Source organism: Rhinichthys klamathensis, unplaced genomic scaffold, assembly GCF_029890125.1.
Source record: "Rhinichthys klamathensis goyatoka isolate OS25496 unplaced genomic scaffold, OSU_Roscu_1.1 h1tg000042l_1, whole genome shotgun sequence".
In the NCBI taxonomy this organism is placed as follows: Eukaryota; Metazoa; Chordata; class Actinopteri; order Cypriniformes; family Leuciscidae; genus Rhinichthys; species Rhinichthys klamathensis.
The window spans coordinates 2816055-2881273 of record NW_026606589.1 but is presented as its reverse complement, the minus strand read 5'-3'; the positions used below and the strand labels follow the sequence as shown (position 1 = coordinate 2881273).

The 65219-nt window shown below is 38.9% G+C and overlaps 1 protein-coding gene across 1 annotated transcript; it reads left to right on the top strand.

The window, feature by feature from the left end:
* The first annotated feature begins 5641 nt into the window (after positions 1 to 5641).
* Positions 5642 to 19253, top strand: znf219 (zinc finger protein 219). Its single transcript, XM_056247075.1, has 5 exons — positions 5642 to 5949; positions 12022 to 12112; positions 12241 to 14269; positions 14402 to 14545; positions 15197 to 19253. The coding sequence occupies exons 3-5, from the start codon at positions 12244 to 12246 to the stop codon at positions 16282 to 16284; spliced, it is 3258 nt and encodes a 1085-aa protein (XP_056103050.1). The 5' UTR covers positions 5642 to 5949; positions 12022 to 12112; positions 12241 to 12243; the 3' UTR covers positions 16285 to 19253.
* The last annotated feature ends 45966 nt before the right edge of the window (positions 19254 to 65219 follow it).

The window sequence follows — 65219 nt, the reverse complement described above, 5'->3', positions numbered from 1 at the left end:
ATTGTCAAATTTGATGGAACTTTTGCTGCGTTCACGCCATGTCATAATTACCGTAGTTGTGAGATGACAACATGTAAAGTACTATTTTGAAAGATTTTTTTCACACTAAAATCATGTTAACATGCATATTGTTTTGCATTTGACTATAATATTGAAACCGCGATCATTTTAGCATTTACATTTACAAATTCGCCCCATTTACTTCCATTGTACTGTAAGTCCCTTGTGAGAAAGAAGGGAAATAAATATATATAAAAAAACTACTGTACTTTAAAGTACATTTTAAACCATTGGCCTGGTTTCACAGACAGAGCTTAGATTAAGCCAGGATTAGGCCTTAGTTAAATTAGGACATCTTGAGACAAAACAATGGCACTGACATATTTTAAGACATAACAGTTCAAGTTGTTTTCAGTTAAGACTGCTCAAACATGCATTTTAGTCTTTCATTATATTAACACTTAAGTATATTCTTTTAAAAAATAGGCTAGAGTACTTTTTCACAAGGTAGTCCAAGAGAGTCGAGTTGAAATATCAACATTATGCCACAAATGCTGTCAATTAAGCTTAACTTGAATATACATTTAATAGTAGCTAAAAGATTAAATGGAGAATAAATTGAGACTGAAGTCTCCTTATTATCCTCCTGAGAAAAAAAAAAAGTTTCAGAAGACACCTCTAAACGTGTCAGACTGTGCCTAGACACAAGTCTGCAGTCAAAGAACTGAAGGAATTTTAGGAGAATCATCTTAGACAATGTTGATTCTGAAATAAAAACAAAACTGAGAATTTTGGAAGAGCAACCTCTGAGCAATAAAAGGTGCTATGCTAGTAAAAAATAAATTATTTGATAATTTAGGCAGTTCAGAGGACGAATCCAATTTCTGAGAAAGGACTGAAATGCGACCGATCCCAAACCTGTGCAACTGTGGGAGGAATGTACTGTATCCACAGCACTAAACCCACATTCAGGCCAAAAATACTCTCCGCAGCGGGGCGTGTGTGCGATCCAACTCTCCCAAAACCATAAATACCTTGGCGTGATTCATAGTTTTGATTGTAAACAGGAACGTGTGCCAGAGAAACAAGCTGTCTTTATAAGCCTCTCATGAACTCATCATGTATTAATGTTTACATTTTTGAATGCTTTAAATTGCATGATCCTTTTTGACTTTGTAACTGTTCAATTGTCTTTGTGGGATTATTAAATGAACACAACCAAATTGTTCCCTTTTTTTCTCCCCCCGCAGCCATTTTAGAGCCTGATGACATTTGGTGCATATGAGAGCATTATGCGGGATACGCACTTGACAACATTACTGACACGCTGAAAATGGCAGCCACTCAGTGACCAGCAGAAGGGATCACATTTTTGAAAGGGGAAAAAAAGAGATGAAAAGAGCGCGCAGAGAGAAAGAGGGAGAGAGGCCAAAGACAGTAGATGGTATGATGGGAAATGAAGGAGGGACAGACGGAGAGGCACAGAGAGGGTAGAGATGGAGAACAAGAGCGAAAGAATGAGGCAGACGAGTGAGTGAGCGGGGGGCGCAGCAGACGCAGCGAGTGTGAGAAAGGTATGGCTGAGGGCAGAGAAGTTTTTGTCTTGATAGAAATGTGAAGAGAGCAAGAGAATGGGTTTAAATGGGGAGGGGGGGTGGAAAAGAAGAAAGTGAGAGAGAGAGAGAGGGGGGGGGGGGGGGGGGACGAGGCAGAGAGACTCGGGCGAACAAAGAGAACGTGGAGAGAATGAGTTGGGTGAAACATCAAAGGGATTTTTCGGCCGTGTTACCGGGACAACAGACATTTGCATGCGATTAGCTTTTTACATCATATTAAGGAGGGATGGGGCGAGTGAGGGGAAGCACACATCATAAAGAGAGAGAGAGAGAGCAATGCCGGTCACTCACACTGACTTATGTGCTGACAAGCAGCCATTTGTCTTGAAGATCACGCATGTGGCGAGGATGATTTTACAACACGTTATACGAAGTAGATGTGCTATCTGAAAACATGCCTTCATTGCAATTAACAGCAATAATAGGCTCATTTGTCAAGGAGCAGTGGGAAATAATCATGACCCTAAAAGAACTGTTGTGATCACAGACGCAGGTTCGAATCTGGCTCGCGTCATGCCCCTTTCCTCACTGCCAGATAATTTGCATTTTTATACCTTTAAAGCAAATAACAATTTTACATTTAGGAGCAGCCTACATATAAGAATTTGGGGCTGGTAAGAGTTTTTTATGTGTTCAAAGGAAAGCTTGTTTCTGCCATATAATACAAAATAAAATAAATAAATAAAAAGGGTAATAGCAACTTTTTATCTCACAATTCTGAAAGAAAAAAAAGAAATCTGAAAAACAAGATATATACTCAGAATTGCAAGATATTAATTTCCAATTCTAAGATGGAAGTCTGGTTAATTTGTGAGAATTGTGAGATATGAACTTGCAGTTGTGAGAAGGAAAAAAAGTCAGAATTGAGAGATAAAAAGTCAGTTACCTTCTTTTTTATTTAATGGAAGAAAAAAAACTGATTGTGAGATGTAAACTCAGAATTCCAAGACAAAAAGTCAGAATTGCTCAATGTAAAAGTTTATAACTAAAAAGTCAGAATTGTGAAAAGTAAAAGTGTTTGGCTAAAAAAGTCAGAATTGTTAGATAAAAGGCAATTTTTTTTTAATTATTATTATGTGGTGGCAAAAAGCTTATGCTCAGCAAGGCTGCATTTATTTAATAATAAAATACAATAATATTGTGAAATATTAGTACAACTTAAAATAACTGTTTTCCATTATATATATATGAGATACACTATGAGAGTTTAAAATTAAGTGTTACATTTTGAAATACTAATTCATAATTGAGAAAAGGTTAAAATCATGGCACAGTTGAAATTATGAAATAAAGTTATAATTATGACACTCAAAATTATGAGATAAAAGTTATAATTGACATATGACATAATATAATGTAATACAGTCAAAATTATGAGATAAAAGTTATAATTGACATATGACATAATATGTAATAAAATATATTCTGACAAGAATTATGAAATAAAAAGTCAAAGTTATGACACTGTCATAATAATGAGATAAAAATCTAAATTAGGAAAACTTCTAAATGAGATAATATCCATAATTATGACATAAAAGGTTGGAATTATGAAATAAAACGTCAAAGTTATGAGACTGTCATAATACTGAGATAATGAGAATAATGACGAAGTGACAATTATGACAGTCAAAATTATAAGATCAAAATCTGAATTGTTTTGTCATCTCATTATTTTGACATTTTATCTTCAAATAAAATTTGTATCATAATTATGAACTTTTTATGTCATATTTATGATTTTATATGAGCATTTATTTCCTTATGTGGTGGAAATGGGCTTCCATTTTTTGCCATATGATGCCAGGGTAACATTAAATGCAGTGTTATAAATGTACATTACATTTATGGCATTATGTGGAAACGCATAATCACAATCTGTGAAAAGGGTCGTTGTCATTTCTTTTGAATGTTTTACTTTATATGCTACACTAGTCTTAATCTTTACTTTTTTCAGATACTGATATGCGAGCGATCAACTTCAAGTAATTCCAATGTTATGAAATTGATTACATTTTTATCGAATAACACATATATTTTTTGAATACACATATTATCAGCAGAACAATTTAAGTTAAAATTTTAAACTGAATTGAAAAAATGCATTTTTCTAATTTGTTCCCTTTGTGCATTAATGCCAGCTGACATGAACTCCTAAAGTTTGTGCAAACCCTGATGATCATGTTCTTCAGCGTGAGTCGACGTTCCCAAGAGCATCTTGAGCTTCACATGCCAGCAGAACCTTAAATACTTTTATTCACTTTCACAATGTTGCCCTTTTTTATTTCCCCCCCACGTTCAGACTTTTGGATATATAGGCCTACAGTGATGAAATAAATCAGTTTTTTTTTTTTTACTCCACAGTCCAGCAGATCGACCCAAAGACACTTGCAGATTTTGGGCTTCTATAATGGTTACATATACATTCATGAGAGCAGCAGACATGCACCTGCCAACCTCCCCCCGTCTGTCTCTCTGTTCCTCTCTGGCCTGTAATGCCTCACTGCCCTCAGTACTGCTGCTGCATTGTGCTGCCAGGCGTCGTCATGGCCGTCGCCACGGTGCTATTGTCATGGCGATATTACAGTATCAATACCCTGACACTGCGACAAAGAGACAGCAGCCAATGCCACATCACTCCACCCCTTTAACCCCTCTACTCACATTCTCTCTCTCTCCCTCTCTCTCTATCCTCACCCAATCGATCCCTCTATCTCTGACTAAATATGTACGTATTGATTCTCCATCGGTCCCCTGCTCTCTTCTTCCATCCCTCTTTCTTCCTTTCTTCTCTCTAAAATCTATCAGATTTCATCTCCCCCTCAGACCACCTCATGTGTCTCTCTTTTCCTCTTCATCTGTCATTTCATTGCCCTTCTTTCACTCCTTCCTGTTCTCCATGCCATCCCCCCCCCCCCCCCCCCCCAGCATGTTTTTTTCTTCCTTTCTATTTTTTTTTTTTTTTTTTGTCTCCGTCTCACTCACTCTCTGCATATTAATTGGTGCATTTGAGCTGCGGCGTACAAGACAATCAAAGCGTTGGGGGCGGGTGATGATATGACTGTATCAGACACAATACACAATACACAAAAACACACGTTCACTCGCTTACTGACGAGACACCGATACACTCGCATGAGCTGACAGTCGGAGGTGTTCGTGAGTTAATAACAAGTCCCCTCTCCAAAACCATCCTCACTGTACAAACTTCACAAAACACAGCCTCCGATCCAGACGAAAACACCTGCAGGCATCCAATAGCAGAAATGATACTGAATCTCACATACAAAGGTTTTCTTTCTTCTGAGGCCTAAAATAGGCCTAAAACAAAAATAACAGTAGGCTAGACAGTTATTTGTTTGTTTATCGCAGGTCAAAATAATAAACAGACATTGACATTATATATATATAGAGAGAGAGAGATGTATTATTAAAATTATTGTTGTTGTTATTTCTTGTTTAACAGAAAATGCTCCAAATGCATTTGTAACCTATTTATTTATGTAGGCTGTGTATTTATTTATTACAAAGGAAAAATGGGGGTGAATCTGATATAGGCTACAAAGGTTTTAAATGCCTTGAAAATAACAGTAGGTGGTTATTTGTTTGTTTATATCAGGTCAATAGAGGCTACATTGATGTAAATCAGCACTGACACACACATACACACACATATATATATGTATAGGCTATATATATGTGTATGTGTGTGTCTGGGTATTGTATTGTTTTACGTTAACAGTCAGTAGAAGTGGAATAGTAGATGGTGACCCGCGCGCGCGCGCACCTGCGCTGCTCCCACGTGGAGCCCGAGTTTCTCTTCCAGCGCGCGACACAATCACAACTGTCTGCCAAATCAACTACAGAAGCACTTTCTGATGGACAACAATTTTGGGATGAAACGTTCATATTCTTAATACTTTCTAAAATACGTTTGCGCGTAAATCTGAGCACTACAAGCAGACGCGAGAAACTTGAACGTGATTTGTAAGCGCGCGGTGTGTCAGTCTATCCCACAAATCTATAGATCGTTTTAAAATGGTGCCTGCGAGATTATAATTACATTTGCAACCTACAGCCTCCGCCTCTCTCTCATTCACTCACTCACGACTGCACAATAAATGGATCTTTGAGAAGAGAGAGAGGGAGAGAGACGTGTGAGGAAAGAGGGAGGAGGAGAAGATAGAAAGGGCAGAAGGGAGGGGGGTATCGGCGTATGCTTGTATACAACTACCCCCGATTTCCATTTTTTTTCCCTAACTCGTAATGTATTTAATTCAAGTGAAACGTAATCATGACGTGTGTTGTCATTAATCTCCTCGCCGCCTCTCCCGTAAGTACATTCAGCCTTACTTTCATCACAAAATATCTGATTCATTTCAAATAATTGACCTAATCTGCTTTTTTTTGAACGGTTTTACTGATACACATTGGTCGAGGGTATGAATGTGTTTGTTTGTATACAGTTTTAGACGTATAGAGAGCGAATGTTGTCGCCTTCACAAACAACAAATATCCGACGACGACTTTTTTGGGGGGCTGATCCGGGTAATGAAAATCCATTGATACGGAATAGTCGTCGCGTTTACATCTCGGGTTTCTTCCACATATACAATAGGACATAATTGATTGGCGTCTCGTGTGCCTCTGTTAGGACACATCATGTGTGTTCTGGCACATACACACTTCCTCACTTTTGTCTCGTGCCGTGTATGTTGCCGGTGTGTGTGTATGTGAGCGCGCGCGCGCGCGTGTCCTGAAAGAGATGCGAGACCCGAGCATGAAAATGCAACTTTCGTTTTTAAGGCCCTTCAATATTTTCAAAGCCTTTCTCAAGTGAGGGAAAAGTGCCCTAAACTAAGATGCAGGCTATATGTTTAACTTTTCTCATTGAGAAAAGCAGCTCTCCGCTACTGCAAAATGTAGCAACTCCTTAAGTTTTGTAGGCTACTTTATGAGAAGCTTTAGTTTGTTCCTTCTGCTCTAGTTTCCACGTAAAACAGTCGCGTAGGATTCATGACTCTATATATCGGTCGGACTCTCCGAGGGAGAAACTGTTTTTGTAGCCTACATCAATAGTTAGTGCTTTCTAACTTTGAGACATTTTACGTGCATGTTAATACAATAACTCGTTGGAGAATTGCACGCTCTGCATGTCCTAACGTTACCTCACAGATGCGCGCTCGTAATCGCTATTTAAACTGTAGCGCAAAACCTGCAGCTGCAGTCGAAGGTGCTAGTTTTACTAACGGCCCTAAAAACGTAAAGTTTCACATGTCCCTCGATCGTGTTTTGTCACGATAGCGGCGAGATTGTCAGCGGATTTCAAGATGAAACCCCATGATGGCACTTTTCAGCTGCACCCTGATCGCTTGTCCTTTCCCCTCCCTTTATCTTTTGTTGAAAGAAAATCAGGAAGAAAATGGAGTGCACAACATCACGTCCTAAAAAGCTACATTTCTGCCTCAGTTTGGGAAAACGATGCTGTTGCTTCTGTAAATCGCGATTTTATGCTCAGGATTAATCATGCGCGAATGTCAGTGTTCGCGAGAGGACGTGTCGTGTGCGCATTTGTTTGTGAGCATTTATTTATTTCATTAATGTGGCTTTTTAATTGAGATGGCCGCGAGAGAGGAGGAAGGCGACTGAAAATGGATGCGCGTTACTGACGCACATCACGCGAGTACATTCCTCTCCACGGACGGGTCATCTGATGTCCTGCAAATACATCCCTCAAAGAAACTTTCTATATAGCTTAATGAAAAGACGAACATTTCAAAGGCACCATTCTTTCAAATTATTTAATTCTGTCACAGATGTGGGGCACTGGCATAAAGGCTATTATAATCTCTGCCCTGTACGTGCTCGCATGAGGGGTGACGGAATGAGACCAGCCCCCCTGAACTGACGTGACAGTTTGACGGATAAGAGGGCAGAGCAGCACAGAAATGTGGCTGAACTGGGGCGGGTAGAAGTGAAGGGCCCTGTAAACAACTTTTACAACCAGATCTGCTCCAGCTCATCTTGATGACCTGCACAAACCGCAGATCTGGACGAGCTGTTGCAGTGACTTTGATAATTGATAATTAATCAACAGATTTTTGGCTTGGCAAATGGCATCGCAATGCACAAACTTGATATAATTGGTTAAAACATCCATACTTTGAACTTGGGACATGGATTTACTCAAGCTGTCATGTTAAAGAAGAAAAACATCCAGTTGCGGTAAAGAGCTAATTTGACCTGATCTGTCCATTAAAAAGTGCTTTCACTTAACAAAATGTAATTAGGTTGATTTAGTCATATTACAATGTCAGAAAGAAAAAAATATGCACAATTGTACCTTTAGACTGAGGTACATCAGCTTGACACTGGGCCAGTAAGGACAACTTTGTACCTTATCAACCGCTAAAAGGTGCATTTTATATAGAGTAGTAATATACTACAAATTCAGAAGGGCTCATTCCGTCAAATAGACCAGCGTTGTCTGCTCTATTTGAGTTCCTCTCTGTGCTTAAATGCCTGAAGGTAGACTTTATACCTCAGCACACTGCCTTTGTGCACTTGTTGCACACAGCGGACACCTTACAGCTCATTTCATTGGTGGAGGTTAGAGGTTGGCTGTTCATTCTAAAACAGAAGCAAGCTGATTCTGATTGAAAATTATTCATTCTTTAGATCACCCAAGGGATGATTACACCTGAATCAAAGCTTATACTGCTGATGTGTGTACTGACCGATTTACACCTGTTATTATCATCCGTCTCAGGTGATCTGATAGATTGCCATTGATTACGTGACATCATCACATATACATCAGGCTCTTATTTATTGTATACAAAATGCAAACAATCTAAAAGAAGTTGGCACACTGTTACTCCCAAATATAGGCCTAGGCTACATTTTAGATGTAATCTAAAAAAAGTACCAATATGTTGTAGATTTATTTAGCAGACGCATTTCTCCAAACTGAATTATCTGTGTCCTTGCCTATAGATGATGCCAGACATGTTCTTGTCATTCTGGCAATCTAATGCAAATATTTTTGGGTTTTCTAATGTTTTAATCACTGTTGTCCAGGTGCATTAGTGTTTACACTACAAATATAATGTCATACATATATTTTTAACTAGTTCATTAACAACCCAGCAAGCAATAGCCGTCATTTCACCATCTAGGTTAACTATAGACCCAATATAGTCTGGCTATGAGTAACCCACTTCTAGCCAAAATAACCTTGAATTTGGTTACATGTTGTTTTTGCCAAAATAATTTGCAAGATATATGATCATGTAAGCAAAGTAAACTGTAATTACAAGGGGTTTGGTTTCATTTCTTCACTCATTTAATTTATTTGTTATCTAATTGATGACTAGTCTATTCTTGGGCTATGGTTTAGACGTCTATTAAATTTTCACCAAACTTGAACTTGAAATTGAACTTGACCAGTTGAACTGCAGAGTTTGGTGTAGCCTTCAGATTTGAGCGTAGGGAAGAATTAATTGATGATTTGTTTTCTGAAGCACCTTACTGTAAAGTAATTTCAAGTCTTATATCCATGTCTCGTGCTCAGCGAAGGGTATAATGGTCAAAATTGTGATGTTTTTAACTTACTTATCCTCTCTTTAGCATCTTTGAACGGAACCTTCAAGCTCTCTGCAAGTCTTTTAAAGAGAAACACAATATAATGAGACAAGGAGAACAGGTGAAGGTTGTGGATGACTTAGCAGAATGTTGGAAGTTGAAGGGAAAGATCATTTTGTATGCTGAAGTCACTTAAAGAAAAATGACGCTGTGTGGAGTGGCCGCGTCACTGAGAGAGATAAAGTTCAGCCCAAGGTTAGAAACAGGAAATGAATTTCGTCTGTAGGGATTTGTTGAATGACTGCAACAATCCAAAATCATATACACACTGACCTTAGAAACCCCACTCTGAGGCATGAACTGCACTTTACCTTTCTTGTATCTCTAAGTTTGCGCGCGCGCGCACACACACACACACACACACACACACACACACACACACACACACACACACACACACACACACACACACACACACACACACACACACACACACGTTCATCACATGCTGAGCAATCAGTTCTCACTCTTAGTCTCACAATTTCTCTCTCTCTCTCTCTCTGGTCACATATCAAAGAACAGGCTGCGATAAAGCCATTCATGTTATATTTTCAAGGCCACAAGTCTAAAGTCTTTCAGAAGTATGAATGATCTCTTCTTAGCCTTTAGATGCATTACATGGCTACACTGTTGGAGGCCCAGTGTGTCCTCACACTAAAAGCAGGAGACGTTATTTCAGGTGTTCAAGGCTACGGAATACGAACCACAGTGAGAAAAATAGGTTTTTTATCAAAGTGCTTGTTCAGGCATAGAGGTTTTATAAAATGTTTTTCAGAATGTGTTATGTAAACGTGTCATCATTCTTGGAAATGCGACCATATTTGTATTGGTACTTATGTAGCAAACGTTCAGTAAAACCAAGTAGCGATACTTAGATAATGGAAGAATCAGTTGACCTCAATCAAAATCCTGCAGATAAACAAATTGTTGTATTTTTTCGACATCAGTCATTTTTTTTACAGGATGCATTTGCTACTAACTATTTTAATTGCAGCTACATTACATGCAGTTATTTTACATGACTATGGTCTATTTCTCTTCTAATTTGTGTTTATAAGATATTCATTCCATTGCATACAAAGCAGGTAGTTATAAAGCATATATTTGACTACATGTGCCCCAAGAAGGAACAAAATGTGTGTGCATTTGTGTGTGCTTGTACAGGGAGTGTAGCATGTGGCCATTCAGACAAAGGTGTTTAGCATGCATGAATCATCTAGTGACTAGGTGCCATATTGAGTGTGTGTGTGTGTGTGTGTGTGTGTGCATGCATTATTTGCACATGCTGCTTTATCGCTCTCCTGCCTTCTCTCCCCTCCCCCCTCTGTCTAGCACCTTATCACTCTCTCCATCTATCCAAATTTAGAGAAGCTTTATTGGCGTGGCAGGGTTGGTCAGACACGAACGTGTCTGTCAAGGCGGAACAGTGAATTGCCATGACGATATTCATATGATAATAATGCCAGCAGACCAAACAGACCGCAAGATCCTCCATTGCAGAGCAGAACACTCTGTCCCCTTTCTCGACAGATTTACTCATCAAATATGCTCATTCAAAACGTATTTGTGTTCTTCATTTATGTTTTTTCTTCACTAACACCCCCCCCCCCCCCCAATTCTTCTATTTCTTGCCTGTCTGTCTCTCTCCTCTCTTTTCTCTTCGCCATGTTGGCAGGCCCAAATCTACCAGCTGATATCAGCATTCCCTGGCACAGTGCCAACTGGCACCGCTGCAGAGAGACACAGAGAGAGAGAGAATGATAGAAAGAAAGAAAATCAGTGAAGAATAGAGGGAGGAGGGAATGAGGGTAAAGAGAGAAAAAAAGTGCAAGGGGTGGAATCAAAATCTATGGAAGTGAAAAGATAGAAGAAAGGAAAAAGAAGCACAATAATGGTGGGAGAAAGAAAGAAAGAAAGAAAGAAAGAAAGAAAGAAAGAAAGAAAGAAAGAAAGAAAGAAAGAAAGAAAGAAAGAAAGAAAGAAAGAAAGAAAGAAAGAAAGAGGGGGCAGTATGATTGATATAGTGTGATATCCTTGTGAGTCACGGCTGAGCTAAAATGTCAACTGGTTCTGTAAGCCACAGTTTCGTCCAAGTTTTGTGTCACAGATACACACACTTTCACACTCACACACAGACACACATTAATGCACAAACAATCACTTGATTGTGTACATAAATCCAAACTCAGACACAGACATACAGTTCAGTCTGTTAACAGAGGTAAATACTGAAAAAAAAACACCCACACGAACGCAAGCATAGTGATACATATCCAGGCATACAGACGTCCTCGCAGATGTTTAGCAGATTGTCATGCTGTAATCATCAATGAAATTCATTTTCTCTAATTTATGAAAGAAGCAGGTGTTGTTTTAAAAAAAAATTTTTTTATTGTGTCTGGGCCTGTCCACTCCAGACTTTTGCAATGCATGCATGTGTGCCTTTATACGATTGTTCACTTTGGTCAGTGCAGTGTGTGTGTGTGTGTGTGTGTGTGTGTGTGTGTGTGTTTGTTTGTATGAGTAGCATAGGGACTGGAGAGGTTGAATCTATGTGTCTGTATTTTAAGGTGTGTGTATGTATTTTTTGTTTTGATTTAAGCAGCTACTATAAGTGTATGTGCAGGAAGGGTGTGTGGGGAAGTCCAAACATCTCGCGCCCATCCTGTTTGGGACAGGCCATGTCCCGCTCTGCCCTTAGACCCGTACACAGGAACAAATGTGTATCAGCTCATTTTTTATTCTGTGTTGTACTTGACAGGGGACTGTTGGAGGTGGTCAGGCAAATTGCCACCATCGGAAAACGCCCTCTTTAATTCAAGGAAGTGAAGCATGGCATAGACACATTTACAGTAAGTTATCTATCTATCTATCTATCTATCTATCTATCTATCTATCTATCTATCTATCTATCTATCTATCTATCTATCTATCGTCTGTCTGTCTGTCTAATTGCTATTGTCCATCCTTTCTCACTCAGAGTATGGATTCCCCACCAGAGTGTATGCTGGCACTTTCCTGTGAGCCTCCACTGTCTCCACCCTCCATGCCATCCCTGGACCACAGTCCCCAATTCCTACCCCAGAGTCCTCTATCTACACCTTCTAGCCCTCAAACTGAACTCTATGTCCCGGTCTCACCCTGCCCCCTTCCTGAAGCCTGCTTCCAAGATGAGGAGGAGGATGAGGAGTTATCAACGCCCCCATCACCCACCCCAGCTGTGGCACTGTTTCCTGGTGAATTGGAACTCGGCAGTCCCTCATTAGAGAGCAGCCTACCAGCCACACCATTAGCACCTTTCCCTGGTTTTGGAGCTCTGGAGCAGGCAATCTCCTCTGGTCAAAGTACCACCTACAATGATGAGTTGGATCTTCAGCTTTTCAACAATGAGGGCATGGCTGTTCCTGGAGGGACCAGCTCTGGGCCTGGCCTGAGGTTCCCCTGCCATGTGTGTGGAAAGAGGTTCCGCTTCCAGAGTATTTTGTCTCTGCATGCTCGAGCACACAGTTTGGACAGGGAGCGTCGGGCTTCAGCTCCCTACCAAACCACACATGTCAAACTGCAGCAGAATCACGTAAGCGACAGTGTAATCCAGAATTCATTATCTGGGTCATCACAAAAAAGTATGAATGAAGACATGGTTCCAGAGGAACCTCTTCAAACTGCTAGCAGCCCTCAGTTCCTCTTTGAAGGAACCTCAGCCCTGACTCCACCTTTAACAGAGGAAGCACCCATCTCAACCTCCTTCTCTCCACTTGGCCAGGCCCACTTGGATGACAATGCCCCCTCCACAGCTGCTCCTGCCTTCCGGTGTCACGCTTGTAAGGGTAAGTTCCGAACAGCTTCAGAGCTGGCACGTCATGTGCGGATCCTCCACAACCCCTACAAATGTACAATGTGTCCCTTCTCAGCCAGCCAGGAGGAAAGACTGGCTGCCCATCTGCAGGAGACCCACCCACCTGAAGATCCTCCCACTGAAACGGTTTTCCCTTCTCACCCTATAACAGCACCAATAGAAACTCCTCCCCCACAAATGTCTGTTGTTCCAGCTTTCCGATGTGAGACATGCGGACAGCGTTTTACTCAGTCCTGGTTTTTGAAGGGGCACATGCGGAAGCACAAGGACTCATTGGATCATAAGTGCCAGGTCTGTGGCCGTGGCTTTAAGGAACCCTGGTTTCTCAAGAACCATATGAAGGTGCATCTTAACAAGCTAGGCCTCAAGGCTGGATTGAGCAATCTGGGTCAAGCTGGAACTGATCAATCCAAAGGTCCTGCAAGCACACAAGTGCTGGGGGCTCTGTATTCTAACTTGCTCCTTGCTCGAAGTATGGCCAGTGGTGGTGCTTCAGGAAATCGCACAGAGAGGTCAGATGCCAGTGCAGGCTCAAGCAAATCCTCTATATTGGGCTATCTGGGATTACCCAAAGACAACAGCAATGGAAGTTGCATGGAGCGCCTTCAGGCAGTGGCACAGGTTGCAGAAATGGGTAACGGAGGAGGAGGGCGGGGAAGTGAGTCAGCAGACGGAACAGACCAGGCAGCCATGTGGCAGCTGGTTGCTCGCAGTCTGGTGGCAGCGCAGCACAACCAACAGCAACAGCAGCAGAGATCCCATTCACACCATCAGTTTCCTTCCTCACGAGGCACGGTCGCTGGGGAAGCCAAGCAGATGAGGGCCTACCTGGGTGGGTTGGGTTCTAGAGAGGAACTGGAGGGATCTAGTTCACCGTGGGAGTGTCCAGATTGCGGCAAGATGTTCAGAAGCCTTCAGCAGGTGGTTGCTCACGCCCGTGTCCATGTCCAGAAACCACAGAAAGGCCAAAGTGCCCGAGGGGGCATGTCCAGGGAAGAGGACATTATAAACAGAGTCAGTGGAGCTCAAGCAACAGGCGGAGTAGAAGGAGGGCAAAGAACAAGTGACAATGAAGTTAGGCAGGAGAGAAAGCAACTCCCATCAGGAGTCGTGTCAGCTGGGAGCTTCCATTCTGTCATATCACATCTCTCTGGTAAGGATCAGCCAGCATAATCAAAAACAGCTGTCTTTATCATGACAATATTTCATTTTCAGAAACAGTTTAGACTCAGTTTATATTTCGAAACAGTTTTAATTTATTCATTATACATTATCTTATCTCAAGGTCAGAACGGTGTGAGGGAATCATCCTCTTCCACTTCATCTCCAAGGGAGCGTGTTCGGGGAACAGGGATGAAGGATTGTCCCTACTGTGGTAAAGCCTTCCGGTCTTCCCATCACCTTAAAGTGCACCTTCGTGTACACACAGGTAAGGCCATCATGTTTACTAGATATGTGACTCCTAGGGGAATACCCCAGGGGGTTACTTAAACGTGTTCCAGGGGGCTTTGACTTTTGTTAAACCTATAAAACAAAAATTATGACTTAAAATATTAGATTAAATATGAATCTACAGTAATATTATTTATATAGTGGTCCTACTATATATCAATGATAATCAAAAGCTACATAATCTTGGTTTTTAGATTGGTACATTGTAAGGATGACACTTGGAGCTTGTAACACTTGACATTTGTAACTTCCCTGATTTAGTTTAATTGAAACTATTTGCTGTCTATCGGGTTCCTCACTAAATGTAATTACCAAAAAAAAAAAAAAAAAGAAAGAATGAAATATTAAAAAGAAGAAAAATGCAGTGTTCACATGGTTGATGAGAGATGAAATGTCCTAATTTAACTAATGCACTGGGGAATTCACCTGATGTTACATATGATGAGAAGCACTGCCATCTATCTGTTACTGTGTGTAACTGCATATAGTTGTTTCACACAGGCAATTTATTACCTAACTGCTATGGCCTCCCTAATCAAGCATTGTTTTTCTTAGCAAAATTTCTGTTCTTAAAACAACATTTTAGTTTTCAGTCTACTTAACAAGAGTAATTTATTCCTTGTTTTAGGTGAGAGACCATACAAATGCCCCCACTGTGATTATGCTGGCACCCAGTCTGGCTCTCTCAAATACCACCTTCAACGTCATCACCGTGAGCAAAGGAACGCTATGGCAACCTCCCCAACCTCCCCATCACCTAGCCTTCCCTCTCTGACTGGATCTCCCCGTGAAGGGGCAAAAAAGCGCAGACTACCCTCCACATCCCAGTCGTCTTTTGGGAGGGAGCCTTCTTTAAGGCACAGTCAGTCATGGGGTGAAGGCCCATCAGAGCAGAAGGAGGGCTCTTCTGCATCCATTTATCAAAGAGAGGGAGACCTGGAGAGTCACTATCGCAGTCTGTCAGGGATGATGGGTACACTCTTCCCCGGTGGTCTAGAAACAAATTGGATTGGGGAGGTACCACCTCCGAAAATGCCAAAAGTGTCTCGACGGAAACCCCTTACTACAAGCCGCATGATGTCAGTAAATGGCTATCAGGGCGGCACAACGTCCCAGGAAGGAGGCTTCGAACCACTGGACCTCTCCCGTCGCCCTTTACAAGATGAAGTGGGAGTGAGTAGTTCTGGAGGTGAACCATCAGGTGGCTCTAAAGGAGGGAATGATATCCTTAATCAATGTGTGTTCTGTCCCTTCCGAACCTCTTCTGTTGAGCTGATGGCCATGCACCTTCAGGTTAATCACACCAGCAAGTCTCGTCGCAAGAGAGGCGTCCCTTTCAGTTCCACCAATCATTCTCCAGGACTAACTTTGGCCGGGCCAGACCGTGATCCCCTGGCTCTGTGGAAGTTCCTTGGTGTAGAGGATGGACTAGCATCTCCTGAGGACTGGGTCTCATCCAAGTCAAGAGCTGAGAATGGAGTCAGCCCAGATAACAAGGAAACAGAGGACAGCTTTGAACTTGCCCCTGGACCTGCGGGAAGATTTGGTGCCACAGAGAAGAAACGTAAAATGAGAGAGGACCTAGAAGAGGCAGATGAGGAGATTGACGAGGAGGAGAATGAGCTGGAAGCAAATGGCAGAAGGGCTCAGTCTGTTTCATCAGACCTCACGGCTGAGTATCTACCCAAGGAGGAGGAAAGTGTCTTGGGGAAATAACATCTAAAGAGAGCCCTGGAGAAAAGATAGGGGCAGGGGAGAAATATTTGGGAAATAGTTGTCCAGGGTCCCTCGTATCCTTCAAACCAAGGGCAGACCAGTCACTATGCTAACATACTGGACATTATGTAATATGTTAACAGAAAACCCACAAAAGTAATTAAATCAACCATTCCCCTTATTATACCCTCTTGGTTAGTGATCAATTACCTCTACACACACAAAGACTCTCAATCACACAGAGATATCCAGTATTGTATGCTAGTCTAAGCCTGCCTGACTCGGGGCCTTCTTGAACACTGTTCTCTTGTTCCTGTCTTCTTGTCAGTGAACGCAATTGCCAAGTTGCATTTCATTTACAATTTCCTTGCTCCTGTGAATCTTGCTCTCATCTCAACAAGGACTTGGAATGTCAATCTGTGGAGCTGAAAAAGCAAAAAAAAAAAAAGAAACACTTCTTAATCACTACAATATACAGTATTAATGCTGAGAGAGATGCTAACCGAATACTGAACGGACATGCTACTTCCACATGAACTTAATCTGACAGCACGTCTTCAGTAAATCAAAGGAGTGAGCACACTTCTTACCATGCACCTGCCAGACTCTGAACAGAATGCTGTGATAACTGAATGGTACTTGTGAATCACCTCTAACAGAACAGGACAGAGTAAAGATTATATTACCAGATATCCACACTGCCAGTCTGCTCCGACGGGTATTCTTCAGATATTATATGAAACAGAGATTCTGCCTCTTCTATATGCTATTTCTCTCAGTGCCTGTTGATGTAAAAGGTTTTTAGCAGATTCAGCAACACAGGAATATAGTTACATTGAATATATACAGTATATATGCGTAGTTGTGCTAGAGCATAGAGTTCTGTGACAATATGGTGGCAGTTTGTGTGACTATGTCTGCTGTGAATGAAACCATGAATGAACCCAGAGCACCACATGTGGGAACAGCTGGCCGTTTGACAAGGGCCCTATGGAAGTGTTTACATTACAGATACCACCAGGATATCTGGATTAAATCCAGACCACCGTTACTATGGAAAGTTCAAATTTCAGGGTTTGAAATGGATATCAATCTAGTAAATGGAGACTCAGCAATATATCCTTCATATTCCTGTAATGTCTCTGATTCAAACCATCCAGCAAAGGGTGGAAAGTGGGTCTCTACTAAAACATTCAGTATGCCGTTTTTTTTAGCCGTGAGTAGACTTTTTTTTTTTTTTAATATCAAAAATGAAAAGAAAAAAAACAAACACTAACAAATTCAGACATCCCAGTAGAACATATGTAGCTTTTGTAAACATAAGAGATCAAAAAGAGGAAAAAAATATGTTGTTTTCTTTTTAAGAAGTGTTAATGGAAAAGGATATGGAGAATAGTAATAAGTATTATAATAATTATGAAATAAGACTGCTTCAGAATGTCTTTAGAGCACTGTGCAAAGATTTCCCCCCCAAACTCGCTTTAGTTTTGCTTTTAAATGCAGATCAAACTTTTGTTCTTTTACCCCAAACCATTTTTTTCCCATAATGCTGCAGATTTAATTCATATCCCCTTAAACAATGTGTTTATATATTCACCAATCAACAAATCAATCGTTCGGAAACACAATCATTGTAAAAGCTTGCCTGATGATCTTGAAACTTCAGCAATTGAAAATATATTTATAAGTTGATGGTGAGATCATGTCCAAGACATGTCCCACTATCAGCATTGTCAGTGTGACTGATCTGCTTGCCAAATTTGATTTCATGTAATTGTGTTGCATGTTTGATGTGGAATTAGCACATCATACAAACGATGCTCTACTTTCCTCATCCAACTCTGTAAAATCAGGTCATCTCTCATTGTTATCATTAGACACTAAGTAGGAGGTACTTTTGTCCAGTGATTGACAGAGGCTGGCCTTAAAACGTCATTATTGTGTCCTTGTTTTGTGTGTAGAGTATCTTATGCGTTCGGTAGCCCCTGATGTGGTTTTCCTTTGAGATAACAGTCAAGCCACTGTGCCTTCTGTCCTGAGCACTTCCTCAAGTATTTTGTAAGCTCACCAAAAGCACTTAGCCCCTACTGTTTCACTTTGTATTCTTTGGTAAACTGTGTTCTGTTCTTCTACATATCTGATCCTCTGTTTTGTTGAGATGTCAGATGTGGGGGTCATTTCCATTTCAATGAGTGCCATTCTGTCATTCATGCGTGCTGTTGCATCTCCTGCTTTCCTCCTTTCCCATTAGCGTATGCACCACTGAAAGCTTACGTACTATCTAGCTCCGAGGCCTTTCAAGAAGTTACTTAAATTTCTATGGTGCATGTTACTTTGATGCCGATGAGAAGAAATCAAGCTCTTCATAATTATTATTATTATCATTGTTCTTTTTTGTTTTATGGAAGAAAAAACTAAGGAAACAAACAAAAAACATGAACAAAATGTGTCTCTTGAATGTTGTACAGATAAAAATAGAGATGTTGTGTTTCTAACAAGAGATCAAACCGTCAAACCTGCTCTCCATCGCCCCCTGCGCAGCCAGCGATGTTGTGGCTCTTTTAGGATGGCCTAACTGTGTATAGGGATCAGGGCAATAGTTTTGTTTTGTGTGTTTATGTGTGTGTGACCATGTGCATTAATGTCTTAAAAAATAATATTTTGTGAGATATACTGACACTGTGAAATAAGCATAAAAGTATTCCCAAACAGTGATGTGCTGCTCAAAAATTCACGAAGTTCAACATGCACTTTTGTTTGTTGTTCCACCAGAAGTGTGTGAATTCATAAATATCATCCAGTGAAATAGGAGAGGTGGAGAGAAGGTCTGGGTTTGATCCTTTTTTTAGTAGCCGACTGCTGTTGGTGGCAGAGGAAGCTGATCTAACATAGTAGTGACTAATATGAAATTGTGGATTGAGAAAAAAAAACAGTAGAGAAGAATCAATAAAATACAAAAAAAAAAAAAACATGTTTTGCTTGCCGTATTATGTTTCCCATTACAATTCCTGCTATTTTTCCAAAATTATCCTTTTATACAAAGCACGTACTTGGGGATAAACTGTCACCACATTGATATAAAAATAAAATTAAACCCTCATACCTTAGCTTTACATGCAGAGTCACATTAAGGTTGACTTTGTGAGTAGAATAATTTACCGCACAAATTGCACCCTTCACCATTGACTTTGTTTAAAATTATTTAGGTACTTGGGTAGAAATAATAGTACAATATTATTTGTGAACACCTGCACTGCAGTGAAATAATATGCTTTAACTTTTATGTTCACATGACCATATTCAACCTAAACAACCCATATGGATAGATGCAGAGCACAAGAGGCCATGCATGTTTTAGTTTCACCATGATAAACCTGCAGCAGATAATGAATCACTGAATTGAAAATGTCAATATACAGATTACACTTTTAAAGGGACAACTTTGTACCTTATCTATCCCTAAAATGGGCATATTAGTAATATGTATAAGGTACTACAATGAACTTTGTTAGAGTAAATAAGGTACAAAGATGTAAGGATACTGTTGCACCCCTAAAAGTACATTATTTGTACTGAATCAAATTCTGAACAGTGTACTGAATTCAATTCTCATTGACTGTATACATTACCTGTTTGAATTAAATCCAAAGTAAGTGGAAGAATGCAATCTGATGGTATTTTTAAGTCCTGTAATGATTGAGAGGACCAAAAAAGGGTGGGGAGATGGAGGGAGGGGTGAATCGTCTGGCCAAGGAGGGCACCTCAGCTGAGAGCAGTGGCTCCAGGCACAGGGCCACCCCCTGTACACATCCCTCATCATTGGCATCAGAGCCAGAACAAATACATATTGCTCTTCCAATGTTTTTATCATTCAGATGGCATACGCACAACTGCCAAAGATAGTCACAGTGCTTAGCAGTCTGACAAGGTGTTTATGGTTTAACAAGATCTTCTGCATAGTTAATTGGCTAACAGAAGTGTTACTCCCATAACGTACTCTACACAAACACAGATTCCATCCTCGCAGCTCGGACTACCTCGGATAAAGTACCTTAAATTAGACCATTTTTCTCCATGCTCTCCTCTAAGGACCTGCAGAAATGATGGAAATACTGATAAAAATCCTCTTTGGTAAGTTTACCAAACTCTTGGAGATGGTCCTCACTGGAGAACACGAAATCCAGGGGGAGGAGTTGGATCCAGATCCAACTCCTCCCACCTTACATATACCTAAACCTACCCATCTCCGCCCCCTGGATCTCGTGTACTGCAATGAGGTGTTACTGAACTCTTGAGGTGTATGTCATTCAAAGACTTGTGACTTGACAACAAAACCGCACTATATGCTGTACTGATACTAGCCGTTCAAGTACAGTACAAAATGAATGAATGAATGAGGCATTTATATAGCGCTTTCATATGTACACCCAAAGTGCTTTACAATCATATCAGGGGTTCTCTCCTCAACCACCACCAGTGTGCAGCATCCACTTGGATGATGCGACGGCAGCCACAGTACAACGGCGCCAGTGCGCTCACCACACACCAGCTACAGGTGGAGAGGAGAGAGAGTGATAGAGGCAATTCAGTGGATGGGGATAATTAGGAGGCCATGATTGGCAAGGGCCAATGGGTGGAATGTGGCCAGGACACCGGGGTTACACCCCTACTCTTTACGAGAAGTGCCATGGGATTTTTAATGACCACAGAGAGTCAAGACCTCTGTTTAACGTCTCATCCGAAAGACGGTGCTCTTTGACAGTATAGTGTCCCCGTCACAGACCACAGGGTGAGCACCCCCTGCTGGCTTCACTAACACCTCTTCCAGCAGCAACCTGGTTTTCTCAGGAGGTCTCCCATCCAGGTACTGACCAGGTCAGTGGGCAACCAGTCTTGGGCTACAGGGTGATATGGCTGCTGGCAAAATAATGCTGTTGTCATCTCAAACACATTAATTGTGCAAGAAAATAAAATTACATTGACAATTTTGCATTTGGAACGGTTTCTCTTTTAGGGTTAATCTTTGCCTTCCATTTTGGCATGGGATCAAGATGTTCTATCAGGCTATTGTCTACTGTTCTACTGGCTGAAGCAATAGGACAGAATTTATTATCTGCACTGGTCTCTTTTGAGCTGCTACACACAACAGTTTTTAGTATTAACAGTGGCTGTTGGAATGAAGTTGGAGAGACTTCCTGGATTTCTGGTAACCATCTTTAACACTGATACCTGCTCAACCTCTCACCATTATAGGAGCAGTAATACTGAGCAAGGAGTGTTTCACATTACGAGAAAGTGAAAATGAAAGATTGAGTCTAACTTGGTGGGGTTTGGTAATCGCCCTCTCATCAGAACTGAAAACACCAAACCAGTAATGTGTCATGGTTTCACCCAGATGATTATGAAAGAGTTCAAACAGGTTCAAATAAAGAACATAATTTATTAATAAAACAAATTCAAGTAATCCACAAGTAGAAAGGCTTCGTAACAGCATGTGTCACAAACACATTAACAATACCAGACCACAAACTAAATGAAATGAGGGACTTAAATACACACGGTGAATTAACTCAATGACGAACCGGTGATAACTTATTAATCAAAAACCGTTATAACAAACGAAGAGCAGGGAACTGGAACAAAGGAAAACAAGGGCTGTACCTTGATGGTATCTAAACAAACTCAGGGTATTGGATTAGTTTCGAGTTGACAAAACCAAACTAATCCAATCAGGCTTTGTTGGTACCATGACGCTGATCAACAACTTTCTCTGTCAACTCAGTCTTTGATCCTGAGTTTAGGAGTTTAGGTGTGACATCAGTAGTAAATTGCCAATCACATGCTGTGGAACAGTGAAACTGCAATTCACTTCTCGCAAGAGAAGCAGTGCGATTCACTTCTCTCTTCTGCAGAATATTACTAGATTGAAAAATATTAAGAATTTAAACAAATTTACACAGCAAGAAGAAAGGATCTGTCTTTGAAAAAGGACAACTAAAATAAAAAGTATTGCTACTGTATATCAGTGGAAGTAAAAGTTAGTTTATACAGTTGATATAGGTATAGAGAGAACTGAACATTTAAGCTCACATGCAGTCATTTATATAACTTTATCTATTGATTCTAAAGCTTATTTATATTACCTTTGTATATGAATATTTATTTAATCTAAGTGCTTAACAATAATCGATTGTTAAACTAAAATTGTACATGTGTAATGGATTAAGGGTAGGCTATAATAATGAAATAAATAATATCTAAATCATACAAAATTATTGTTATAAATAAGCATTGCTAAAATCCAGACGATTTTGTCTTTAAAAATCATTTGCTATGTTGTGACCTTTAATTTGTAGTAGAAACATGGAGAGGGACTTTTTTGTCTCAGACATTGTCACTTTGCACAGCTGATTGGTCCAATTTCGGTTTGCAATCTCATACCTGCAACATAACCTGCCCTGGAGCAGGTTAGCCGTGGTGGAGCGTAAACTATGGCGATTAACACTCTGCTAAACGCCAAACCACTTTCATGTTGGCTAAAACCCAGAGTTGGCCCAAACTAAACTGAAACATACCTGGCTAGCCACCTAAACCATGGTATAGGCCCCAGGTAACTGAAAGAAACAAACTAAAAGTCCATGAAAACGTATATGTGCAAAATGTTTTATATCTTAGGCGTGTTTGTGCTATTGCTGCTGTATTACCACTGATCACTTCTGCCAGACCACAATTTCTTCTCTACAGTTTCTTCTCACACAATAAGTCACAATATCTGGCTTGAATGAAAGCAATATCGGAAGCTGTGTCTGTCTTTTGGGGCAATGCTCATATTCAGTAACCTTACTGCTTTTGTGGTGATTGCGTGCGTTAGTGATAACGTTTCAATATCTGCTTTAAGGAGATTTTCTCGTTGCAGTTCTTGTTTTAGCTCCGTCTCTAGCAGCTGCAGTAACAGTAGTTTGCCGGCAGGGGGCAGTTGGACCAGCGGCATTTATTTTACCTGCTGCCTTAATTTACCATGTGGAATTTAGCAAAACACATTTAAATTTCACTTGTGTCATTACAGTATTTTCTGCTTTTGGGTCTGTCTTTTTATTGCATAATCAAACTTCTGGTCAGTAGAACTGACCAGGCAACCAATGAGATAATGTACAAATTATTGTATTGGAAATGCTATCCTTCACGTGGAAAGCACTCTCACTATCATATTTGGTAGTTTTATTGAGAGCTCATATTGGTATAGCAGTTTAATTGAGAGCACATAACCCCGGGATAGAGGCTAAAGGGGTGCTGATATTTGCCTGGACAGGTACAGGAGCAGCTCTGACAATAGTGTTGGCTGTACCAATGGTCCATGGAAAAGCCATGATGCTCAAAAATACTTGCAGCGTCCTCTAGGCTTGTGCATTCTTTAAAAAATCACCATGCACCTGTCATGAACTTCAATTTATTATTATTATTTATTTTGACTTAATTTTATTATTTAACTAACTTATTAACTAAAAAAATTCTCAGAGGGTAACGAACTTCACATAATAGGTCAAAGAGGTTTTAGCTGACAAAAAAGTTGGGAAATCCCTGCATTGATTGTAAATATGAAATGATGTGAAATCATTTTTGCTAAGACACATTTCTACAGACATTTTCTCACAACATTAAACACAACACCAAATCTTCAAACTACATTCACAAAACCACTGAGTCTTCTGGCAAAACCAAACAATCGCTTCAAAACCATTTAATCTGTTCTCAAAATCAAACAAAGCTTCAGATCATACACATATCAGTCATCATATACAGAGCATTCATTAGACACTACGTGTACATCAAAAAACGGAGAACACAGCATCCAGAACATGAGGTTACAGAAGAAAATGTACAGTAAGCAAATTTCACAGTTACGTAAAAAAGTAGCAATCATAACTTGGCAAGGGTCAGTTTATTGTATACTGCATGCATTGCAGGTATATTATTGTACTGAATATTGTATAGTTTTGAATTTCTGTATATTCAGCACTTGCATACTGTAAAAATGCAGTAGTCAAACTGCAACATCCCAAAAGGTCAAAGAAAACTCTAAAAGAAAAGCATATAGTACACTCAAAAAGAGTTGTGCAACTGCAAAATCAAGATCAATGAGAGATTTATTCTGCCTCAGTCTTCATGCTGGCTCCGGCCAGAGGATTTCATCCACATCACAGGGAATGATGTCCCTTGCCAGACGAAGGGCAAAACCCTCTGGTGTGCAGGATCCAGCCTTGACAACACTCTCCACACCTTTATAATAATAATAATAATAATAATAATAATAATTCATTACATTTCTATAGCGCTTTTCTCGGCACTCAAAGCGCTTTACATAGAAGGGGGGGGGGGGGGGGGGGGGGGGTCTGAGGGGTCTCCTCAACCACCACCAATTGGTTATCTTTCTTGTTCTCATCCTCTTCCTCCTTGTCCACCACCTCTTACACAGCACCCTGCCTCTCTGATTTTTACCTTCCATTGTTAACATAACAACATTCAGTGCACTAATGTGAACTGACTCATATTTTGTAAAGTTGGTTTGATCACATCAAGTGTGAACAAAAAAAGTGCAAAACTGTAATGTGATTGAAAGACAAAAGCATTCCAGTAATATGTGATTAAATGACTCACTGAGTGATTTCAAATAATGATTGCGTTTGTCGGAAGTTGATTAGACTTGCAGTGTTGCAATGTTGCAAAAGAAAACACTTTTTAAAAGCAAAATTATTTTTGTAAATCCAGAAGGGGTGTATAAATATATCGTGTCACAATCTATCGCAATACAAAAATGCAACGATATGTTTCGTGCATAGTGACAATATATATTGTGTATAGTTCACCCAAAATAAAAATTACTGTGTGAGAAAAAAAATCAAGTTTTCAGAGTTTTAGTGTCAGTACTGACAGTAGTGTCGAATCGTGACATGAGGGTATCGTTACACCCCTAAAATCTAGTGATAAAATGCCGTGTGGGTCTCAGTTTTCAGTGATATGCTCATGACTGGCTGGTCTGTGCAATTCCATAAACCTGGAAGTAGGCTTTTTTTAGAAAGGAAAATTTTAAAGAAAAAAGAATTAGGCCTAGTTGGGAGAATCAATGAATTATGAATATTTTCCTGCCATTGTAAGACCTAACATGTAATCGTCTGTGGTTATGAAGTCATTTGGAAAGACTGGTGCTGGCCCACCTGAAGGACATCACTGGACCCTTGCTGGACCCCCTGTAGTTTGCTTATCGGGCATACAGGTCTATGGAAGATGCAGTCAACATGGGACTGCATTACATCCTGCAACATCTGGACAAACCAGGGACTTATTTGAGGATCCTGTTTGTGGACTTCAGCTTAGCTTTCAACACCATCATCCCAACAGTCCTCCAGACTAAACCAGCTCTCTGTTAAACAACTTGTTTAACAGGAAATACTTCTCTTTTCATTTTTTCCCACTGTGTATGGGCAAAAGAGAAATATTGAGAAAATGAATTTAGACTTATATAGCGCTATCAGAACATGTTTACCGGTAAGTAGATTCAGCTAGCTCTCATCGATCAGTTTTTACTTCCATTTTCTATAGTGAATAATTGACTGTGGTTTGAGACTTCTGCACCGGCATAACCAAGGGTGGCACCACATCTTCAAAAGTGGTGGGGAAAAATTGGGGTGTATAGAGGATATTTATATTTTGTGATTCCTAACGCTTTACAACAGAGTTGGGCGTGTTACCATTTGCTCATGTAACCCATATTACATTTTAAATTAGGTAATAGGTATCATGATCTTTTAAAGCATTAATTGTTGGTTTTTATATTGATACACTATACATCATTAGAAATGTTAATTTTTTACCTCTATTTTAACTAGGCATTCACCGATACCTCTTTTTCCAGAAGTAGGCCAATACCACTACTTTTTAATTTTTGGTATAAATGCCTGTGTAGAAGTGTACACGCCGATCTACTGCACATGTGTGCTTCAGTGCAATCAAATACGCGCGAGGTCCGTGAAATTGAATTACTATACTGTACTGGTTATGGGAAGTTCGGATCATTTTACAGACTCGGATCTTTGAATCGCATTAATCAAAATGAACAAATCTTTTTTCAGGTCATTTTGTTAATTTCCTTCATTTCAGCAGAATATACAGCAATTAAAAATGTTACATGTTAATAGCCAAATTCCCCAACACATCTATTTACACAACGTTAACCACATTTCGAACAAGAAAACTCAGCCAAGGCCAAATTATGACAAACAGAAATGATTAATAAATTGCTTAGCTGGATCTTCAGGCTTATGCAGTTTGTTAATTCACCTCACCTCCCGATCCGAGTCGTTCGTTCTTTTGTTTTGTCCCGTCACATCCCCAGTCTGAAGCTATGCAGTCTGTACAGGAAACAGAAATGATTCGTTCACTTCCCGAGTCTTCGGGTCTAAATCGTCCCGAGTCGTATACCGGCTCAGATATCTTACAACGAATACAACATTACTTTATTATTATTGACTGTATGTTGTAATATATTTAGGTAGGCCTATCTTTTCTTTATCAAAGTGATTTTCCCCATCATATGGATAAAGTTTAAAGCAACCATCTCTTTATTACCACATCAATGTTATGGAAAAATTTGTTTGCAAGGAAGGTTAGGTATTGCATCCAACATGGCTATCAGGTCACATAACAAAAGAACAAACGACTTAGACCCGAAGACTCAGGAAGTGAACCAATAATTTCTGTTTCTGGTACCGACTGCATAGCCTTAGCCTATGGGGCTGTCATGGGGATGAACGAACAACTCGGACCCGAAGACTCGGTAGGTGAACTAATCATTTCTGTTTCCGGTACAGATTCGTTCAAAATAAAGGAATCGTCCATGATCTACCCAGCATTACACTGTACATGGAATATTCAGCTTGTACTCCCAGCACACTTACAAAGCACAGTGACTGTATCTACTTCTGACTCACAGGCTTGTGTGGTGTATTTGGTGGTTGACACCGAGTCTTCCGTACAATCCTGCCCTTCAGCACTTATGCATGCCATTTCAATAATGTTATGCTGTCGCAACACACTGCCAGGAAGGTGTCCTATTCAAAAGCCCAAATTCTGGTGGTTGGGTGTTTGTCAGCAAACATTTCCCTATATTACCATTATTTGTCCCTATGTTCTTTTTCGTGGACAAAGGGACACCACCACTCATGAGGAGGGATGCATGTGAGGATTGAAAACAATCAAGTCCTGCCTCCTAATGCCCTTCCTGTGCCTGCTTCTCCTGTGCCAGTCTTTCAGTGCACTGCTGCTGAGTCAACCGAGCTTGGATGTGCTAAAAACTTTATACATTGCATAAAGCTGGATTGAAAGGGCACACCTGTGAGCCAAAAACTTTGCCATCTGCCACTCTCTCTGTTCGTAGTGCTGTGTCAGAGGAATTAAATCGCTTGCAAGCAGATGGGGTGATCGAAAGCATTGATGCCTCTGCATGGGTTTCATCATTTGTTGTTACGCAGGACAAGTAAGGTAAGATTAGGATGTGCGTTGACCTCAGAAAGCCAATTAAAGCAGTGATCGTGAACTCTTTTACATTGCCACATATGGATTAACTGCTCTAACTACTCTCTTTCTCTACCATTGACCTGACTAATGCTTACAACCAAGTGCTGCTGCTGGAGGACAGTTGGGCCCTCACAGCCTTTATTACTCACTTTAGACTGTTCAGTTTTTGTTGTGCTCTTTAAAGATTGGCTTCAGCAGCTGCGGCATTTCAGAATATGATGACCATCATCCTGACTGGAGTGCCAGGTGTTAAAAATGACCTGGACGACATTATCATCCATGGACGTGACATTTCTATTCATGACAAAGCACATCATGCGGTCTTACAAGGACTACAAGCTGCTGGCTTGCAGGTCAATAAAGAGAAGTGTCGCTTCCGGCAACCCAGACTGCTGTTCCTAGGTCATACTGTTTCAGCTGAGAGTCTTCTTCCTGATGAATCACGTGTACAGGTGATACTCAATGCCCCTGCACCTTCTGATGGATCTACTTTGCGCTCCTTACTTGGACTTATGTCATGGTACAGTACGTTTATTCCTGGTTTTGCCACTGTTGTAGCTCCAGTGTGTGCATGCCTACAAGATCCAAATGGATTCAGCTGGTTAAAAGAGGCTGAACAAAGTTTGACCGAAGTTAAACGACTGCTAGCAAACAACCCTGCTTTGGCATTATTTGACCCCACACTACACACGATTGTCTCCACAGATACTTCTGACTATGGTCTGGGAGCCATACTTTCTCAGGTCTGCCCGGATGGCAGTAAACGAACTGTGGTCTTTGCGTCATGTACGCAGTCTACTGCTGATCATAAATATGCCACGGTGGAAAAGGAATCGCAAGCATGCATTTGGGCCGTTGAGAGGTGGTATACGTATCTGTGGGGCCACCGTTTCACTCTACATACAGATCATCAGGCACTGAGAACCCTGCTTACCACTAATGGCACTTTTCCACTGCATGGTACGGTTCGGTACGGCTCACTTTGGCGCGCTTCCACTGCATGGTACGGTACGGCTCTGCTCACTTTGTGGTGCTTTTCCACTGCATGGTACGGCTCGGCACTGCTCGCTTTAAATGGTACCACCTCTGTTGAGGTTCCAAGCGTACCGTACCGATACTAAAATGTGACGTGAAAACACTACAGATCACTGATTGGTCAGAGAGAATCGTCAGCGTCATTCGATTTGCAACACGAGACACCAAACCATGCTAGATTTAAATAGTCAGCAAAAGCCACCGCAGTATTATTTGTGTGAAAATTTTTTATTGAACGAGTTGCTTGAAAAAAAAAAAGTGGTCTAAAGACTGGCCAGCTCCTAATAAAGACTGGTCAGTAGACGAGGTACAGACGTTCCTCTCGTTGGTAGCCGAGGAGCGGATCCAGCGAGAGCTGGATATTGCGACCAGGAATGAAAAAGTTTTTCAGCGACGTTAAATATCAGTCTATAATAACCGACTAACCGAACACTACACCAATTTCTAATGGTTGACCTTGAATGTTGCCGTATACTATAAACTCCGAAAGGAACTGTCTGTTAAGGACAACTTTGTCTTCCAGGGCTCACCGCTGATCTTCAGGATGTGCTGGTCTCCATAGCACACAAAGAACATCAGGTTGAGGTGAGAACCAAATAATGTCTTCATGATCTCTTTTGGTGGGATGGATGCTCAGGTTTATGATGCTGTCTGTTCCTGCCACGTGTGTCAGCTCAATAACAAAACTGTCAAATCACATCCTGCTCCTCTCCAGCCGGTGCCGCTGCCGGATGGACCATGGCAGAAAGTGGCTGTGGATATTGTCGGACCATTTGACACTGCTGCATCCGACTGCTGGTTTTCTATAACATTAACTGATTATCACAGTAAATGGCCTGAGGTCTCCTTTTCTCACACTGTCATTACAGATTCTGTTGTTTCGTTTCTGTTGTCAGTCTTCAGCCACCATAAAAAATCCATTGAGTATTGTTACTGATAACGGTGTTCAGTTTACAGTATGTCTGCTGCTTTTCTGGAAGGAAGGAATATTAATCACCATAATTCCTCTCTCTATTACCTGGCAGCTAATGGTGCCGCAGAGAGGTTCAAACGTGTGCTCAAACACACTGTACAAATGGCCATCCAGAAATATTAGCCATGGAAACCTGTGGTAATTGTGTTCATGAGTGAATTGTGTTGTGGACTACTAATTTGAAAAGGAAACCTAAAATGTTGTGTAAGACGTAATATCTGGAGAACGTAAGTAAAAGAGTAAACAAGATTAATTCCATCCATTTGCTACTCCTGTCCCGTGTGCTTCATCACTTAATATCTCCTGACAGATACACACACTATTCAGCTTTTTAAAATAAATGTCTTTCTCTCTTTTTGTTGTTGTTGTAATTTTTGTGTTTGAATATGTTTGATTTAATCTGCAATTAATAAATTACATTACGGTCTCATTTGCTGTAAATTATGGTTTCCCACATTTGTACATTAGATTACTCTTCGTTCTTTATTTTGGGAGGTGAATGACTTTTTTTTTAAAGCCATAACTAGTCTTTTGAACTAGTCACACATTTTTTAAGACTTCAGGAGACTTTTCCACATTTCCTGGTTCAACAAGATTCTCTACATACTCCATATACTCAAAGGACAAGATGGTATCCTTCATTCCAATGCAGTGTAAATAAAAAATGACTGTTAGTGCTGCATGATGCATTTACAGTTGCTTTATATAGGCCTTAAAGCTGTCATACATAGATAGATCAGACAGGGGCGCTATAAACCCATGTTACTTCATAAGCGAATCTTGGATGTTACAGTGGCAGCTGAAAACCAGTAAGATAGTTTAAGATGCAAAAAAAGTAATAATAATAAAAAGTAAAATGACATTTGGGATAATTTTGCCTGAATCCTAATTAAAAACTCTTATAATAACTTGTATTTTGAACGTTTAATCCAATTTCTTAATATGAAGAGCTAGAAGAATGACTATGAAAACTATGACCTAATAGGTTATAGTCTATTTATAAGAATATTCACCAGCATTTAAATGTTGTTTATGTAGTGTGGAGAAGTAGGCCTATGTTGCCTATAATCAGTTTTGTAAAGATGCCATAAACCGATTAGGCTTCTTGGACTGTAATGGATTTCCTGCAGTCTATTAAAAGTTGAAAGTTGATAATTGATTTTCAACCCTACACATTTTCTTTGATTAATAACAATAAGATTATAGCCTAAATAAAATAAAATAAAATAAAAACAAAACTATTAAAAGACGCACTTTTAAATGTAGGCTACTTAACATGAGCTGAGAGTTGCTGCATTCGCTCCAAAACGCTTTTTGGACTAAGTGTTTCGTTGAATAGGTCTATACACCACACAATGTCCTCGCAGTTCAGTGCGTTTGAGTGGGCGAGTGGGGAAGTGCGAGAGGAGGGGTGAGGAAAGGAGGGGGTATACACGCGCGCACACACACACACACACGCGTGTACAACCGCACTGCTCTTCCCTGCTCGCGCCGCGTCGCTGGGAGCCCGCTGGATTTCTCTCCACACATCACTCCGTCTCGCATATCATCGCCGTGTTTCATAATCGCACCCAAGAACAAGAGAAGAAGAGCGGGAAAAGGTGACTGTGGACCTCCAAAGACTAACAGAAAGAAAAGGAAACTCAACATCAGCTTTTCAAGATGAGCGAGGTGAGTGAATGAATCACGGGGGTTTGTCATTGCAGTAAATGCATCAGTGACTGCAGGTAAGTCTCCTGTAGAGCTCTTATCGCCGGTCTCGTTTAGGTGTTATATGCCTTCGGGGGAAATAGCTATTTTGACAAGTACTTGCGACGAAATGCACAATTTTAACTAAAATCAAGTATGTTTTATTCGAAAAGTCGTCTTTAACACATAGGTTAAAACAGCAGTGCTGTTTTGCACTTTTCATCCGTTGAGCCTCCCCACCCCCATCCACCGCATCTCTGAAGCTAAACGCATCTGATCCGAGCCGCCAAAATCACCTCAGTGGAAAGTGTGCTTTTCTTCCGCTTTTTTCCGCTCTTGTCCCAGAATAAATAAAAAGGATACTGTCATGAATCAGTGGCATAGTGGTTTTGCTAACTTTATTCATTTTTTTTTTGCGCTAAGTTTTTTTTGGTTGAAGATAGGCCTATGCTACTCTAACATATTTGGAAAATGTCTTAAGCCATATATTATCTAACGCACTATTCAGGAAAAAGTTGGTAGAAAAAAAAAAATTGTGAATACCGGTAGGCCTACATTTTAGCCTATAGGCTACATGAAATTTCATTTTGTGACATCACTGAGTGGTATATTTGGAATATTAAATTGTTTCCCCTTAGCAACAGGCGAACTATCTCAGAATATGGCGCGAATTTCCCGCTAGCTATCAGTTGAATGATTGTGGTAGGCTACAGTGTAAATGTCCACATTAATCAAAAACAACTCTCGGATTACGAAATATTCAAGGATACATTATTCTTAAAAGGTTCAATTTAATCAGTCCACAGTATGCCTACTGGTAGAAATATTGAAATACTGTCACTTAGTCAAAGGCCTATTCATTTCTTGTTTTTAAGGTGTCCCGTTTTTTCCCCCTCCCAAATATCTACATTGGAAAATGTTTTGCCTGGTAACCTATTTAAATGAACTGTTTTTAATTAGGATTTCAGTATATTTCACTTTTTGGAAAAATTTTTTTTTCACTTTTTACAGTTGATCTAAACTGAGATCTAGTGTCTCAAGCACTCATGACTAAAACAAAACTTTATTATATGATTATATAAGATTATTTGAACTCTATTCTAGCAAGAATAATCTTTTAATTACAATAATATTGTAATACAATGAAATATTTTAAAAAGCTTGTAGAATGTGATTTATAGACTGTTCATGTGAGCATTTCTCATGATGAAGAGAAGGAAATATAGTTGATTGTAGTGATTACGCTTTCCTTCTTATACTCCAGATTTGTGTTGTAGGAGCTGGTCATATTTAAGTATGACATTCTTACACCAGCTCAGAGCTATTTATGATGGTCAGGTCAGGTGACATTGCTGTATATGACCCAAAATGCTTTTGTCATCACATGAACAGATTCTCATGTGTGATAGATGTTGTAAGACAATCCATGTTTTGTAAAATGAGCAGAGTGGAAAAGTAGAAGAGAATAACCTATATGACAGCTGGAACAAATCACTCCCACTGGGCAGATTTGTGGGTCTACAGTTCATATATATATATATATATATATATATATACACACATACACACACAAACAAATCTGAATTGCACTTTCTAGTTAACCGTAGAGCTGGGTTGGATCTTATATCACTGTGAAATGGTATACTATATGCCACAATATAGTTGTTTTTACTAGAAATTTACTTATTTTTATATTTTTATTAAAAAAATCTGATTATTTAAAAAAAGTCTGGCTAAAAACGCTTCGTTTTATGAAACACTTGAAAACTAAACTCAAACCTCAAGTCAAATCAAATTTATTTGTCTAGCGCATTTTACAAATTAAGTACACAGTTTCAAAGCAGCTTTACAGAAAATCATGCTGTTAATGTTTATAATATCTTAATATCTTATAGTCTTATTTAGCAGAGAGCCAATCTATAATAGTTTACATTTTGCTATGATACAAGCAATCAAGCAGTTAAGATTCGCTATAGTACTGTATATATCGCCCGACAAAAGGAAACGTTATGTATGCGAATAAAGTTGGGCATAGGCTACTTATAGATCCCATTTTATATGAAGCCCTGTGATAATATTATGTTTTTTGACTAAATACATTTTTTTTAGATGTATTGACATACATATAGAAATAGAGTTATGCGATGATACGGTATGTGTGCAAAATAAAGTTTACTGAATATAAATGTTTAGCTGTGTGATAATACAGTTTACATGTTGCGACAATAAAAACAATCACACATTCAGATTTGCTAAGAGTGTAGAGGGATTTGCAACTTTTAATATATCACTAGCCGATAATATAGCTTACATTTTTTATGATATAACAGTCAAAGTTTATATTTGCTATATAAAACTCTAAACATAATTAGACACTAAATTCAGACTGGTTAAATCATTCAAAACCGCTGTAAAGTATATACAGTGATATACCTGTGAGTGAATTTTACATTGATGTGATTGTGTTTATTGGTGAACCAAACTCTCTTTTGCACTATACAAGGAAGTTCTTTGACTTTTTTTGCGCAATGTCCTGCTCATATACCTCTCATATGCAAATAGCGCAAAGCCCACCACCATGAACAGCAACCTCTCAAAAATAAAGGTTCTTGATTGACACCTATGGTTCCATGAAGAAGCTTTAACACTCATAGAATATTTATATTCCACAAAAGGTTCTTTATAATGAATTTTTTCTCTTTAGATTGTTAAAATTTCCTTAACACTGAGAAAAAATTTGTTATTTTAAGAACTGTTCTACGGAGCCCCTAAAGGGACCTTTGCAAAAATACTGACTTTCACATGCTCACGAGAAACGTATCTCGTGCTCACGATAGTTTCGCGTGCGCACGCAACAGTTTCTCTTGAGCACGTGAAAGTCTGTATATTTTTATTTTTGCAAAGGTCCCTATAGAGTCTCCGTACTGTTCACTGAAGAGTTTTTTTTTTTTTTTTTTAATGGAACCAAAAGTGGTTCTTCTATGGCATTGCTGCAATAACACCACTTTTGAAACCTTTATTTTTAAGGGTGTACAGCACAAACTCAACTGGCTACACGGTATAAACGGCCCACCACACCACCCAACCCTAATAGAGACAATCAGAGAGAGAGTGAGCGAATGCGACATGCGGTGCTGAAATGTAAAGGGCCTGGAGAAACAGCCACACACATGGCCGCTGCTGGAAACACTCGAGCTGCATTTGCATCAATGGCAACTTCAACTTCTGCAGGCTTTCCTGATCTCTCTCTCTCTCTCTCTCTCTCTCTCTCTCTCTCTCTCTCTCTCTCTCTCTCTCTCTCTCTCTCTCTCTCTCTCTCTCTCTCTCTCTCTCTCTCTCTCTCTCTCTCTCTCTCTCTCTCTCTCTCTCTCTCTCTCTCTCTCTCTCTCTCTCTCTCTCTCTCCCCACTCAACCTACAGCAGCTCCCTGGGGCGGCACTTAAATGCTGCAATCTGTCTCTGTCTCACAGCCGTCTCTCTCTCTCTCTCTCTCTCTCTCTCTCTCTCTCTCTCTCTCTCTCTCTCTCTCTTTCTCTCTCTCTCTTGCAGGCACACTTTCTCTCCCATTCCCACCCTCCCTCCATCATTTCACCTGCTCTCCAACTGCAGTTCTTACAGAATGTAACAAGACAGATCTTTATTGCCGAATCAGCCGAGAGATGCAGAAAGAGAACGAAGGGTATGATGTGAAGAGAGTGTTGGTGAATGGACGCGAGGCAGGGAGCGAAGGTGTTAATTGCGTGGGCTGCTTTTCCGTTTCTGTCTTTCTTTCACGCTGTCTGTGACCTTGCTTTTCCCTCCTCCATCCCCTGAGCTTTCTCCCTCCCTATTCATTTAATTCATCTCGTCTTTCAGCCACATTTCACCCCAAACACAGATGTCTGTTTCCTCTCATCCTGCCTTATGCAGTGCAGCCGCTCCATAGACGTCTCTTCCGCTGTCTTGCTTTTAAATGGGAAGGAAAAAGTGCAGAATAAACTCCCGTCGCTCCGGGCCGAGGAATGGGAGAAGATAGAGGTGGTGAATAAAAACAAACGCATTAGAGGGGTTTACTGCTCCACTGCAAATATCCGTCCTATGGTGAACGGCTGCAGCCACATGGTGTTACAGCAACGTTATGGCAATGTTGTTGAGACATTGAGACATTATGATTGGCAACTGCAACACTGACTCACTCATTTCTATCTCCTTTTGTCCATACATTCTGTTTCTGTTGTGTTTTTTCTCTACCGAATTGAATGATTTGAGAGCTTGACTGAGTGGCATCAAAGTGTTTCCTTGAGAATTTTTTTTTTTTTTTGTTGTTGCCTTGTTGATATTCATACATATAACATACATCTCATTGTTTCTTTTTTTAAATCAGAGAAACCTACCCAGACAGCAACATAGAGATCCGGCCCACATCTGGCACGTGTGGAATCCACATGTACTGTACCAGGTGTGGCCCAGATCTGGGCTGACACTATGTTGCTATCTGGGTAGGTAAAATGTATTCATGAATATACCACCATTTATCACACTATTCTTATATTCATTGTTCATCATTTTCATTAAAGTGAAAGTAAAGTACATATCAAATGATCTGTAACAAACAAAGCAATAGTGACACATGGCAAAAACATTGTTACTCACACTTTTGTGTTGCGTCATTACTGTCAGATCTAATATAGTCGGCCCTGCATCATCATTTGTTTTAAGTCTCTCTGAAAATCCTGCGTCGAACTGTGTCTTGTTTAAAAACTAATCTGCAGTAAAAAGCAGCGAACAAATGAACAGTGTATCACTGACGTGATCCGGAACTAGGGATGGGACGGAATGAAAACTTCATATCACGATTATAGTGTCCAAAATTATTGTGATTATCAATATTATCACGGTTTTGTTAAAATGAGATGAAAGTGTTCAAAAAGAACTGATGCTCACTTAAAACATTTCAACAAGTAGCTCTATGCATGTTTAAGCAAGATTAAATTCTGTGGTGAGGCAATACCAACAGTTTCTGAGAAGCCAGTGAAGAGTCTTGGGAGATGGTACGATGGGGATCTAAAGGACACAGTTCGAGTGGGAGAAGTTAGACGACAAGCAGTGGAAGGGTTGAAGAGCATAAACAGCTGTGCTCTACCAGGCAAACTAAAACTCTGGTGCTTTCAGTTTGGTCTACTGCCGAGGTTGCTGTGGCCACTGACTGTGTACGAGGTTTATTTGACAATAGTGGATAAGCTGGAAGCGTTAATAAGTTCATACAAATCAGGAAATGGTTGGGAGTTCCACGCTGCCTCAGCAGAGTGGGACTTTATAGTAAAGGAATATTGCAGCTGCCAGTCTCTGCTTTAACCGAGGAGTTTAAGTGCGCCAAGGTCAGACTGGAAATGACCTTAGTAGAGTCACGCGACAAATGTGTAAGGGAGGCAGCACCTGTGTTAAAAACTGGTAGGAAGTGGTCAGCAAAGAAATCTGTGGTAGAGGAAAAGGCTGCCCTTCAAATTGGTGATATCGTGGGACAGGTACAGCATGGATGAGGGGGTTTTGGGCTCAGTTTAGCTCCTCCTAAATGGCACAAGGCAGGCCCAGCTCAAAGGAGGAAGCTGGTAGTCAACGAGGTGCGAAAGCAGGAGGAGAGGATGAGGTGTATAACGGCCATTTCCCAGGCCAAGCAGGGAGAGTGGATGAGATGGGAGAGTGTGGAACAACGCAAGATGGGCTGGCAAGACCTTTGGTCAATGGAAGAGAGTAGGATCAGTTTCCTTATCAGGTCAACATATGATGTTCTCCCATCACCACAGAACCTAAACCTCTGGGTAGGAGAGGATCCCTCTTGTCCTTTGTGTTCATCACCTGCCACATTAAGGCACATTTTGACAGGATGTAAGGTGGCTCTTAGCCAAGGTCGGTTTACTTGGCGCCATGACCAAGTACTGCGATGTTTGGCTTTAGCATTGGAAGGCAAGCGCAACATAACCAATAAGTTGCCACCTGTTCTAGCAAAACATTACACACAGAAGACAATATTCCTCCGCCCAAGCGAGCAACCACCAAGAAAAGGTGTTAAAACCAATTCTCGCCCAGGACAACTCGAAGCTGCTAGGGACTGGAAAATGCTGGCTGATCTTGATCAACGGCTTATTTTTCCACCTGAGATTGCCACCACTAACCTCCGATCAGATATTGTTTTGTGGTCTGGATCAGCACGCATTGTTCAACTGATAGAGTTAACAGTGCCATGGGAGGATGCTGTAGATGAAGCATATGAGAGGAAGAAACTGCGGTATGCTCATCTGGCCACTGAAGCAGAACAGCGAGGATGGAGAGTCCAGGTTTATCCAGTGGAAGTGGGTTGTCGAGGATTTGTGGCACACTCTTCAACCCGGTTCCTCAGAGACGTCGGATTCAGTGGCCAAGAGTTGCGTCTCACAGTAAAGAACTTATCTGAAGCAGCAGAGAGGAGCAGCAACTGGCTGTGGTTAAGACGGAAAGATTCTGGCTGGCTGGGTACAGGCCGCCATGCTACGGTTTAGAAGAATTCTTGAAAAACTCGAAGAGTCTGTTGGTTTATTTGTATAGTTTGCATAGTAATTACAGTTATTACGTTTCTGTGTATAGTGCGTGAATGAGGGTTGGTGTTTGGGCAGATATTGTGTTTTGCGGTAGGTAGTATGCCATACGGAACCGTTGCCACTGAAACTACTTTAACGAAGACAGTGGGGCTCGACAGCCTTAGTCAAACGGGTTGGCGCGTATGGTTGGGTTGCGGAGAGATTGTTAGATTGTGGTTAGGTCACATGTGAACTATGAGGAAGGAGCAACCTCAGCAGCAGGAGGGATGTAAAGGTCAGTAAGCTGGGCTGAGTTGAGTGGGGGAGGGAGGGGGGTGACTCTGGGACGCCAGAGTCACTGTCGAGCCCTCTTGAGGTGTCGTGGGCTAGTCGACGAAACACTGAGGATGGAAGGTGCCCACTTGAAGACCCTAGAGATGTCCCCTACTCGGCCCAATCCAGATGGTTGTCGTGCTGGTCCACTGGGGAGACCACACTGTAGTTGCAGCCGTTGTGTGTACTGACGCGCCAAGTATACTTCAGCCGTTAACGCCGGACAGAAGGAGATTCACATCACCATATGGAAAGAAGCGTAAATGGATGGAGAGAGAGAAGCATAGGTTACTGTAAAGCTACGTCTTAGTTTGTGCTTATCTTGGCGAAAGCCGAGTACAAATCAGCATGAGGTTTAACATCTACTCTCGTGTAATGGAAATCATGTGACATTTCCTTATTTATAATGCCCGTCGTCAATAGCAACACATTATTACACAGCGCACATCCATGTATCACACGCGCTCTTGTTTCATTCAAATACAACTTGCCGTCTTGCGTCCCCCGTTTTTGATTGTATTGAAAATGAAATCAGAGTTGATTTATTGTTTACAGAGTTTGATAATATTGTTGTGATCATCTTGTCTGGACGATTGTTTTGTACGCTGTACAAAATGGATTTATAAACAGGTAATATTTAAAACATTATTCTCAATTCAATATGGTGTGTGGTGAGCGTTCTGGCGCACTATGGCTGCCGTCGCATCATCCAAGTGGATGCTGCACATTGGTGGTGGTTGAGGAGATTCCCCCTTCCATGTGAAGCGCTTTGAGTGCCTAGAAAAGCGCTATATAAATGTAATGAATTATTATTAGTATTATTAATATGTCCCCGTAATTATGTGGTAAAAAAAAAATCGTTGTAATAAGTGTACAATGAATCTATACATTACTACCCCTTAAAATGTCACTCTTAAAGTAACACTATGTAGTTTTTCAACCTTCATAATATATTTCCAAGACCCTTGTGATGGTACATCGACTTACAATAGGTTAAATGACACATCTCCCATAGCCTGACGTGGTCTGTATCGCTTTTACTTGCACTATGTAACTTCGGGTTTCGGGTAGTAACCCGAGCACAAAAAGAACTACAAAACTCGACTGCTTTACGGCATACGTCACTTCCCCCACCACTTCCTCAAATTGTCTGTGGCCTGGGAGTCTCCCGCATATTAATAGCATCTCCCTGATGCCCGCAAATTAGTTCAAATCTCCCGGAATCTAGAGCGCGCATGTGAGACAGAACATACTGCCCGCATAACATACATAGCGCTAGCACGGCAGAGAGGGAGAGAGCGAGAGACCTTGCGAGTGTGCTTCGCGAAAGCTAGTCAACCCGCCACCCCCCCGTCAACAATCCAGTCACCAAGATATACCTCCCTGAAATGACTTCTTGCAGGTTGGGATGTCTGCCATTGTTGATTCCAAAGCCGGTGCTGGATAAACAGCGTGCGACAGTAGGCTGCGGTAGGCTAAATTATTTACGACAGCGGTAATGGACAATTCTGCTTCCAACCTGTAGGGCGACCGCTGAGGAAGTTACTTGGTGTTGCTTTAATAATAGTCTTGTTTGAAGTTGTTCGTTCGTCTTTGGCTCAAAGCCACTTGCTGCAAACTTTTCTTCGCGGAAGCTTATTTCAAGTGAGTGAGATAAAATATTTCAACTCAAAACAACATTTTGTGCCCAATTATTTCCCAGACGTAGTTTTGGTATTGAGGTCAAAGTTAACTTGCCTTGCGTTCGCTATATAACACTGGGTGATGGTCACACAAGAAGACTTGGCAGATTTGAAGTGTTTCCATTGCAGCGACTTTTTGTTCTGCAGACAAGGTGACCATCCTCGATCAAGTTTCCCTCAGGACTTTTGTAAAAGACAAAATATGACCACACCTCAGATTTGGTCCTCTTAAAAGGCTGGAAAATCTCCCGAGCACGGTCACTGCCTTCCGCCATCCCTTCTCGAATAATAAGTAAAAAAAAAACATTGCACACTGCGCCTGCGCCAGACTGTTGCTGGCTGGACAGGATTTACAGTGAGTTATTAAAATCGCGATAATCAAACAGTTTTAATGATAATTAAATTTTAGATGATAATACTGAACGTCAGTATATTTTATCGTGGTTTATCGTGAAACCGGTAATCGTCCCATCCCTATCCGGAACTTTGTTAAAAATAAAGTGTGCGCTTTAATGTTATGATCACAAGGATGGTAATACAAAAACTTTTTCCACAATTTGGCACTGCAAAACCTGCAAATCCTCAGAGGCATCTGCACATGTAAAAGTAGGCATTGATCTTCTTCTGCAGAGAGTCTTTTATCGCACTATAATGTACTGAGACAAAATCCGAAATGAGTCATTTTGGGAGCTTGGTTTTAATAAAAGCTGTTTTTGAACTAACAAGAATTTTTTTTATTCTGAAACTTACAGGATATGCATATAGTTCAATGAGCTCTTATATGTCAAAAGATCAGGGAAAATTTGATTTCTCAATTCATAATCCCTTCTGTCAGGTGCTTTATATAAAGAAACTTTTAGAGAATTAATTGTAATTAATTAATTTAGTTTTAAGTAATTTTTAATTTTACATTTTATTAATTAAACAGCTCGTAAATATACTTTACCACAAGAAAAAAGTGAAATAACCCATTAAACATGAAAGTGTAACAACCATTTAAGACATTCCTCCTTATATAGAACCTTTTTGGCATAAAGAGTTCTCTAAAATTGAGTCAAGAACCCAGGTGTCATGATGGGTTGCAGCAAATGATGTTTCATTAACACTAGAACGGCCACGGCGGTCATTTTGACCGTTTTGAATTTTATATCTGCAATAACTTTGTTGAAAAAATAAATAAAATCCTACTGGTACCTGACTTTTCCTAAAAGTGTCTGTATTTTCATTTAAAATGTTTTTTATATAAATTACACATAAGGCAAAAAAACAAATTAACATATTTACCTATTTCGGCCATGGACGGTCATATTGACCGCACTGAATTTCGCGGTATTCTTTTGTTACATTTCTCGCGGTTGACCTTTGTGTCACGATGTGGGTTCATGTCTTGTTCCTGTCTGTCTTGTGTTCCCCCCATTATTTTGTATTTGGTTTAGTCCTTTCTAGTTTTCCCGCTCCTCGTTTGTGTTCATGTTTTCCACCTGTGTTCTTAGTTAATTGCCCAGCTGTGTCTTGTTTCACTCACCCGGTCCTCTGTATTTAAGCCCTGTGTTTTAGTTCAGTCCTTGTGAGTTCTTAATGCTGTAATGGTTGCTTTTTTCTGTGTTCCTGGTCTGAGTTTCTTTTGTTTGTTTTATTATTAAATGTGCTTGCAATTGGATTCATCTCTCCGCTTCATTCCTGCCTGCTTCGTTACACTTTGTCTATTAGGAAATAATCAGAAGATTCAATTGCAAAATGACAGATGTTTATTGAGAGCTGGTCAGATGCTGGGAGAGTACAAGGTGTGTAAATGTCCGGTATGAAGCCCTTGGCAGCACAGGGACGCTGCGTGTAGAACCATGGAGTGCTGAACACGGGATAACACACGGAAAACGGATACAGGCAGGGAACAAACACGCAGGAAAAATCCACAACGATCTGACAAAGACTAGACGACAATAGTAACACTAAAAAGGGTCGAATGCTGATCAGTTGCAGCTGGCGCGTTGATCAGAGCGGGCGTGCTGATCAGCTGCAATGATCAGCGACCACGCACACACGCAGGCACACACACACACAACAAGACGAGAAAGGAGACAGCGAATTCATAAACCGTGACATTGTCTCTCTCACTGTCAAAAGAATATCTAAATAAGATACTTTTAGTTGTTATTATCTTGTTCTGAGTTATGTTGAATGGATATGGAAATATAGCTAGGCTATCTGTTATGAATATGCGATAATTACGGGCTACTGATTTTATTATTATGTTTTTAAAAGATATCCTAATACAATAAATGCATTAATCTCTCAATTGGGTATTTATCATTAAAGATATAGAGATTGCAATCTAACGGTCAAAATGACCGCTTGTGGCAGTTCTAGTAGTTATGGAATTTTGGCACTTCTAGTGTTAAACAAAGTTCGGGTGGAGCCCGTTGAAATAATCAATCCAATCAACTTGTCATCAACAATCATCATGTCTATCCTATCAGCATGAGAGGAAGTATATATATATTAGGGCTGCAACTAACGATTATTTTGACAATCGATTAATCGGACGATTATTTTTTCCGATTAATCGGATATAAATTCAATTAGATTTTTTGTTTATTATGACTAAATAAAACCCGGTTACACTTTATTTTAAGGTGTCCTTGTTACTGTGTAATTATATATTTAAGTACAGAGTAGTGTTGTCAAAATATTCGGTACTTCGGTACCAAGTCGGTACTTAAAAATTTTAAACGTTACGGTACCAAGTACCGGTGGTACCGAATACCTGGTCAAACCCGGTTCTGGACGCGCATGCATGCACGAAGGGCTCGAAGTTGCGTCCGCTTCATGAAAGCGCTGAGACATGGCGACCGGCGGCGCTGCTGATGTGGTGTCTGTATATTAAACTGCAAAACGACTATTTAAATATGAACCCTTCATGTTCTGCTTGTCTCTGTGTGAATGATCGGCGCAGACGCGCGGTTTCATTTAACGTTAACTTACCTCACACACACACACACACTGAAGCACGAGTGACGCTCGCGCTGTTTTCAGTCTCTGCTGCCTCACGATATGATGACATAAGTCATGATTCATGATTCAATTCATCTCCGAGAGTCACTTCATGAGCATTTTACTGTTTCATTTGAGAAAAATTATCGTCATATCATACACGCACAGAAACTTTAAGGTCTTCACGGCAACCCGTCAAAATAAAAGTTTGGTTTAACTTAAAGAAATTGACAGAAATAATTATATTAGGCTACTGTACAATAGATTTATCTACGTCTCCATTAATTGAAAATACTACTACTAATAATAATAATGTGTGCATAGAAGGTTGCTTATTTTTCACTTTATTTTTTTATAAGCAATATTTCTCAATATCATCAATATTTCCGTTTAAAGAGCATGTAGCCTTCAATGCTTTCATAAATTTACCGTCATAAATAATAAAGTCATTGAATTGAATTTTTTTTTTTTAAATACCGTAGTTAAATAAATTGGAAAAATAGTTCAAACTGATTTTGCTGTGGTACCGAAATTGGTACCGAGAACCGTAAAATTTTAATGGTATCGGTACCGACTACTGGAATTTTGGTACCGTGACATCCCTAGTACAGAGTAATATTAAGTAACTACATGTACTTACTATAGGAATAGGGTAGGATTAGGTTGAGGGTTAGTTGCATGTAATTATGCATAATTTACTGTTATTACTACAGTAAGTACATGTAACATATGTAACAAGGACACCGTAAAATAAAGTGTTACCTAAAACCCTAAATTAGGATATTTATGTGTAAAAGTGTACTTTAAAAAGTGCAAAAGCCACACATTGAGTTTTACAAATATCAATATTTGCATTGTTTTTAATGATAATTGCTGATGGCAAGTTGACAACCATGATTAATGTAAAAAAAACAAAAACATTTATCCAACATATTGTTTTAACACAATTTTTGTTAAAACAAATTTACAGACATGTTGTTCAGATGTGAAGATATAAACTAAAAACATCTCAAATATATAATTCATTTAATTTTTATTTAAAATTAATTGAATTATAAGGAATAATTTGTAAAAATAAATATAGAAAGACCGAAAACAAGCGTGTGAACATAGAGCCGCAGTAGATCGCGTTTGAAAAATAATTAAAACTTAATAGTAGACAAATGCTATATAAAGAGAACGTAATGGAGGTACGCAGCAAGCTAACAGGCTTGATTAAAAAGACAGGAAAAATGATGCATTAGTGCACAAACATTCGCTGAAAACCACTGAGTACAGTGACTAAAAAACAATAATTTACTGCTGCTGTTATTAACTGCCTTTATATTTAGTGCTTCGCTTTGTAAAGACCGTTAATTTAATATTTCTGCGGTAGCACTATTTTAATCCATCACTTATGTTGCGAGCGAACTGATTGCGCAACCTGATGCTCGAGACGCAAAATACAGACATCCCAAGTCTCCCGGAAGTTCTGGAAGTCACCCGCATATTGATAGCGGCTCGCAAATTAGTTCAAACTACCGGATTTGAGCGCGCAAGCAAGAGCGCGCATGCGAGACAGAAGAGACTGTGCTCCAAACCGTGTAGCGCGAGCGCGCGGCAGAGCAACGGAGGGAGAGAGACCTTGCGTGTGTGCCTCATGAAGCGCGTGTAAGACAGAGAGCATCCTGATTGGCCTGTTTCAACCAATCACCAGTAAACGCTCCCCGTGACGTAAGCAGACCAACTAATCGATAATGACATTCGTTGACAACGATTTTCATAATCGATTATTATCGATTTTATCGATTAGTTGTTGCAGCCCTAATATATATATATATATTCACTCCGTCAACTCACCTACATTCCTCAACCGTTTTTCAGCATCCCTCCACCACCTCGACTCCTCACTCTTGGCTCGTTCCTTCCACAGCCAGGAATACGGGGGGAGTACTCTGGGTTCGGGCCGAATACCGAGCCCTCTTCTCGGACAGCACGCCAAATATGCATACCATTTATTCTATCCGACTTATTTGTAAGTGTGAACTCGTGAAACAGACGATGAAGAGTAAGATCAGGTTAAAAGACTTTAAAGGTCCTGTTCTTCATGTTTTTTTGAAGCTTTGATTATGTTTACAGTGTGCAATATAACGTGTTCATGTTTCGCGTGTAAAAAAACACAGTATTTTTCACACAATTTACTTATCTGTATACTGCTGTTTTCACTGTCCAAAAAACGGCCCGATGACTTCCTTATTCTATGAAGTCCCTCCTTCAGAAATACGTAACGAGTTCTGATTGTACCAGCGGTTCCTGTGTTGTGATTCGACAGCAGCTTATGGCTCTGATCGCACGTTGCCCGGAAAGGTCACGCCTCTTACCATAAATTGGAGATGCATGCGCTGATTGTTATTGAAAAAATGTCAAACATATTACCTTATCAATTTGAGCCGGAATCAGACCCGGAGAACATAGATGAAGAGAATCGATTAGAACCTGTTCAAACACGACTTTTGCAGGATGTTTCACAGTGGTAAGCTGTTTATTTAGTAGTTGTCATACTTTTAATTGGTTAAATTGTAATGTTAAATGTTACAAACCGTTACAAAAACTTGTGGTATATGGTTTTGTCCGTCTGTCGAATTAACGATGGTGTTGTTGAATTTTTAAAATAAGTCCATTGTTTATTCCTACCTTAGTTACACGTGTGCACGAGTTTTGATTAGTAATATATGTTCTCTTACGAGAGGTTCTCTCGTATTGCGTAAGTTTAGCTTACGCTACGGGAAAGATTCATCTTCTCGAGATATTGAAGCCAAAAAATTATCCTTAATTTTGTATTCATTGTCAACGCAGTGCAGCAGCTAGCAGACCTAGAGCAGGCCATCTCGCGTGCTCATTGGCTGCCCTGCTGGCATCTGCTGCAGCCTACCAGTGAGCCCCGCGTGACGTCACGCCCAATGAAGGGCGCCCGCGCCTTCATAGCGTCACAGCCCGCCAGAATGGGCGTGGCTTAGCGTATATAAGAAGGGGCTGTAGGCTGACTTCAGCAGCAGATGCCAGCAGGGCAGCCAATAAGCACGCGAGATGGCCTGCTCTAGGTCTGCTAGCTGCTGCACTGCGTTGACAATGAATACAAAATTAAGGATAATTTTTTGGCTTCAATATCTCGAGAAGATGAATCTTTCCCGTAGCGTAAGCTAAACTTACGCAATACTCGTTCCCTCTCTAGAGAGAACCGAGGTTACGTTAGTAACCGAGTATCGTTTTATAGGTGTAGGCTACATGTGGTAACTGTGACAAAATGCCAACTGAGGTTGAAAACATCTGCTGCAAAGAAATACAAAAAGTACTGTAACACCTTCTAATTAAATATTTTTTTGTTGTGTATAGTTCTTTTAAAATTGTTTTCATCCAAACAACTTTATATAAATACACTTTATTTTTACCATGAATATTGCCTTAAAAGCTGCCATGTTGTGTAAAAGAAATCGTTGCCATGCATTACAATAATTTATTTATTAAAAGTTGAATGTTACGTGACTGCACATTAAATTATTACTGCCTCATGTCAATGTATAGGTTTGTCGACGAATGATGCAGATTGCAGACCCTCCTACATGTATGGTTCATCACCCGGGCTTTGAAGCAAACTGGTTAAACCCATACCTTACAAAACATAAATAATATTTACAGAGCTGACTACGGACGAGAGAGACAAACACACTCTACAAACAAAACTCTTCCTCTTCTCCGTGGGAGCGCAACAAGACCACGCCCCCTTTTTTGTGTATTCCTGTAGGTGGAGATTAGTCAAAAACTGTTCTAGTTACGTCATTAAAAAAGGAAGTAGAGGGATGTAGTCCAAACCGGCAGTTCGCTGTAGGCTTTGAAAGGGGACTTCTGTTAGGATGTATCTCGCTAGGCATTGAACTTTGAGCTTTATAATTTTACAGGTATTATTTATGCTCTAACAGCAATATTACACACTAACTAAAGTTTAAAAAATGGAATCGCGAAGAACGGGACCTTTAATAGCACACCCAGAGAATACACACAACCGAACACAAACGGACAAATGAACACTAAAAAGACTGCAACTTAAATACAAAGCAAATGAGGGAAATAATGACTAACACCTGTGAGGATTAATGAATCTCCATAGTAACTAATAAGTGGTGGGAAAGTGGTGGGAGATCCAGAGAGAGCGTGTTTGAATTTGCTGTAGTATTAATACGAATGTAATATATAATTTAACAGCAGGAATGGCGACTACATTCGTATAGTGTTTGCGTGTGTCTCGACAGTTACAAATAAAGCCACAATTAGCTCATGAAGCGAACTTGTCAATCATCTTGATGGATGACGCAGAGGAAACTCTGACCAATAAGAGGACAGTTGTCGCATGTGACTTGCATAAACACATTTTGATACGCTTTGAAAGGTTGCCTTGTGAAAACGAACTGAACCAAGAAGAAAATGCAACATTGTAACAAATTAAGTCCCTGTTTCGGAACAAAACAAACAATCTATAAGTATGAAAACGCCCTAACAGAACCTAACCGTGACACCAGGGTTCTATATAGATCTTATGCACCAGAGAAACGAGGGCGCCGCCATCTTTAGAATATTGTCTTTGAACTTCCGTTTTTGCGGTCGCTCTGTATATTTCTATGGCATCGCTGTCCAGGAGTAATTAGCTGGTGAAGTTGATTTACTTATTGTAGCGTTAACGAAAGTTATCATGAGCATTGTAATGTTTATGATAAGCATTGTAAAGCATATCTTAACAAATGGACCTTGGGAATTTTTTTTTAACGAGCCGTTCATTCATAACTACACTAAAAAAAATGTTACGTTGAGTTTACTTAATTTTATTATGTCAAGGGGTTGCACGAAATAAATTCATCTAAATCCAGATAGATATTTTTAGTTGATTTTAATTATATTTTTTACGTTGAGTTTAATTATATTTTTTACGTTGAGTTTAATTTATATTTTTTACGTTTAGTTTAATTATATTTTTTATGTTGACTTTACTTTTTATGTTGAGTTTAATTATATATTTTTTGTGTTGTTTAATTATATTTTGCTAAATGTTCACATACTAAAATTAATGTTAATCCAATAGTTTTTTAATTAAAAAACTATTGGATTAACATTAATTTTAGTATGTGAACATCTTAACTTAATATTCAGACAAAAAAAAGCAAACCCAGTATTTTCAACTCTAACTTTATTTTTCTGATCCAAGAGATAGATTTTTGCTCTCCCAAACAAGAGTGCAGTCAATTTCTCAAATAGCTTTCTTATAACAAAATGCCCAAGAATCATCTTTTAACATACGTTGTACCAGAATAGCTGGAAGACAGCAACTACATAGCTCACATAGTTCACAACCATAGCTGTATATAAATTCATATATACAGGAGAACTTTGGAGGAAAGCCTTTTACCACCAATTTGCAAGAGCACAACATATACAAATAACAAACTATACTATAGTACCAGAACCGTCCACATCTGCAAAACAATGCACAGAGGAATTGATGCTGAAGTTACAACAAACTGCAAAGTTACATTTAAAAATGCAGCTTAGAGGCGTTCAAGAGCGGCTGCAGAAATCCTACAGTCCAGCAAGTTTGTTCTTTAGTCCAAGGACTTTGGGGGAAAGCCTTTCTCCATCCATTTTTCAAGAGCACTTTTTGGACAAATTCATAGGAGTTTTTCAGGGTAAGCAATGTTCAATATATAGATGACTCCAAGCAACATTGCACATGTTTGGGCTAAAGATCCAAAGTTGTCCAGAATGATTTCTCCTTCAACATAAATGCCCAGAATAGCTGGAAGACAGCAAACACTAAGGAACTTTTGAGAGATTACATTAAACTGTAAACACTTACAAAGAGTTAACTCATTTTTTTTTTAAACATTTTGAGTCAAGCACATATTTCTAGAACTCAAGGTATTCATTGAGAAAATATTGTAAAATATCAGCACAGCTTTAAATGTTCACAACCATAGCTGTATATAAATTCATATATACTGGAGAACTTTGGAGGAAAGCCTTTTACCACCAATTTGAAAGAGCACAACATATACAAATAACAAAATACAGTGAGTATGTTATGTTAATAGATTTTAATGACCTGTAAATTTAAAATTTCTTTATATTTACAATATAAAATTACACTGGTCATTACAACTAATAAAAATATTTTGATCAGTTAAAGGTTCATGGGAATTAACAAACCACAGATTTTTTTTATGGCATTATGTGGAAAATATCAAAACTTTTCTGCAAATGAAGCAGAGACGTCAGAATAGATTGAGAGATGGACTAACAAATTGTTGGTTTTGGTCTTTTCATTGAAAAATCAGAAAAATAATGAATAAAGTCTGCCTTATCATTTCAAGAACCAAACTGATGGTTTAAAATGTTTTAGCCAATTAATGAAAATCTCCAGACACAGACAAATGTACTTCATTCTGTGACAACACCCATGTGGTTTTACTCTTCAGGATTTAATTTCCTCAACACAAAGTTTGTCTGAGTCTGTTAATTATTGGATGTCAGAGTTCTTGAATGCACCAGGGTGTGTTTTAAAAATGGTACCTGCTTTGAAAACTGTGCAGCAAATTGTTGATTTTTATACAAATATTCTCAACCTTACGGCTACTTGCATGGTTAAAATTAATTTTCTAAAATTGAAGCTTTGGAAAATAGTCAGTGGTAATGTTAATGCATTTGCCATCAATGGGCTAGAACATAAAAACACCAGTATGATCCTTACGATCCTGTAGTAACATGGTTTAGTGGCTAGAGCATTTTTTCAAGTTTTGCATTAATTGATTGAAATAAATAGCAGGCTTCCACACCATAATAAATCTAGACCCCAAAACACGACAGGGTGTAGACAGTGATAGGACTACAGCTGCCATAGTTTTGCTGTCAACACAGTGATTTTGTTACAATGACTTGCCTTATACTCCCGAATGAGCTGTCCATCATCCTCACCAAGGTAGATGCAAAGTGCCTTGAGGACTGCTCCCCTTTTAAGATTGATGTCACTTGTAGCCTGTGTAAAAGGATTACAACTATTAAAATACAATAAATAATAACAATGTCTTGAAACTGTAGAATATTTTAAATCTGTGGTAACTTCAAAAATATATACATAATCACTTCATTATACATTCTGTAAATTGCCCTCTTAAGCTAAAGCAGGGTATCTGCACATTTTTTAACAGCAAATTTAATGACTTTTAAGACCTTTTTTAAGTCCTCTTAGTCACGTTTTAATAATTTTGTCTTTCATAGTTTTAGTCTAGTTTTAGTTGACATTGCATTTTTTGTCAACTTTTAGTCATTACTTTTGGTCAAACTTCAGTTCCCGACATTAACTTTGGTAGCTATTTTATATGTAGTCTTTAGAAAAAAAAATGACATTATAATTTTTCGCTTCAGGCCAATTCAATTAAGCTTATGGAGACATTTGAATCAAGGTAACAGGCTGTATTGACAATGCACTCTTTAGCAGTAGCACTTGAGCAATTCTACATATCCCTGTTCCTTAGTTCAGTGGTTCTCCAATTTTTGTGACCCATGTTTAACCTACCCGCATTCCACGAAGACCTGCCTCTGATTGGCTAGTGTTTGTTGCCTTCGTTTTGCGCAAGTGGAGTCACAGGAATATCACGGTCGGAGCCTCTATGGTCGAAGCCAGAGCCGTTAGTCAGCTGCAGAGTAAGGGCGGGTCTACGGTACGGGTGTGAAAAAAAATACAAAACTTTAGAGAAATGGTAAATTCGGCACCTAATGTTACCTAGGTCTGCCATTATGTAGAAGCATAAACTCTTGCCGTCAGTGCACATTAACCACCTTTTACAAACACGATTTCACAGATATATTTTGTTCCAATCTTAACACATTGACAAGATTAGAAAACATGCTTACAGCCAGTCAGGAATAACGTTAGGTTTGGCCAGGCTAACGTAAGTTTCAAACCTAGACAGACAGCAAGGAAGGTGAAGCTAACGTTTACATTCGCAAAACTGTTTTGCTTTAATTCGGCTATCAAAAACTAAATAAGTCTAACAAGACAAACTGAATTTTCCACACATTTAACTTTAAACCAAGTCAATTTAACGTTACTAACCCAAACGTTACACAACTCACGTTAAGATAGGCCATGTAACCTTAGCTACTAATATAATGTATAGAAAAACACAAACTTAACATTAGCTAAACACTTTTTTTCTATCAAATGTTTTAAAGTGTGATTATAAATTGCTTACTTACCGAAACTGCAGAGCTAGATGCAGCATTTAAAAGAGTGCGTCACGTACGACTGCTCCCCTTGGCGCCTTCAGAACAAAATGGCCAGGCTAACGTTTCAAACCTAGACAGACAGGAAGGTGAACAATTAACGTTATTCGCAAAACTGTTTTGCTTTTATTCGGCTAACGTTACCAAAAACTATAAATAAGTCTAACAAGACAAACTGAATTCTCCACGCATTTAACTTACACTTAAGAAGTTAATTTAACTACAAGCTAGGCGATGTAACCTTAGCTAACCTAATATAATGTATAGAAAGACACACACTTAACATTAGATAAACACATTTTTTTTCTCTCAAATGTTTTAAAGTGTGATTATAAATTGCTTACTTACCGAAAATGCAGAGCTGGATTCAGCATTTAAAAAAGTGCGTCACGCTCGACTGCTCGTCTTGGCGCCTTCAGGACAAAATGGGTCTGCACATGCGCAGACCTGACTGTATATGGAAATTAAATTGAACGTATTTTTTTCTAATTACTTTTAATTGAATGAAATTAACTTGTTTTAAACATTGGCAGTGAATTTGAAAATGAATCATAAAAAATAAGTAGGATTAAATAACACATTAAAATCAGTGAAATTAACCAGATAAAAACATGTAACATTTACAAGGGGTCATAATCATTTTTTTCAGTGTAGGCAAGATCGCTGTGAAAATACAGACCGGAAGTCAAAAGACAATGAGCTCAGCGCGGAAAAGGGGCGTGGCTACATAAGGTCTATAGAACCTTTTTTTTTAGTGTATGGTGTAGACATGGTGGACTTTACAGTTGCCATGAAAAATCACAACTTAATATACTGTACTATTCAACTGATGTGCATTCACAGGTTGATTGTATATTGCCTCATACAATCAGATTTATAATGTATTTCTTTTCTGTTTTTAATTCAAGCATTTCAGTAAAGCTGTTTTTGGACTGTCAAGCTTGTTATTCATTTGTTGTGATCATTTATATTTTGATATGCAGTTCCAAATAATAAAATAAATTGGATGGAGTACCTGTTATTTGTAATCAAGCTATTTAATTTACTGGACTATACACAAATGGGCATCACTCCATGGAACACATACTATGAATCATGTAAATATGATAAATAGAGACTGAAATGTAGGTGACACTGATATGACTGATATGAATTCAGATTATGAAATTGGGTCACGTTGTATATCTTTATGTGTGTGTTTCTGTATGGATATATGCAATATAGTTTAGCATTAAAGCTTTGAAGTAATTGTACTAAATGATCTTGATTTCTTAAGACACAAGATCCAAACACACACATTCACTACCACAATACAAATACATATGATGCAAGTTAAGTCCTCTTTACACATCAGTATTCTTTAACAATATATTTTAATAAGATATAATGCTATTCTTTATCAAAAGTAGGGCTGTCACAATCTCTCGAATAAATTTGAGTTCTCGATTTAAAAAAATCCTATATTGCAATTTACTTGTCGATTAACCGGCAATATACTGGAAGAGGCTCATTCCACAGACAAGAATCCATGAACCACATTATTAGCATGTTTTCTAAGACTGCACAATATATTTAAACCATTTAAAAATCATATACTGCTCATGTGAAATCTCAAAGGCTGTGAATAAATTAAATAAATATATGTGCTGCGGGTTTACATTTACATTTATTCATTTAGCAGACGATTTTATCCAAAGTGACTTACAAATGAGAACAATAGAAACAGTTAAACTAACAGTATATATATATATATATATATATATATATATATATATATATATATACACTAATTGGCTACATCACTGTCTCCTCTCCACCAATAAGCTGGTGTGTGGTGGGCGTTCTGGTGCAATATGGCTGCTGTCGCATCATCCAGGTGGATGCTGCACATTGGTGGTGGTTGAGGAGATTCCCCCTTCTATGTAAAGTAGTAGTAGTAGTAGTAGTATATATTTATTGTCCCTTTAGGGAAATTCTTTTTCACATTTCCAGAAAATGCTTTGCATCATACATATGTATATAAAGCTCTTTGAGTGCAGAGAAAAGCGCTATATAAATGTAATGAATTAGTATTTTTATACATGTAATTAATTTGATCATTCATTTACTTGTTTATTTACTCATTTATTTAATAATTTACTTAATTTATCAGAGGAAATGACGTGCACAAAATTGGTGATAAAGAAAAATCACATTGCGAGCCTTTTGAAAGTCTATCTTTGAAGTAGGCCTAAAGTTGCTCTTCATTTTCATTGATGACTGATTCTTTCAGTGTTCGGGATTATTATAGACTGTTAATAATGTTAATTATAATTCATTGTATAATAGACCAAAATGTTCTTTAAACATTTTCTATCATTTGTAAGCTAATCTATCTAGTATTTCATTATCCTCACAGCACGTCAGTTATGCGGTGATGCGCTATGAAATTATTGTGGGGCAAATTAATTGTTATATTAATTTAATAATAAAAGTAGCCTAATAATATTAATAATTTAATATATTAATCCTCTTGATATTGCCGATAGATTATGCTTTTGACGATATCTCTGGCCATTGTCGATAACAATATCATTGTCATAGACAATGATATTGTTGTAGACGATATGATATTGTTATCTTGGGCTGCGCCTATAGGCCTACTCATGTGCTGATTGGGTAGATTATCTAAACGTGTTCCTCCCTAACTTTTTCTTCCCTAAAGCATCATGAAAAAAAACCCATTTCATGGAAAGAGAGCAAAATTGCGTACAGAGAGGCATTAAAAGCTGCTAGATCTGCTTATTTTTTAACCCTATTAGAAGAAAATAAACAAAACCCTAGGTATTTATTTGAAACAGTGGCTAAATTAACGAGAAATAAAGCTTCAACCCCAGACGTTTCCAAGCAGCACAGCAGTAATGCCTTCTTTACTTAGAAGGTTGATAATATCAGGGAGAAAATTATAACTATGTAACCTTCTACTACAGTATCGCATCAGGCAGTGCATTGTAGTCTCCCTGAGGTGAAACTACTAATTTAGCTGGATTATGCAACATAACATTATTTCCCATTATTCTCTGTAACAGCGTGGGAATGCAAGTCAAGTCAAATTTATTTGTATAGCGCTTTTCACAATACACAGTGTTTCAAAGCAGCATTACAGAAAGACATGTTAATATTTATATCTATATTTTATCTTCATGCTTTTTAGTAGTTGGCAAATTAGAGCTGGAAAATACACACAAAGACAGCTTTTCAAGGACCTTCTTTTCTAAGGAAGTGAAAAATAAAAAAAATAAAATTTGAGTTCATTTTATTCCGTCCTACACACACGTTGTAATTATGTTTCATAACTTATAAGTATGAGCTTCTTAGCAGCATAACACTGCCAGTGAAGCACAACTTTGTGGGACTGTACGTGCACGCATCCACTGAATCATTAATGGTGTTTTTTGTCTTTTTAAAAGTTTGACATCCTCTGCTCTCTGCATGTTACAGTATATGAAAAAGAGCAGCTTCAGTCAAATGAGTTTAAAGTTACATAACGGTGAGTAAATGATGACAGAGTTTTCAATTTAGGGTGAACATCCTCCCCGGGCCTGGTTTGCAATCAAATTATTGATTGTATGTAAAAATATTTTGCAGGACCTACAGCATTATTGAGCAAAGGGCAACACTTAAGAGGGTTCGCTGTTGTGATCTCAAACAACATATGTAGCCCAAAGCAGACAGTATATCACCGGCGTGTGTCTGACCTTCTCTCTCTCTCTCTTTTCCCTCCAGCGTGGACACACAGGGGAGGCCAACAGCAGCCAAACATCCTCCACAGACAACAAAGGTCTGTCTGCTGCTCCACGTATCTCTTCAAACATCCACTCTCACAATGAAACACTGGGACAGTGTATCTCACATAATCTCATTGTGCATTCCAACTGTTTACTTTGCAACTATTAAGCAATGTATTATTTGTGGGGTTTAGAAAGCAAGCCAACTAGCATCCATCCACAAACACCCCAGCAAGTTTTGCATAGGCACATTAGAAAATGTACAAATCTAGTGTCATTTGTGTCCTTTTTGAAAAGTGCACTTAATTGTATTGAATGTGCACTTGTAGTGTAAAAATTATATTAAAAAACACATTTACAATTTCATGAATTTCTTAACACACTTAAGTACACTTAAAAAGTGCACTTTGTAATTAGAAATGAAAAGTTTTACAAAAGTAAATTTTAAATATCGTTTTTTTGTCATGCTTTAAAGAAGTACACTTATTTTGACGTGTTTGCTATCATACTAAAATATGTAAAGTGTTTTTATTTTAATTTTAACTGTAGTTTGTTGTTCGATATTAATTTATTTTAAATGTACCTAAATTGTAACTTCATCATTACAAATGTGTGATTACAAATATATTTCAAGACATGATATACAAGTTTCAATAGAAATATTTAGAATATTAGAATATTTTAGTTTACCACAAATCGTTACAGTGTATTCGACAGTACACTTATTTCAAAAGACAATAGAGGTAATTTTGAAATTGCATATAAAGATGCACTTAAGTCCTATTTAAGTGAGTCAAAATGCACCCTAAAGTTCAGCTAATTACATTTAATATGAATTTAAACTTACATTTAAAATACATCTCCATTTTATTGCAATTAACATGGAATTAAGTGCCTGAAAATATTACATTCAGTTTGTACTTAAAGGGATAGTTCACCCAAAAATGAAAATTCTATCATTACTCACCCTCAAGTCGTTCCAAACTTGTAAGACTTTCGTTTATCTTCGGAACACAAATGAAGATATTTTTAAAGAAATCTGAGAGCTTTCTGTACTCTACCTTTCTGTACAACTACCACTTTGATGCCTCAAAAAGTTCATAAGAGATTGTAAAACTAATCCAAATGAATAGGGTTTAGTACAAATTTTCTGAAGAGACACGGTCACTTTATATGATGAACAGATTGAATTTAGGCTTTTATTCACATATAAAAATTCATCAACTCACACATCAGTTATGGTAAACGTGGTGTAAATTGGACAGTTCATCACAATAGGATACGATATCGATTCTCTCAGCCAGCGATACTATATTTGCCGATAACTCAAACAATTCTGCGATACAATTACGATTAGATTTAGGGCTATATCGATTTATTTATCAATATTTAGATATTATGCGCAAAGTTTACACAACCAGTTACGTTTATTAACTCACAAATGCAACCAAAATATATAACATGAACGTTTAACCCTCTGGGGTCTAAGGTGTTTTTGGGGTCCTTGAGATGTTTTGACATGCCCTGACATTTGTGCTTTTTTCAGTTGCTTATAAACATATTAATGGCACGGGTGTAATTGCACTATTTAGCACAAACAGGGCTACCATAATATGTGAGCAAACATGTTTGTTTTTTTGAGAGAATAATGTTTATGAATGGTTATTGAAAAAAACAAAAAAAATGATGTTTCTAAAATAAGGCCACAAAACACATAAATGTGTGTCCACAAGACTTTTGACTAATGGATGTTGTCGCCTAGAGTGTTTGCTTCAAAATGATCTGAAAATCATCCTGCCTAATCATTCACATACTTGTTTTAATTGCATACGCATACATTGTTTTAAACTTTGTAAGACACGTTTTGTTTGGACAGGCAATATGCATGGGGGCGTGAACGATCATGAATAATGCTCTAATTCACACCTGAGAAGACAATGACCCGCATAATGAACTGCATAATGAGCCTTTCAGTCAGGTGTGTCACTGGGTACCACAAGAAAGAATGTGAGGGTTGTATACATGCAAATTGTATAATATCCAAGGAAAACATTTCTAGTAACTATGCAGTTAATTCTCATACTGTTTTTCAGAAAGTTTGGGAATATATCCTCTCCCCAAATGTGTCACTAATAAAAAACTAATAATTTAATGAGAAGGCTTATATTGACCTATTAAGATGTTGCTTACATCTACCATGTAAATATATTTTTTGCTATTTTATTATAAAGTTTTCACATGTAAATCAACAACAATTACAATTTTAACAATATTTAAAGTGTAATCTTTCTTTGTAAAAAGTATACATTTTATCATACGTATTTCAAAGTTAATTAAACTCTTTGAAAATTGCACACCCTCTCCCAATTGGGACATTTACAACAGAAGAGTTCATTTGCAAAAACATTCCATGCATTCCATATAATATCAATCAAACTGCAGCTGGGTTGTTTTGATTAAGTAATAACTAAAAAAAATACAGATTACTTACAAAATTAAAATTAATTGAAAGTATGTTTTTTATATATTAAAAGTTTTGTTTTTGCAAAAGCAGATAACTCCACATTTCATGTTTCAGAGTTAAACAAAACCAAGTAATTGCTGTGATAAATAAACCACTCGGTTCATTTTTGTAACGTTAATCTCCTCAACTGACATAGACGCCTGACAAACGTTGTTGTTGTGATTAGACGCAATACAGGGAGCTTTTCCCTCACCACTGTAACGTGCTGCTTTAGCAAGTTTTCGTGAAAAAGTTTCAGCTTTTATTTTCCTTTTTGAAGATATCACGGGTTCATCAAGTTTGTTGAAATTAACCATCCTCTATAATTTTTAGTCAGCTTTTACGAAACTACTCTCAGCTAGCGCGTCTTTTCGAAGTGATAGCAGCCTTGTGTAATTTGCTCTGGCCCCCTTCCTGTTCGCAGGAGTGATGAGATATTTAGTAGACTGTGCTCACTCAATGGGTGGCTGTCTAAGTGGTGTCCGCAAAATAATATAGAATTCTTAGACAACTGGAAAAGTTTTGGGGGCAGACCTGACCTGTTGAAAAGAGATGGTATTCATCCCTCCTGGGATGGTGCTGCTCTTCTCTCTAGTAATAGTCTTAGAGCTCAAACATGAATTGGGGCCCAGGTCAGGAAGCAGACAGACTGGCTAAACCGACCATCTGCTAGCTGTCTCGCGTCACTGTGGTCAGATAAATCCCATCACATAGAGACTCTTTCACCTAGAGATCATCATAGAGACTGTGTCTGTTCCCCGAATTAGGACATACAAAATACTACTAAACCCATTTAAGGGTAAAAATTTAATTGATGTTCAACAAATAAAAAGCAGATATAATACGGATGAACAAATGATAAAGCTCGGTTTGCTGAATATTCCATCCCTTACTTCAAAGCACTTATTGTTAATGATATGATTACAGATTATAATCTAGATGTGCTGTGTTTGACAGAAACCTGGCTAAAACCAGACGATTACATTACTTTAAATGAGTCCACCCCCCAAGATTACTGTTAGAAACATGAACCTCGTCTGAAAGGCAAAGGGGGAGGTGTTGCTGTAATTTATAGTAATATCTTCAGAATTACTGAGAAGTCTAGTTTTAAATATAATTCTTTTGAAGTGTTGGTGCTTAATGTAACACTATCTAGTGTAAATGATAAATCACGTTTGAGATTTGTGCTGGCTACTGTATACAGGCCACCAGTGCACCATACAGACTTTATCAAATAATTTGCTGATTTTCTATCAGAGTTAGTACTGGCTGCAGATAAAGTCCTAATTGTTGGTGATTTTAATATACATGTAGATAATGAAAAATATGCATTGGGATTGGCATTTAAAGACATTCTGAACTCTATTGGAGTTAGACAACATGTCAGGACCTACTCATTGTCATAATCATACTCTAGATCTAATATTATCACATGGAATCAATGTTGATGCCGTTGAAATTCTACAGCAGAGCGATGACTTCTCAGATCATTATCTAGTCTCGTGTATACTTCATTTAGCCAAGGCTGCAAAGTCGACTCCGTGTTACAAATATGTTAGACCTATCACTTCTGCCAGTAAAGATCGCTTTATTAATATTCCTGATCAGTTTCATCTCCTCAGCATCCCAGATAGCTTAGAAGAACTCGATATTGCGACAGAAACTTTTGACTCTCTCTTTTCCAGCACTTTAGACACAGTTGCTTCTTTGGGCTTAAAGATTAAAGAAAATAGTCCAACGGTGTGGTACAACGAGCACACTCAGGCCCTTAACCCTCTTGGGTCTAAGGTTTTTTTGTGGTCCTTGAGATGTTTTGACATGCCCTGACATTTGTGCTTTTTTCAGTTGCTTATAAACATATTAATGGCACAGGTGAAATTACACTATTTAGCACAAACATGGCTACCATAATATGTGAGCAACATGTATGTACATGTTTGTATTTTTGAGAGAATATTGTTTATGCATGGTTATTGAAAAAAATAAAAAAATAAAGTTTCTGAAATAAGGCCACAAAATACATACTAAATATGTGTCCACGAGACTTGACTAATGGATGTTGTCGCCTAGAGTTTTTGCTTCAAAATGATCTGAGAATCATCCTGCCTAATCATTCACATAAAACAATAGATTGTTTTAAATTGTGAAAAAAAAATTTTGGTTTGGAAAGGCAATATGCGTGGCCCAACCCCCTCATGAATAATTAGGTGGTTCTCACCTGAGAAGACAAAGACCTGCATAATGAGCCTTTCATTCAGGTGTGTCACACAAGAAAGAATGCAAGGACAATATACATATATATATATATACACACTCACCTAAAGGATTATTAGGAACACCTGTTCAATTTCTCATTAATGCAATTATCTAATCAACCAATCACATGCCAGTTGCTTCAATGCATTTAGGGGTGTGGTCCTGGTCAAGACAATCTCCTGAACTCCAAACTGAACTGAAACTGAAAGGGAAAAACATCCAGTATGCGGCAGTCCTGTGGGCGAAAATGCCTTGTTGATGCTAGAGGTCAGAGGAGAATGGGCCGACTGATTCAAGCTGATAGAAGAGCAACTTTGACTGAAATAACCACTCATTACAACCGAGGTATGCAGCAAAGCATTTGTGAAGCCACAACACGCACAACCTTGAGGCGGATGGGCTACAACAGCAGAAGACCCCACCGGGTACCACTCATCTCCACTACAAATAGGAAAAAGAGGCTACAATTTGCAAGAGCTCACCAAAATTGGACAGTTGAAGACTGGAAAAATGTTGCCTGGTCTGATGAGTCTCGATTTCTGTTGAGACATTCAGATGGTAGAGTCAGAATTTGGCGTAAACAGAATGAGAACATGGATCCATCATGCCTTGTTACCACTGTGCAGGCTGGTGGTGGTGGTGTAATGGTGTGGGGGATGTTTTCTTGCCACACTTTAGGCTCCTTAGTGCCAATTGGGCATCGTTTAAATGCCACGGCCTACCTGAGCATTGTTTCTGACCATGTCCATCCCTTATGGCCACCATGTACCCATCCTCTGATGGCTACTTCCAGCAGGATAATGCACCATGTCACAAAGCTTGAATAATTTCAAATTGGTTTCTTGAACATGACAATGAGTTCACTGTACTAAAATGGCCCCCACACTCACCAGATCTCAACCCAATAGAGCATCTTTGGGATGTGGAGGAACGGGAGCTTCGTGCCCTGGATGTGCATCCCACAAATCTCCATCAACTGCAAGATGCTATCCTATCAATATGGGCCAACATTTCTAAAGAATGCTTTCAGCACCTTGTTGAATCAATGCCACATAGAATTAAGGCAGTTCTGAAGGCGAAAGGGGGTCAAACACAGTATTAGTATGGTGTTCCTAATAATCCTTTAGGTGAGTGTATATATATATATATATATATAAAATATAAATATAAATGAAAGTCAAAAGCACAATTTTAGTCATACCTGGAAACAAATCCTGTTCAAATAGGCTATATGGGCCATTCTATAGAATTGGTTCAAAGTTAGAGTTGGAAACATCTTGAAAAGAAAATTGTCTTTCCATAAATGTCTTTATAAAGTATTATTTTTTAAAGTAGGCCAATATATTTTATCATACATATTTCAATGTTAAGGATTCATTATTTTGATATAGCTTGCATTGGAACAAACACTATAACAGTTTAGTTTTTTTTTGACAAAACATACTATATATTTAAAGGAACACCCCGACTTTTTGGGACTTTAGCTTATTCACCGTATCCCCCAGAGTTAGATAAGTCCATACATACCTTTTTCATCTCCGTGCGTGCTGTAACTCTGTCTGACGCACCCACCGCTAGCCTAGCTTAGCACAAAGACTGGATGTAAATGGCTCCAGCTAGCATACCACTGATCTATATAATGACTGGATAGCTCATGACGTTCTAAACTGCCACCAGGCAGTGAAGCCACCGGAAGTGTTCGAGCGGCCATCTTACGATTCCCTACCAGCAGAGGGCTCCAACGGCCGTTATACAGAGATCGGTAGCTCCGACGGCACTTTTAAGATGACCCGCTGCGCATCAACAAGTATAAAACGAAGATCACAAAAGGATCTTGAAAAACTGCTCACAGGTTGTACTTTAAGCCCATATATAGCAGAGATGGGGACTCGAGTTTGAGACTCGGACTCGAGTGCGACTTAAGTCCCACACACAGTGACTTCAGACTCGACTTGAGACTCGTCCTCGAAATACTTCAGACTCGACTCGGACTCGAGCTGCGGGACTCGTGAACAATGTTTATTTTTAGGAAATGTCTGATGAGCTCGCTGTTATCCCCCTCCCTCCGTTACAGCCTGCCTACGTAACCACGTACTACGTGGCCTATTGCTGGCAGCGCGCGCGCGACCACACATGAGAGGAAAACAAACAAAAAGTTCGACTGCACCGGCCGCTGCTGTGCCATTCATCGTTAGCTTTGGGTTCAAAAACTTCAAACAAGAAGCGCTCAATGCAAAATATGCAGTATCACGATAAAAGATTCTGGCTCAACTACATCTAATTTTATCAGGCATCTGAAAACGCACCCTGATAGGTGAGTAAACATGTTTAGCTCAGCATTGACCATCTACCGTTAGCTTGCTTATTGCTTTAGCTACCTAACGTTACAGGAGGTTAACTCCGATTGTCTTCCTTATGAAATATGAATGAGCGTTTGTTTAATTGCCAAACTTGTGGTGGTCGATTAACGTAACGTTAATCATTTACGTGCCGCTGGCTGCCCGTTGTCTACAAACAGGTTACAGGATTATTGTTGATCATGTAACGTTACAGTTTCATTTAGTTATAACGTTACACTGGTTTGAGAGTCTGGGATGTGTTGACTTACAGTATATAAGCTATGATTAGTTGCATAGGCAGTGCAGCCAGAAGAAGCCAGAAATGTTTTGTGGCCCATAGTGTGTTAAGAGAAGAGAAGGTTAACCAGTCTGATCTCACCCTTTGGATTTTTTTTATTTCTAAACATTTTGTTCTTAACAAGTTACATGCCATAAGTTGGTCAGTTGCTTCACATTTACACTAAAGATTTTGAGCATTTTAATGTTTTGGAAGTTTGGAAGTTAGTTTATTTGCATTTAGCTACACTGATGTTTTGCACTAAATAGGAGTGTGTCAATTTTAGTGAGTTATATCATTTTCTATATTTGGTCTTATGTCTTGGTATGTTCCAGCTACAAGGCAAAATAAAGAAATTAACTAAAGGTAAAGCATTCTTGGTGTTTTTGTCATGTTGCAATAGCCTGTTTATACTGATTATATACCAAAATCAAAGCTGATACTGTATGCTAATAGATAAAGGAGTCATAATAACATACAGTACCACTTTATTTTGATAGTCCACTTTATACATTCTACTAACTATAAGTAACTTTGCAGCTGCATGTCAACTAAATCTCATTAGAGTATAAGTAGGCTTAATATCTGCTAATTATATATTATAATTTCTAATTTTGTTGGTTCCCCAACAGATATTCTACTGACTATAAGTAACTTGGCAACTACAAGTCAACTTGTTCTCCAAACCCGAACCCACATCATAACCTGACAGTCTACCACAGTCTACTAATACTCTAATGAGAGTCAGTTAGTTGACATGTAGTTGAAAATGTACATGGTTAGTTGAATGTCTAAAGTGGACAATCGAAATAAAGTGTAACCTAACATATTACATGCTTTGAATTCCTTATATAAAGTTATGCAGTGTTCTAAGCAACCCGGATGGGTCGCTGTATGTGATGCAACACTTATAACCACAAGAGACTTGAGACTTGACTTGGACTCTAGCTCAGAGACTTGAGACTTGACTTGGACTCTAGCTCAAAGACTTGAGACTTGACTTGGACTCTAGCTCAGAGACTTGAGACTTGACTTGGACTCTAGCTCAGAGACTTGTGAGCATCTCTGATATATAGTAATTTATATGCACAATTGTCGCTATTTCCGTGTTGTTTAAATTTTTTTTTATAGCCTACTATGCATTCTTTCAAAGACGTATTCAAGTTTAAACCCAATAAACGTATTATTCAATGCATTACTTCTTATAAATTTAATTAAATGCATACATTTAATATTTTCATGTCAATCCGTGTTCAGTTTGACCACGAACCATGCGCTGTCACTTTAATTCAGCGCCTGCAGCACAAACGATCTCATCTGCACGGACCTCACAGGACGGGCATCCGCGTGCAGAGAAAGCTCCAACCTGTTGACATGGGTATGGTAAAAAATATGCACTACAAACAGAGTAGGTCTATGTGTAAACCCCTTATTTACAGTGCACACATCTGCGGCGCATTATGGCTCCGACAATGTTTTATTCCTACCTTCACGCGGTGTCAACTCACACCGGGAGCATTTCCACGTGATTTGCCGATTTGTGGGCGCGATCAGCTCCGGTAGCCGTGTCGCAGCTGTAAACGCGCCGCAGACGTGTGCAGTGTAAATAAGGGGTAAATAAGAGGTGAAACGGGTGTACATTAACCCATACAATTTGTATTATGCATTTCCTGGACATGTTCTTGCTAACTAATCAAATACTTGAACAGACTACTGATCTATCTGTAAAACACAATCAGAAAGAGCTAAATTTTAAGTTCACAATTCACATATACTTAATTTTTAGTAAGCAGGAATAATTTCCGACTTTAAACAAATACCCATTTAAATGCTTAGGATGTTTGCGTTGTAAGACTGTTCAGGGAGACTTTAGATTTAAAGACGGTGTCTCGTTATGCAATGTTTTCTCAGTCAAATCATACAATTTCCTATTGATTCAATAGAACGCGTGAGCTCACTAGGGAATCACAATATGGCGGCGCGGTGGCTTCACTGTTTATGACGTCATGAGCTATCCAGTCATTCTATATAGATCAGTGTAGCATACTAATCCCAATAAGTGACAAAATATCGCAAACATTTTCCTATTTACATGTTGTGATTTGTATAGTCACAGAGTGTACAAATAACAAGGTCATATGAGACACAGCCATCTTTTAACCGTATAAATATTGGGAACTATATTCTCAGAAGGCGAAGCACTGCTACTTGGGCGGAGTGATAACCGCATCACCTGAGACGCACCGTGGTGAGGAGCAGAGAGTTCGTTCAGAGTTGGAGTAATAGTCAGCAATTACTAGATAGTAAAAACATAGTTTACAATCATGGGTGTTCGCTGTATTGTAAAGAGCTGCGACAATAAACAGGGGAGACCAGGTAATACCATGATGTTTCATAGAATTCCAAGCAAAAACGCATCCTGATTAATAAATATCACAGAACACGAATAAATAATTATTATTACAGGAATCAATATATTTTAAATGCAATTTATAACAGCTGAACCAAATGTGTTCAACAGCATATAATACAGTAATGTTAGATAATTGCATTACAATAGGCTAGAATAAGGGGAAAGTAATAGCACAAGGCAAATTGTTTTTGCACAATGAACCCACAGACAGTAGCCTACCCGTACTGGACAAGGTCACTGTTTCTCAAAAAAAAAAAAAAAAAAAAA

Bases quoted from the DNA above. Each gene is read 5' to 3' on its own strand.
- znf219 (XM_056247075.1), top strand. From the start codon at position 12,244: ATGGATTCCCCACCAGAGTGTATGCTGGCACTTTCCTGTGAGCCTCCA. The intron at 14,270-14,401 runs GTAAGGATCAGC...TCTTATCTCAAG, and splicing joins TGTCATATCACATCTCTCTG to GTCAGAACGGTGTGAGGGAA. The intron at 14,546-15,196 runs GTAAGGCCATCA...TCCTTGTTTTAG, and splicing joins GCACCTTCGTGTACACACAG to GTGAGAGACCATACAAATGC.